We start from the raw sequence: 72089 nt of genomic DNA, 5'->3' as shown, positions 1-72089 counted from the left end.
TATAAGCTACAAGGTGTCAAAGAAGTTACTTCATTTTTCTCTCCATTAGTATTCTCAACTTTAAAAAGGGGGTCCTAGTGGTTCCGACCTGTGAAAACGAAGTGAGAAATTTGGAACAAGCAAACATCCCATCTCTTGCTCCTGGGCCAACATATCAAGACAGAATGCTACTGCTGTAGCAGGATGTGTGCCCTCGTGAAACATTGCTGCTCCTTGCCTCAGTCACGTGGAGTCAGTCAGGTGTGAGTCACTCTCTCCTGCTCCCCCTGCACCTCTGCTTCCACCCAGCTCTGCCTGTACTGCTCCCCAGTGTTAGATTCGGGGAGGTGTGCTGTGGCTGCCAGAGTGTAACATTTTGGAGCAGGAACAGGGAGGTGCTGATAGGGCCCTGCTGTAGCTGCCAGAGTGTAACTATTGAAGGAACAGGGAGTGCTGATAGGGCCCCTGTGAGGCTGAGAACAAAGAAGTTTATGTTTGAAATTTGCCACTAAGCTAAACCCGGCCCCTGTTGCTATGCTGCGTGCAACCTCCCTAGCGAATAGCTAACTGCCACATCTGCTTCTGTATAATGCTTGCTCACTTAGGATATATAAGGACTTAGCTGTAAGCACCAGGCGCAACTCCCATTTGCAGCTCCTTGTGAGTACGGTGTCTCTGGACATCTTGGGAGTTCGCCCCTGCCCAGGTTAAACTGGCCAATAAAGTACCATCTACACTCCTGAAAGTCTCCGACGTTTGTTCTCGCACCCGGTGGATGCAACACCCAGCCCCTCTCACCATAAGACAGGGCTGTGCCTGGGGTCTGGTAGGCACTGGACAAAGCCTTTGCAAAAGCCATCAGGCCACACTGGGAGCTTCTCCCTCCCAGCTGCACACACCTGCTGGTCCTAACAATTCTCCTGCAAGCAGGTTAACAATCCTTTCCCCAGCAGGGTTATTCTGACAGCACACAGATACACAGTACTTGTTCCAAATCTCCTGTAGTTCACCTTTGCTTCATGCATTCCCTAAGGCAGTGGTCCCCAACCCGTGGGCTGTGGACTGGTACTGGTCTGTGGGCAATTTGGTACCAGTCCACAGAGGAAGAATAAATAACTTACATTATTTCCGTTTTATTTATATTTAAGTCTGAACAATGTTTTATTTTTTAAAAATGACCTGATTTCCTCTGTTACATCCATCAAAGACTCACTCTTGATGCTTGTCTTGGTCACATGATATGTTGCCACTAAACTTAAACCCATAAACTAGCAAAATCAGTGAAAAACAAAATTCCATCAAAAGTTTTTTTGCGAAGCGGAAAAGGGCCAGTGAGGAGACAGAAGAAGAACCTACGACCTCGAAGAAAAAGAAGGCTTCATTTAACAGACAATACCAGGAGTCCTACTTGAAGTATGGATTTATCACAACTGGTGATTCTCGCGCACCAAGGCCGCGCTGCATAATATGTGGCGACCAGCTAAGTAATGAGGCAATGAAGCCTTCAAAACTGCTTCACCACTTGGAGACCAAGCACCCTACTTTAAAAGACAAGCCTTCTGAATATTTCGAAAGAGAAAAGCATAAACAAGAAGGACAGAAACAATTACTGGTGGCCACTACATCAATAAATGCGAGTGCACTGAGAGCATCATACTTGGTGGCTAATTGTATTGCTAAGGCTAAGAAGCCATTCACCATGGGTGAAGAATTGATCCTTCCAGCCACTAAAGACATTTGTCGTGAACTTCTAGGAGAGGCTGCGGTGAAAAAAGATAGCACAAATGCCTCTTTCGGCTACCACTGTCACTTGGCACATTGAGGAAATAGCAGAGGACATTGAATCACAATTGTTGGAAAGGATTAATAAATCACCGTGGTATGCTCTCCAGGTTGACGAATCTACAGATATTGACAACAAGGCAATGCTACTTGTTTATGTGCGTTATCTTTATCAAGAGGATGTGCAAGAGGATATGTTATGTGCACTATCATTGCCAACCAAAACCACAGCCGCAGAACTATTTAAATCGCTGTATGACTATATATCAGGAAAACTGAAATGGTCTTTTTGTGCCGGCATATGCACAGATGGAGCTGCTGCCATGACCGGAAGGATATCTGGTTTAACTACTCGGATTAAGGAGGTTGCATCTGAGTGTGAGTCTACGCATTGTGTCATTCACGGGGGAAATGCTGGCTAGCCGAAATTTACCACCGGAACTTAACAGCGTGTTGAATGATGTCGTTAAAGTTATTAACCACATCAAAGCACACACCCTTCACTTGCGCCTGTTCAAGCAGCTTTGTGAGAAAATGAACACAGAGCACAGACACCTTCTCTTATACACAGAAATAAGATGGTTATCCCGAGGGAGGTCCCTGGCCAGAGTGTTTGAATTATGAGAGCCGCTGCAGAGATTTCTTTCAGAAAAAAAGTCATCACTAGCCTGACCTGTGGTGGCGCAGTGGATAAAGCATCGACCTGGAAATGCTGAGGTCGCCGGTTCAAAACCCTGGGCTTGCCTGGTCAAGGCACATATGGGAGTTGATGCTTCCTGCTCCTCCCTCTTCTCTCTCTCTGTTTCTCCTCTCTAAAAATGAATAAATAAAAAATTAAAAAAAATTCATTCTTAAAAAAAAAAAAAGTCATCACTAGCAGCATATTTCAGTGACGAGGAATGGGTCGCAAAACTCGCTTACTTGTATGACATATTTAACCTCCTCAATGAACTCAATCAGTTACTTCAGGGGAAAATGACAACTGTCTTCAAGTTGGCAGATAAAGTAGCTGCATTTAAAGCTAAACTGGATTTATGGGGACAACATGTGAACAGGGGTATATTTGACATGTTTCAAACATTCGCGGGAATTTTGGAAGAGACTGAGCCCAAGCCTTCATTATTCCAGCTGGTGCATGATCACCTGTATTTGCTTTTAAAAGAGTTTGAACGCTACTTCCCAACCACAAAAGACCCATGAATTGCCAAGGAATGGATCTACGATCCATTTGTCAACAAACCAGGTGAATCCAGCATGTCTATGCAAGAAGAGGATCAACTACTGGAGATCGCAAATGTCGGTGGCCTTAAAAATATGTTCAAGACTACAACTCTGCCCATGTTCTGGATTAAAGTCATGGCAGAATACCCCTAGATCGCCACAAAAGCACTAAAAACCCTGTTGCCATTTCTGACATCCTATTTGTGTGAAGCAAGATTTTCTGCAGTGACAGCAACCAAAACAAAATTACGGAATAGATGGGACATAAGCAACACAGTTCGAGTATTATTGTCTCCCATTACCCCTAGATGGGACCGTCTCGTTGCAGAGAAACAAGCTCTGGGCTCCCACTGACTTAGCTTTATGGTTGTTGAGAGATAAGCTACTATCTCTCATTCTATATAAACATCATAATAAATAACCCTTAACTTACAATATTCATAACAATGGTGATTTGTATTTTTCATGCACTTTATATTTGTTTTTGTGTTGTATCTTATTTTTAAGGCATGTTTAAACGTTACCATAGTGACTGGAAAGTGTTTGGAGGCAGAGGGCAGAGAGGATGTTACTCATGTTATGTCGTTGGTATGCTGTTAAGAGGACACTTCTAATAAAGTTGCATACGAGTACACAGTGGATTCATGTTTATTTTTATTGTCGTAGGTTCATGATTGGTAGCGAGCCTGAACTTATCATATTAAATATTGATGTCAGACATGAAACGTTGTCAGAATAACAAATTTAAATACAGCCTGAATAATGAGGACATGCTCATTCCTCCTTTAACTTAGCCCAATAAATATCATAAGTTCGACAATTATATTTAAAAATACCACAGTTTTTATGCCAGTTGCATAACGTTATTTTGTGCATTTATCTGTCCCACCCTAAAGGCCGGTCCGTGAAAATATTTTCTGACATTAAACCGGTCCATGGCCCAAAAAAGGTTGGGGAGCACTGCTCTAAGGCACAGATGTGAGTCCAAATCCTGTTCAGTTAGTGCTGTTTGGGAGGTGATCAGGTCATGAGGGTGGACCCTCCAGGATGAAAATTGTATCCCCTTATAAAAGAGGCCCACAGAGCTCTTGTTGTAAAGTACCCAATCCACAATTCTGTGGGTTTTAGTAGAGGCATGTAGTCCAAATAAGTTTTTGAGAAGTTTTATTAAAGGAGGAAATTTATTGAATATGCCAGCTTCATATGGCTGACACAGGGCAAATTGTGCAGACCCAAAAATAGTTCAGGGGCTGATCATATACTCCTAATTATATATGGGAGGGGAAAAATCCTGACATCACGGCACAAGTTTATACCCTTTGTCTAGAGATACATACATTAACTACATGCTTTCAGGAGGGGAGGGGTAGTTTCCATAGGGACAAATGCCTGTAAATGGTTCATCAGTATAAGAAAAGATTTTAATTTAATCTTTTTCTTCCTGTACCTGTCTAGCTATTCACCCTTCCTCTTCTGCAATCACAACACAATGCCATCAGGCATATTGGTTTTATGCTAATCACAAAAGCACAGAGAGGTCATCCACAAAACCTCTCTGTACACCCAGCCCAAATCAACAAAATGTTCTTTAAACTTCCTAAAATATTAATATTAATTCTGTAGCTTTTGGCACCTTACAACACTCTCTCACCTCCCCCACCAAGTGAAGGGGCTGTGAAAACATAGACCAGGAAGTGGGCCCTCAGCAGATGCAGAATCTGAGTTTCCCAGCCTCTATACTAGGAGGAATATGTTTCTGATGTTCTTAAGCCCCTCCATCTCTGGTAGTTTGTTATAGCAGCCAAAACAGACTAGGACACTTAGCTCCTTCCCCACCAGGGCAGTGGAAGTGCCGCAGGCTGGCTCTGGAAGGTGTTTCTGGACACAGTCACAAGAGATGTTTTTGGTGAAGAGAGAGGAGCGTGCAAGGACACAGGAGCACTGAGGCACACAGGGCCAGCCTGTCCACGGCTCACTCTGAGGACAAGGACGCTATGGCATGGAGGGGTATGGCCTGGGATGATAGCACACCTGTCAGCCCAGGGGACTCGTCTACTTTCCAGGACAGTGTCTCAGGCTCCACCATCCCAGGCAGGCCCTTCTGGACCCACACTGCCTCTGTGACCAGCTTTGTGACAGCTGCCCTCCCCACTCTCTGAAACAGTTACGACCTCCACTAGCTACTTCCTGTGTTAGGAAGGCACCCAGAGTCTTCTTAAGATTGCTGTTTCTTTCTCTTGAAATAATATTATAACAATAATATTCAGAGATCCATACAGTTGCATTTGATTCTAGATTCTTGGGGTGAGAAGCCCTCATTTTGGCCCCAAGAACTACCTTCAAAAGGGAGTGTGGTTACTTTCTAAGTCTAACTTAGATCAAAGGATACTCAAATAAGATTAATAATAATACGGTGATAGTAATAGTGATAGTAATGATAGCCATGATGTCTTCTCATATGTCCAGCCACTCCTCTGAGCCTCCTGTGCATACACTAACCTACTTGGGTCCCACATCCTTCACGGTTACTCATGTCTCCTCCACAGGACAGTCTTTTCCCAGACTACACAACTAACCCCTCACTCACTTGTGCCTCTACTCAAAGGTCAGCTTATCAGAATGCCTAAGTTGTCTATCTCTGTAATAACACCCTTTTCCCCACAATTCCCAAGATTCTTTTCTCTTTTCCCAACCTACTCTATTGTACTTCAGTGCATTTTTTTAATTATTTTTCCAATTATTATTTTACCCCCAAGATGTAAGTTCTATCTATCACAGCACCCAAACCAGCATAGGCACATGGGGTAAGATCAGTGAATAGTGATTACATGAATGGATCCCTGTTTTATAGATGAGGAAACTGAGGCAGAGAGATGTCACCTAACCCGCACAGGGCGACACAGAACATCCAGGATGTGAGTGCCAGCAGGTGTCCAGAGCCCACACTCTTAACTATGTATTGGCACCAGTTCTCATGGGCTTTTAGCTTGTGGTGGCAGTCACGGAGTAGGGATATGATTGGATATGTCTGCCAACCAAAGTCTTTCATTCTTCACCTCAGATTCTCTCAGCCCCTACAGGCCTCAGGAATCTGTGATGATTGGCCCATATGTTCTGACCATTCCTGACTACATGCTTATGTGTCTTTGCTTCTCTACTTGAAGGTTCTTTGACACTCAGTGGAGCACCTGAACACATGTGCAAAGCAGCTGGATTTTATGCCTTGAGGGGCAACGCTCAGCTGATGAAGAATAGGAGTCCTTGAATACATTGATGCCAGCTTCCTCACCTTGTTGGGACAATTCTGAGATGCATTTTACATGGTCCTTAGCAGCGCCCAGGAGGATCGAGCCTCCACCCTCTACTCAGAGCAGTAATAGGTTTATCCACACCATCTTTCCTTTCTCACCTTCTCCATCCTTCACTTAAGCTCCCTGATATTTTCCAGCCCCCCCCCTCCCCAATATCTGCACACATATATCCTAGTGTCTGCTTTTAGGGGAATCCAAATGAAAGCATTTATCCATATAAAATAAAATCTGGTTATATTAGAACTGTGTATGCCTATTCACCCCATAGACTGTCTGCATTTAAATATCCAATTACAATCATGAGCTGGTTAGCAACAGGGATATAGTCTGAGAAATGTACCATTAGGAATTTCATCATTGCGTGAACATCACAGAGTGTACTTACACAAACGTGGATGGTATACTTAGCCACACACCTAGGCTATATGTGATATTCCATTGCTTCTAGACTATAAGCCTGTACCCTGTGTTACTGCACAAAACAACACAAGATTAAATCAAGCACAAGAGAAAATGATGCTATCGAGAGACCCAGTAAAAATGAGATGTATGATGCTGTTGCCAGGGTAACATGGCACACTGTTTTATAGCAAATTTTATTTTTTATAAGTAGAAAGAGTACACTCTAAAATAAGGATAAAAAGTGTAGTATAGTAAATACATAAACCAGTAAATAGTAATTTATTATTACTATCAAGTATTATATACTGTACTTAATTGTATATATTATGCTTTTTATATAACTGGCATCACAGTAGGTTTGTTTATACCAGCATCTGCACAAATACGTAATGCACTGCACTCCAACATGACAACAGCCAGGTTATCAATAGGTAACAGGACTTTTCCAGCTCTAATATAATGTTATAGAAGCACCATCCTACACGTGGCCCATCATTGAAGTATCGTTCTGTGATGCATGACAGTATCATAAGTCCTGATGTATATGCGGATGCTTCAAGTTCCCATTTCCACAGTCGTCTATTACATTTAGTATCAGGTAGCTAGAACGTTTCTTAGACGTGCTCTCATTTAGTGGTGCTTGGTCAAGATTGTGCCTCATGCCCCTTTGGGAATCTAATGATACCCACCCCTAAAAAGCTTCACATATATACAATACTGTCTGCAATTTCAGGATGTTCCCAGAAAACCCGGATCCAACCCACAGATGTACCTGTGTTCAACTCCCTTCAGTCCCAGCTGCTCCTTTCACAGGTGAGTAAACAGAAGCCAGATTGGAGAGCAAACCTGTGCACGCTGCTCAGCTGGTGAAGAAGATGCCACACTCCCAACCTCGGCATCCCTCCACCACGCCGCACTGCTACCCACGTTCTTATCTGCATGGTCTTTTACCACAGTCAGCTACAGACACATAAGGCAGCATTATCATCACCAATACAAATATACATTTAATACATTTTATTGATAGCAAGAGAAAAAATACGTCCCAGCCCAGCTCCCCTGTTCAGTGCTCATTTGCAGCTCCCAAGCAGGATTTTGTGTCTCAGCAATTTTATCTGAAGGGCTCCATTATCTTATTATTAGAGTCACACCCACATTCACTCTTCCTCCCCCAATTAATTTGACAAGGCCTGTTCTTTACCAAGCCTTGCCCAATTATCCAGCTCTCAGTTCTATTCAAATATATTTTCAGAGTGTTTTTCTTTCCACCTTCTATCCGCCCTCCACATTTCTACTCTTTGGGGCAATCTTTTTTATTTCAGAATAAGTTAGTCTGTTATTTATAACCCAACTTCCTGGCATCTGTCCAGGTTTTTGAATGGTTTTTCTTTGCAGTGGTAAAGGCTTGAATTTAGATTTTGAGAAACCTCACTTAAAAAAAAAATGTTTAACCCATTTAGAAGAATATTTTTATTTAAATGAGTTTACTCACTAAGCTTTCAAATCAGGCCTCAGATTCCATTAATTTATCTTTCTAAATGAACATGTTTTAAAAACATAAATCTCTAATGATATTATTTGTCTAGCGATGTCCTTGTTATTCATTCTTCTTTTTCTCTGGTGGTCCCCGTTTCCTACTGATGTGTGTGAAGAACAATTTTTCTTTGAGTGACAGTACATGACAGTTGATGATTAAACATTTCACAGAGTAACTTGATGAAGAGATGAGGAGGATGCGCTGCAGCACCGATTAGCACTGAATCCATTTCCACAGGAAGATTGAGGCAGGACAAGCAGCGTTTTCCAAAAGTGAGATGGGAAGAAGATGCAAGCAGGATGTCAGTAATGGAGATGACCTTCCAGTGGGTGGGAGCATTTGGTGGTGAACTCCCTATTGGCATAAGGTTGTTGACGCCTGCCTTGCCCAGAAATAAGGTGACTGTGGATGGAGCTCTGGTCCACAGAGTTGGATCACAGTGTCATGACATCTTGGAATTGAAGTCCTGAATTCTGGTAGCTATTTAGAACTCATTTGTCAGGTAGTTGATCAAGCAGTTAATGTTTGAAATGCTTCTAGGTGGAATTTGACATTTAATATGTTAGAGAAAGGTCATGGTGGCCCAGTGACACCAAGGACAGTGTTGGGAGTATTGACTAATAATCAGAGGAGGAGGGAATCCCCCATCCTTCAAACCAGAGGAAACAAGGTGAAGGTGGGTGGGCTGTGGATAAGGTTTTAAGTACAGTGTTTAAAAGTTGAGAGAGTTTATACCTAACTGCTTCAACTCTGTAATGAATTCAAACACAGTGTTTAATTCTGAGATTGGTTTGAGTCTGATTGATTTGGGGACTAGGAGAAAAATAAATAAATATTTGGAATTAAAGAAGGGTTCTAATAAGGAAAAACAAAGCAATGAACACATAGCTTTAGGGACCCCACTGAATTTAGAGATGATTTTATGATTCAATTATGCATAGTTGTAGAATTTTCTCCAAAATTAGTAGCCCTACTTAACTAAAGGTAGAGATGGTCTTGGAGCAGAACGAAAATGGTACCAGAAAATCGAAAATGTTTATGAGTTATCCATTTAAAGGATCAACTGTCAGGTACAGTCTAGGTAAGAGGAAAAGAGTCCAGGGACATTTTCAGGAGGCAAAAAGCAGTTATCAAGTGACCAGAGACCTCACTAAGATCACAAACCTTTGTACAAAAAGGTAAGAAGAAAAAGCCAGAGAGATGGTTCTTAAAAGAGTGGTGCATTGGGTTTATGATTTCTGAACCAGAGCCATGCTGCATGTGAGCATGCCAGGTTTCTGTTCATTACTCAGAGGAAATTCATTTGGCCTCTTTCCTCTAGAGAATGGCACTCCCAATTGGTTTTTAGAGTTGGTTTCTTTGGTTTTTGTTTTCTTTCTTCTGAAAATTGTCTTCCTAAATTGTCTAATATCTATTTGGAAAATCACTACCCAGCCAAGTGTTAGAAATCAAATGTGTAGAAAATAATAATAATAATAATAATAATAATAATAAGCCTGACCAGGCGGTGGCACAGTGGATAGAACATTGAACTGGGATGTGGAGAACCCAGGTTCGAGATCCTGAGGTTGCCAGCTTGAGCGCGGGCTCCTCTGGTTTGAGCAAAGCTCACCAGCTTGGACCCAAGGTTGCTGGCTTGAGCAAGGGGTTATTCGGTCTGCTGAAGGCCCGTGGTCAAGGCACATATGAGAAAGCAATCAATGAACAACTAAGGCGTCACAACGAAAAACTGATGATTGATGCTTCTCATCTCTCTCTGTTCCTGTCTGTCTCTATCTATCCCTCTCTCTGACTCTCTCTCTGTCTCTATAAAAAAATATAATAATAATAATAATAATAAGAAGAAGAAGAAGAAGAAGAAGAAGAAGGAGAAGAAGAAAAAGAAGAAGAAAGAGGAGAAAAAGAAGACAAAGAAAATGGAGAAGTTGTCACTTCCTGCTGAACAACAGCAGTGAAATAAAAACAAGCAAACTGGGTTCACTGATTTATATTCATCAGGAACAAAGCCAAAAAGCAAAGGCCTAGAGACTCAGCCTTCCCCATGCCCACCTTCCCATCCGTCCAGGCGCACTGAGTGTGTGCTGGCACGTGGCCAGGCCTGCTGTCCCCAGCCCTTCCCATGTACTGAACTGAAGCCTGGAGGTGGCTCCCAGGTTGTGCCAAAGCTTGTCCTGATCTGGCCCAGGGTCACCTTGTTCTATTCTCATCCACATGGGGCGGACTCACCGTGTGGTGTCAGATGTTACCATATCTCACTTGGTTTGACTCTCTTCTTCTCCATTGCTCATATTTTTTGAGAATTTTCCCAGGTTTTCTAGCCCTTATCATTAGACAATCCAAAACAACATGCATTCAATTGTTGAAGAAAAGCCTGTCCCTCTTTTCAAACTATACAGCTGCCGAAACCAAGCTTCGGTTCCTGGATGTGATGTTTTTGCCTGAGAGTAAATTCAGTCCACACACAGGCACAGTTCTTGGGGGACCTTAAGTTCTTAACCCAGCCATCAGCCCCAAGGTACCTCAATTTCAGGGAAAATGGAAAACTCTATATATTGCTATGAATCTTATTAGAAATTAAAGTTCACCCCCTTTCTATTTGTCAGTGATGATCTGGAAAAAGGCAGGGGAGAACTGTTTTCCCAAAATCTTATCTTATCTAGGATTTCAAGAACTCCTGAGCATCAGTGGAGAGCACTCGTCCCAGCGCTGAAGTCACACTCATGGTCTTGCTAAGAGGACATAATTTCGGCTGCTCAAAGACAAGTCGGCTTCTCCTAGTGCTGGTGATTGTCACCTCAATATCTTCTTCAAATCGTCCCAGCATACTTCTTACTTGGTGACCAGTTCCCAGAGCTCCAGGTGCAGACTCCGGCTGGGCTGCCGACCCTCACCTCCAGCCCTGGGAGTCTCTGCCGCAGCTGTGTAGGGGTCACACAGGTGCTGGCGAGGGTTCCAGGTAGGACAGCTGCTCAACCAGCATTCCAAGCACAGTGGAGTAAAATAACCACATCCATTTTGCTTAAGGACCTATTGTTTGGCAGGCTCCTTGAAGACATTCTGTTCTTCTTGCCTTAGCTGAGTGGCCAGAGGCTGGGGCTCCTCACTCACGTGTCTAGAAGTTGATGCTGTGTGTCAGCTATATACTGACTACCATGTAGATTTTCCTGGGAAGCAAGGATTTGGGGGGGGGGTTGTCTCCTTGTGGTTCACTCACTCTCAGTGCTTAGAAGCCGCTCGGGCAGCTCCATTTTGTTCCTGCCTTCCCTCCACGGGGAGTGGGTGGTGAGCAGAATTTGTATAGGAGCAACGCCATGCATGAACCTGACACTCTGGGCCAGGAGTCAGTTTCATTGCTGTGTAAATCACATTTCCTGCTTGGAGAAGGCAATAAAGTCCTCCCACTCACAGATGCAAAGCGATGCACCCAGCTGTGCTGACCTGGGTATCCCAGCACACTTGACTTAGTTCAGCAAGCACTAGGAAGAGACTAATCTTCCCGGGGTCTGGCTAAGGAGAAAGTGTCCCTCTCAGCTTCCATGACAGGTAGCCCAGGTCAGGCAGAGTGTGGCCCAAGCAGGCACTCTCCTCCCAGAGCATGGACTCTGTCAGGTCATGCTCTCTGAGGAGCAGATAGGATGCAGCAGGCTCCCAGGAACAATGCTAGAGAAGAGGGAGGGAAGCCGACTGGGTGGAGGGAGACACTGAACTTCCATGTGGTGGGGACTGACCCTCAGATGACCCTGTGGGGAGCTCTGAGCTCAGAGGGACTTTCAGAACTGGGGCCTGTGGAGGCAGATGCGTTAGAGACTTGCATCAATGAGGCATTGGAACAAGGGCCCTTTCAGAGAGGGCTGTGACCTCCAGAAGGCAGCTCCCCATCTGAGGACAGTTCCCGAGAGACCAAGGCAGCCAGCACTCCATCTTCTGTCTTGAAAGAGTCTATATAGAGACCCGTGCATCCAGGGAGACCCCTGGGAGAACAGACATAGGCAAACCTCAGCTCCAACTGGGTTATGTGGTCCAGGGCAATGTGAGTCCTCTGATGCCCTTGAACTCACATTTGGGATTCTAAAATGCACTAGAAGCATGGTGTGTAAATGAGACTGTGGCCCATTTTAATATTCAATAAGTAGTAACTACTTACTATTTTTTTTATTAATATAACTTTTCTGAAAACCACTAGTGCAGGGACAGGACCCTGGAGCAGATGTTCCCACATTCTGCAATAGCCAGGACAGCCGTGACTCAGAGACCCCAAACCTTTGTGAGACATATGCGGACACACACACTCTCTCACACACATTATCTCCCCTCTCTCACTTTTATGCACTCTGTCAAAAACTGGTAAAGGAAAATAAAAGGGGAAACATGTTGAGTGTTCCCTGATGTTTCAGAGTGTCTGTTGGGAGAGGTGGGGTTTAGGGGGGGGGTGTCTTCTCCTTTCCAGCATCTTTACCAAATCCAAGAAGGGTGTCTGGGAACCCTGTCTGTGAGTGTGGCCCCACTGAAGACTTAGCCTCGGGTGGCCCTGGCATCCTCGACAACTTGTGCATTGTGCTGTGGCTTACCACGGCATCTCTGAACCCCGTTCTCAAAGCACTGGGTCTGAGAGGGCTGAGGAGCTTACCACGGCATCTCTGAACTCCGTTCTCAGAGCACCGGGTCTGAGGGGGCTGAGGGGCTTACCACGGCATCTCTGAACCCCGTTCTCAGAGCACCGGGTCTGAGGGGGCTGAGGGGCTTACCACGGCATCTCTGAGCCCCGTTCTCAGAGCACCGGGTCTGAGGGGGCTGAGGAGCTTACCACAGCATCTCTGAACCCCGTTCTCAGAGCACCGGGTCTGAGGGGGCTGAGGAGCTTACCACGGCATCTCTGAACCCCGTTCTCAGAGCACTGGGTCTGAGGGGGCTGAGGAGCTTACCACGGCAACTCTGAACCCCGTTCTCAGAGCACTGGGTCTGAGAGGGCTGAGGAGCTTACCACGGCATCTCTGAACCCCGTTCTCAGAGCACTGGGTCTGAGGGGGCTGAGGAGCTTACCACGGCAACTCTGAACCCCGTTCTCAGAGCACTGGGTCTGAGAGGGCTGAGGAGCTTACCACGGCATCTCTGAACCCCGTTCTCAGAGCACCAGGTCTGAGGGGGCTGAGGAGCTTACCACGGCATCTCTGAACCCCGTTCTCAGAGCACTGGGTCTGAGGGGGCTGAGGAGCTTACCACGGCAACTCTGAACCCCGTTCTCAGAGCACTGGGTCTGAGAGGGTTGAGGAGCTTACCACGGCATCTCTGAGCCCTGTTCTCAGAGCACTGGGTCTGAGAGGGCTGAGGAGCTTACCACGGCATCTCTGAACCCCGTTCTCAGAGCACCAGGTCTGAGGGGGCTGAGGAGCTTACCACGGCATCTCTGAACCCCATTCTCAGAGCACCAGGTCTGAGGGGGCTGAGGAGCATCCCACCTACTGTCTTGCATGTCATTCATCTTTGCTCTCCTCTCTTTACCTCTCCTTCCTTCCTTCAGTCTCACAACGAACTGCAGTACCTAGGTATTGGGGGTTGCAAGCAGACCGTCACAGCACCATTGAGAAAGGACAGCCAGCATGTGACTCTCCATCTGGGGTCTTTTTCCTGGGTGGGGTCTAGAGCAGCCCAGAAATTGTAGGGAGTTAACAACCCTGGGAACAGATCTCAGGAGCTGATAGTGGGGAGAAGGAGGGACATGCTCCACGCTGTCCCTAGGATGCCAGTGGAATTAAGCCCCCTGCCCACAGTGACAACCACATGAGCACACACCCTATATTGGCACCTTCCCTAGTCCCACACATGTACTTCCTGAACACGCCTCTGACCCTTAACACAGGGTCTACTTCTAGGGGGTCCAAACCAAGACAGGGGTGTTTGGAACAAATTGGTGCATTCAAATCGTCCTTACTCTGAAAGAGTTTTGACATTTAAGAAGCAGATACCAGCAAACTTATTTCTAATATAAAACAACAAAATGAGCCTTTGCCGGAGAGCTCGGTCGGGTAGAGCATCATCCTGAAGCACAGAGGTTGTGGCTTCGATCTCTGGTCAGGGCACATACAGAAACAGATCAGTGTTCCTGTCTCTCATCCTTCCTCTCTCACTGAAATCAATAAATAAAAATTTAAAAAAGAACTTTCCTATAAAAATGATTAAAAATAACAGTTTAAAACACAGAAGATATTGCTACAATTACCGTCTCTAAGAGCCTTTGAAACTAGTAAAGAAAAGTCAACACCACCAGTTGGCCAAGTGTGTCATGTGGACATCTATTAGCGCCACACCTTGTTCACAGCATAGTTCTCAAACAATTTCATATTGTTTAATGAATTTGATGTCCTCACAAAAGCTAGAACACATAGATGGGTATTATTAAGACCATTTCAAAGATGAAGAGACAGTGGACCAAAGGCACACAGCACAATGGGAGCCCGGCTGGGTCTTGACCTCGCGGTTCATCACCTCACCCACTGACACACGGGGTCTGGTTCAAAGCCATCTCCTCCAAGAGAACTGCTCTTTTCCCCGACAAGCCCTGTTTCCAAACCTCTTCAGCTGGTCTCCATACTGCTATTTAGGCACTTTGTTTTTTTCATTATGACTACATATAATTGAAGAATCTCTTGGTGGGATATTCCCTATCTAATAATTTCAGAGGCTTATCTTTGTCCACCCAGCACCTGGCTCTACTTTCTGAGGTGTATTGGCAGGTAAGAAGTGTCTACCTCTTGGTTCCTGCATCATCTCGCCCAGCCTTCTTCCTAGTGTGGTCCCAGCCTGATGGCTGGCCAGCATCCCACCTCTACACGCTCTTCTCCACCTTGCTCCACTTTGCAAATCCTCTCTTCCTTCTATTATTTCTCAAAGCACAAACAAGACAATGTATAAACATGTGACCAAAATTTGGGGTAACAGACCACACGCAGAATAGAAAAATAATAAAGAGTGAATACCGGCATCACCGTTATTTAAAATTCCTCAGCCTTGTGAGCCATAGGGCATCTCTCAGATTTGCCTTCAAGGACCCACGGCATGTTTTTCCACAGCTGGGCTCAGTCCTTTTTCAAAAGCTTCCTCCAACCTCCCAAAAACCTTTCCTTTCTCTAGCTGCTTGGAAATAGTGCCCAAACTACTATTTCTCAAACCACATTAGCCCTTTGCATGTCTCACTGCTGTCTTTACCTCCTGTGCTCACATCATCTTTCCTGTGAGCTTCAAGCATTTGTGGTGGGGAGTCTTTGCATACAGGAAAGGCTTTCTTGCTAGGCCTAGCCCTGCAGCCCTCCCAGGGACCGTGTGACTGGCAGCCTTTCTGGGCTCTGTCTGCTCTTTACCCGTGCCATGCAACACCCCGTCAGGGCCCCGCTCGGGCCATGGGCGCTCTCTCCTCATTCAGCGCAGATGCTTCACCTTCCTCAGTCACTTAAGTTCTTTGGTCTCACCTCACCTTTCCAGATGTGAGGTGTTCCCGTGGCTCAGGTCTCAGTGACCCCGCCTTGCAAGACAGTGAGCTCTGGAGGGCAGTGTGCAGTGTTTCCTACTGGACCCTGGGCACCCATGGGAGGTGCTAAGGGAAATCATTAACTTAAATCTGAGCAGAGAGCTGAGTCTTCAAAAATCACACTGTGTGCCATTCCATGTTATTTGTCTACAAGCCACTGTCTATAGTTCTCCACAACGTTTTTGAAGATTTCATCAAGGGGTTGAACCTTAATTGTTGCAACAAACATTGAAAAAAATATTTTGAAATGCCACTCTTCTCTGCTCCCCTCACCCTTGAAAGACAGTGTGCTCACTGTGCAGCCTTCCAGGAGTCCATCAATAATAATAATAATAATAATAATAATAATAAATTGCTGCTTCCCAGATAGGAGAGTCTTTTTTACTGCATAGAACAGCTAAGATAAGGCCAAACTGGAAAAATAATATCTAAAATTCCTTTGGGAAAACATCAAAACCTCCAAAAGCAAAACACAGATTTTCAACCCCGCTGCCAGCATCACCAGCGCTCTGCAGTCAAATTCACAATGGGACGTGGAGCCTAACAACGCCATGTAAGCATTCTGTCTGCCAAGGGCTCTGTGTTGTGCTAATATAAACAGAAATTCATTTGAATTGGCAAACAAGAGTTGAGGTCTTTCCCATGCAGTCATTCTAAACACTACCCATCTCTGGCAGCAGCCAGAGCAAGCCTGCACTTACGCCCTCAACCCAAAGGAATGGAACCGGGGTACACAGAAGGAACAGGCCCCTAACCTGGAGGAATGGAACCAGGGGTACGCAGAAGGAACGGGCCCCTCAGTGCGGCAGCCCCACTTGCAGACCCGGGGGCTTTATTCCTCTTCTTATTTTTAATATGCTGAGGTCACATATAGGACATTTGTGGGCCTCAGTTGACCAAGGTATAAAGAAAAATCTCTCACATCTACCTCTATATCTACATTTATCTACATCTATTTGCCTCTTATTCTATTTATCTGCACATCCATCCATTAAGAATGAGAGTTGCATAGTCTTTAGATTTGTGACAGTTTAATAAGAAAGTAGGGTAGGGAGCATTGAGTTGGGGCATTATTTAGGCCAATGATGAAGAGGATTTGCTGCTACCCAGAGCCGGCAGAAAGGGCTGCCGTGTTGTCAGTCTCACAGAACTGGCAAGGGTTTTCAAGATAATGGATTCTCACCATATGACTTACAATTGAAGAGGTCATGCTGGAGGCAGAGTGGAAATTTGCTTGGTAGAGAGACATTCTGGAGGCACAGATACTGGCTTGTGGGATATGGTGGAAATTCAGGTGCAAAACTACAGCCATAGGAGTAAGGTCTGGCAGCAAACACGGGAAAGATGTGTGTACACAAGACATTGATTAGGTGGAAACCAGATGACTTGGGGACTGATTTAATGTTTGTGTGAATAAAAGGAGACTGTGATATTCTCACTGTTTTGGCTTGAGGAAAAAAAGAAGATAAAATGTATCTTTCAAAGAGGTAAGTAAATTGAATGAAAAAAAAGAAGTTTACAGTTTGGTATATGGTGTCTGAGGCAGTTTCAGGATACCTGTGTTTGGATAGATGGTTCTGGAGCTCAGCAGAGAGCTCTGGATAGGGCTGATGCTCTAGGAACGTTCATTATCTGAAGGGCCTCAGCCATGTGGTGTGGGCGGGGCTGCTTCCAGAAGGCAGCTGGAGGAGAGACCCCGGGAGACCAGTGTTATCTGAAGTTCAAACAGCAGAAAGCATCCACAAAGACATGAGGAGTTACCAAAGCACAAAAAGTCCAACCAAAGCACTTTGGTGCTGTCATATCACATGATTAAATATGCCTTTCAAAGGACCTAGAAAGCCAGGTTTAATTTAGAATTCTTGGGTCCTTGGGGTTTCATGGCAGAGGAGTGGTGTCGGCCCTCTGCTCCTGCCTCAAGCCCCCCACCTCTTTCTCACAGGCTAGAGCCCTGTTCTACCATGTGAAGGGAATTGTATACCCACACAGACACACTAAATGTTCATACCTGTTACAAACAGCCATATCTCAACCACACTTTGACGTAGAGCTGCTCATAAACATAGGATATGGGCTACTAAGCGGGGGTTCTGGGTTCTGGGAATGTGGGTACAGGCTTGGGTCTTTTAGACACATGAAATTCATGAATTATGGGATAGAGCAGCCATACCAGGAAAGCCCTCTAAATCATTGGTCCAGAGCAGAGTCTGCCTATGCCCTGGCCAAGGTGCTGCTTCCTCTGACTATGTCACCTTGGTCAAGTCACTTTCTCAGGTGATTAAGTTCTATACCTGAGAAGCGAGGGTTTTAAATTATAAAATCTCAAAGTTCTTTGTTGCCATGCAAGAATGTGATTCTGTCATATCAGCATGAGGCTGATCAATAGAAGAAAAGAAATGTAAACAAAGTTGTATATACAAAAACAAAAAGGAGAGTCTGTTGTTCAGTAAGAAAAGAACTTAAGGCCTTGGCTGGTTGGCTCAGTGGTAGAGTGTCGGCCTGGCGTGCAGAAGTCCTGGGTTCGATTCCCAGCCAGGGCACACAGGAGAAGTGCCCATCTGCTTCTCCGCCCCTCCCCCTCTCCTTCCTCTCTGTCTCTCTCTTGCCCTCCCGCAGCGAGGCTCCATTGGAGCAAAGATGGTCCGGGTGCTGGGGATGGCTCCTTGGCCTCTGCCCCAGGCGCTGGAGTGGCTCTGGTCGCAACAGAGTGACGCCCTGGAGGAGCAGAGCATCGCCCCCTGGTGGGCATGCCGGGTGGATCCCGGTCGGGCGCATGCGGGAGTCTGTCTGACTGTCTCTCCCCGTTTCCAGCTTCAGAAAGGTACAAAAAAAAAAAGAAAAAGAAAAGAAAAGAACTTAAAGAGTCCTTCAGCCAGTGGGTTCCCTGTGGGTCTACATGCTCAGCATCAAGGGTGAGAATGGTTTGTATAGCAAGTATTTTATTTTTAACACCTATAACCCAACTGTTCATGTAGACAGGGAGCTAGATAGTAATAGGGAAAGAGAGCAAAGGCAGTTGGACATTATATTTTCTAAAACTAGAGAGCCTGTTTCAGTAAGAAAGCTTAGCATCCAATATAATTTAAGTGCTAGAAGGCTATAGCATTCATGGGCTAATTTGCACATAGCAGGAGCCCACTGAACCCTCAGCCTACTGGACTCAATTCCCAAGCCATTAAGAAGAACCAGTTTTTCCATCCCCGCCACCCCCAGGCAAGGTACAATGAATTCAACTCCACACTATGGAGGAAGGTGCTTCTGTGCTTCCACTTTAAGGCAGGTGCAGTCTAGACTAGAAAGAAGATCTGGTTGGTTAGAGGGAGGAACCAATACAAGCCCATGAAATTTTAAAGAAACTGATGGGTTAGCTTAAAGAAAACCTAGCCCTTCCTAGCTCAAAAATGTAAACATAGGTTTAACAGAAATCTGGCCCTTGCCTTCTCTGCTCTTCACTCAGAGACATGGCTAGCCCGTTTGCTCTCACACTGTATGAGCTGACAGCTGCCTACTGGTACAGGCTTTGAGCAGTGCCTAGACTGGACTGAGCTTTGACAGGGGCTACACCATGGCAAAAAAATGTCTGGACTTATTCTTTGGAGGGATGGATGCCAGTGAAGTACTGAATACCTATGAGCAACCTTTTATTTCAACCCCAAATAAATCTTTTTTTTTATAAATAAAATTTTATTATAATGGGGTGACATCAATAAATCAGGGTACATATATTCAAAGAAAACATTTCCAGGTTATCTTGTCATTTAGTTCTGTTACATACCCATCACCCAAAGAGAGATCGTCCTCCATCACCCTCTATCCAGTTTTCTTTGTACCCCTTCCCCTCCCCCTCTCCTTCCTTCCCTCCCCCCACCCCCCATAACCACCCCACTCCTGTCCATGTCTCTTAGTCTCATTTTTATGTCCCACCAATGTATAGAATCCTGCAGTTCTTGTTTTTTTCTGATTCACTTATTTCACTCCGCATACTGTTATCAAGATTCCACCATTCTGCTGTAAGTGATCCGATATCATCATTTCTTCTAGCTGAATAGTATACCATGGTGTATATGTGTCCCATCTTCTTTATCCAGTCTTCTATTTCTTTTACAGTGATTAAAAGCCTTTAAGCAAACTCTTGGCCAATACAGCAAGAATCCATAAAAGAGTAGTGTCCTTAACATGTTCACCAAGTCCAAGTTGGTCCCATCACCATTCCAAGTCCCTGAAAAATGCAACCCAACCACAGTTCAGTCTGTTAGGAGCTGTCACAGGGGGCAGGAGTCCAGAAAAGTCCACATTCAGAAAAAGTCCTCATGGCACTGGATTTGTCACCATTCTATACTTTGCAGCTCATGTCCAAGTCCCAATGACTGCTGCTTCTAGCTGGTAATGATTCAGGTAGACTGGAAAAACCATTTGCAGCATGCATGGATATGGAGCTTCTGTTCTCCTCTGCCTGGAGAGATGAGACCAGGTTGCTCTTCCCTGGAGCTCTGCAACTGTGGCATGGTAAAGAGAACCTTGGGATACACTAAGCTGGGTGGCAAAGGTAGATTCATAATAGAAGTTGGCAAAAGGGGGAAAGAGAGCTCTAAATTAGGAGTAGGTCCCAGCCTGAAATATGAGTGGGGCATTGAGGTAGGAGGGATAAAGGAAACACTATATATTAAGCAAAGCAGCAGAAAATAGGACTATCAACACCCACAACAGAGATCTTTGAGGGAAGAATAAAAAACCTGACTATTCAGGCAAAACATAGTTAAGTGGCCCTTGTGCAAATGAGATCAGTTTACCTGCTTCTTGCAAGAAATACCCTAGGCTCGTCCCCAGTGTCGTAGATGGGGCCGACGGCCCTGGGCACCTTCAGCTTTCAGTGGCAAACCCCAGCTTTCTGGGCAAGGTTAGGTCATAGGTGGCTGGAGCAGGGCTGGAAGAGACTGAATCCTCCCTTAGAGGAGTGAGGGGGAAGCCTACCTTCCAGTGTCCCTGTTTCCTCACAGCAGAGGCATGTAAGCCTGGCAGGCTTTAGCTCAATGACCTTCCTTTCCACTATTGAAGCAGGACCCAGATGGCATCCTATGAGACCCGTTTGGGGCGTTGGAGCCTTTAAGGGTGTATCCTAAAAGCTGGTAGTTCCCCTGATCTCTATTAGGCTTTTTCTGCCTCTAGGTATCTTAAAAGCCATGCTCAGAAGATCTCGCTGAGGGGAACCCCAAATAAATCTTAATGCAATAGCCCAATCTTCTTCAAATGAAGGTCCTTTGAAATTCCTTTCTGTTAACATTGCACAAGAACCACATTTCCACCAGAATCAAACAGCTACCCTGAGCACAGTCTGTGGACTATACTGCCTGTGTCCCCAAGATAAGAGCTGGGGACTTGTCTTAAAAAGGAGAATGAAATATAGGGTGACAGAAGATGATTTGACTTTGGGTGATAGGTATACAACATAATTGACTGTCCAAAAATTGTGGAGATATTTTCTCTAAATCTATATATTCTGATTTACCAATATCACCCTGTTAAATTTAATTGTCTAAATAAAAAATTAATAATAAAAAAAGGAGAATGACTGTTTCAAATCAAAACTAAATACAGTGTTTCAGTTAGAGTGTTTTTGCTTTAATATTTAAAGGCATGCCCATCAATATTTTATGTTAATACACTAATTAATATTCAAACCTGTTAAATTTATCCTTAACTAAAACCTATTTATTTTCACATGTGTTCTCCAAAAGCAACATGATCACTTTGTTGAAGCCTATCATATACGTATCAGCACCAAGCTTGCCAATGTCCTAGGAAGTGATATAAGCAGGACCACTGACTAGGGAGGATGATTTGGTGAGACTCTGAACACCAGGCTGCCCTAAGTCCACAAGCATGAATGTCAGGGGGAGAAATACTGGTAGCATGGAGAGAATAAAGCCTGGCAGGCAAAAACCACTGAGCTGTGACTGTTGTGGTCACCTGTGGTCACTTTTTAGGAAAACAATGTATAGGTGGTGTGGGGGAAGCAGGTGCCTACACTTGAAATTGGGTGGATGCTGACATTGCTTTGCTTTCTGAGCACTGTCTCCACACTGCCCTAGATGGTTCCATTGACTAGAAGAGAGTGGTTGTCCTGGGAGGAGGCACTGTTCTGAAAAAAGAGTTTCTAATCTACTGCTCAAAATAAAAGTTTAGAAGTTCTTCAACTTGATTTCAATTTTCTTAAAAGGCAATTGGATCCCGGAGAAGGGAAATAAATTGTTGGTTATATAGCAAGTAATGGATTAGAACAGTGTTAGCCAACCTGGTCCCTACCGCCCACTAGTGGGCGTTCCAACTTTCATGGTGGGTGGTAGCAGAGCAACCAAAGTATAAATAAAAAGATAGCTTTAACTATAGTAAGTTGTTTTATAAAGGTTTATTCTGCCAAACTTAGCGAAAATCTGACATAAAGTACTTGGTAAGTAATTATTATTATATACTTTAACTTGCTGTAACTCTGCTTTATAAATTTTATAAAGTAAAGTTATTTCCCTACTTTATAAATCACCATTACTGTGGAACTGGTGGGTGGTTAGAAAATTTTACTATGAACAGAGATACAAAAGTGGGCGGTAGGTACAAAAAGGTCGACTCCCCTGGATTAGAATGTCAAATCATTATGGATGAATGAAAAGACCTGATTCTAATGAAGAGATTTTGTGTATTCCTACATGTTTGTACAAAGAAATCACCAGGATGACCTTCCTAAGCACAGGTTTTCCCTCCTGTGAGGCTTCTGGCTTCTCAGACTCTGCACAGGTGGTGCAGTGGCTCCAGGAGGGTGTAATAGCCAGCCTATCAGCAATATTTCTGTCACTCTCTGTATTTAAGGAAGCAACTGTATGGACTTCACAGCTTGCACAGGGTGTGAGGAGGCCATCTGGTCTACCCACTTAAAGGAAGTGGGTACAAAACCACCCAACAAAAACAATGTTGGGTGATGGGGCCCCAGCTAAGGCCTCTTGGGAAAACGAATGCTCCTGCTGTGGGAATGTCAATAGGACAGGTTCTCTCTGAGTAAAGGGTTACGATTTCAGTAACGGTATTTCTTCATGTGCTGAAGGCTGCAAGGAAAGGAAAGTAAATGTGCTCCTGGGAAGGGACACGCCCTCTGAATGTGCTTCCCAATGTGGGCATGCTAGGATTATGGTAGTGTTTACTTTTTTTTGTTTTTCAGTATTTGACAAATAAATACAAGATAAAATAAAGACAGAAGCAAAAATACTTTCAGTGTGAGATCACACACTCAGTGGTTTTAGACGGACTTTGCACAAAACTGCTCTTGTAGACTGGCTTCATACTACATACTCCTGGAAAGAGCCCTGCCTGATGCTGGTGAAGTGTGGGTTTGTTTTTTTTGTTTTGTTTTGTTTTTACAGAGACAGAGAGAGAGAGTTAGAGAGAGGGACAGATAGGGACAGACAGACAGGAACGAGAGAGATGAAAAGCATCAATCATCAGTTTTTCATTGTGACACCTTAGTTGTTCATTGATTGCTCTCTCATATGTGCCTTGACCATGGGGCTACAGCTGACCAAGTAACCCCTTGCTCAAGCCAGCGACCTTCTGTCCAAGCTGGTGAGCTTTGCTCAAACCAGATGAGCCCGCACTCAAGCTGGTGACCTCAGGGTCTCGAATCTGGGTATCCTGCATCCCAGTCCGACACTCTGTCCACTGCGCCACCGCCTGGTCAGGCTGAACTGTGGTTCTTGTGTGCTGTCACATAAAAGGCATGTTACAGAACTTGCATTTAGAGAAGCTTAGGCTGTTGCAGTAAGGTTTATTTGAAGTTGAAATAGTTCTTTACAGATATTCCATATTTCACTTTTGTCTGTCCCACTGAGAAAAAAGTTCAATGTTGTTTGCATTAAGCTCAGTAAGTATAAAGAACAAAATCCATCCATCGGTCGGTGCGGTGGCAGCGGCGGCGGCACCAAAACCGGCCGTGGTAGTGGGTGGCGAGATGCTGTGGAGCCACGTGGGGCGGAGGAGGTGACTGAGAGGAGTGGGATGGGAGCGTCGCAGCTGGACAGTGCGGTGTTCTGGGCTGCTGACCACGCATCCGGAGCTTGGAGCCGGCGGCGGCGGCGGCGCACCAGGCAGTGTATCTTCTAATCTGAAAAAGTCTTCCATGAAAACGTCACTTTTAAAAGATAAGTAATGCCCCTGGCCAGTTGGCTCAGTGGTAGAGCGTCGGCCTGGCGTACAGAAGTCCCGGGTTCGATTCCCGGCCAGGGCACACAGGAGAGGCTCCCATCTGCTTCTCCACCCCTCCCCCTCTCCTTCCTCTCTGTCTCTCTCTTCCCCTCCTGCAGCCAAGGCTCCATTGGAGCAAAGATGGCCCGGGCGCTGGGGATGGCTTCTTGGCCTCTGCCCCAGGCGCTAGAGTGGCTCTGGTCACGACATAGCATCGCCCCCTGGTGGGCGTGCCGGGTGGATCCCGGTCGGGCGCATGCGGGAGTCTGTCTGACTGCCTCCCTGTTTCCAGCTTCAGAAAAGTACAAAAAAAAAAAAAAAAAAAAAAAAAGTAATGCCATCTATTTTCCTGAAAGACTGAAGTAGGGGCTTCCATTTCAAGACATCCTTGACATCTGGGCAGTGGATTCGCAGATAGCATCTGATGGTTCCATACCTGTGGATTTCCTTTTGCCCACTGGGATTTATATCCAGTTGGAGGTTCCTCGTGAAGCTACCATTTCTTACATTAAACAGATGTTATGGAAGCAGATTCATAATTACCCAATGTTTAACCTCCTTATGGAAATTGACTCCTATATGTTCGCATGTGTGAATCAAACTGCTGTATATGAGGAGCTTGAAGATGAAACAAGAAGACTCTGTGATGTCAGGCCTTTTCTTCCAGTTCTCAAATTAGTGACAAGAAGTTGTGATCCAGCCCTGGCCGGTTGGCTCAGTGGTAGAGCGTCGGCCTGGCGTGCAGAAGTCCCGGGTTCGATTCCCGGCCAGGGCACACAGGAGAAGCACCCATCTGCTTCTCCACCCCTCCCCCTCTCTTTCCTCTCTGTCTCTTCCCCTCCCGCAGCCGAGGCTCCATTGGAGCAAAGATGGCCCGGGCGCTAGGGATGGCTCCTTGGCCTCTGCCCCAGGCCCTAGAGTGGCTCTGGTCGCAACAGAGCGATGCCCCGGAGGAGCAGAGCAACGCCCCAGATGGGCAGAGCATCGCCCCCTGGTGGGTGTGCCGGGTGGATCCTGGTCAGGCGCATGCGGGAGTCTGACTGTCTCTCCCCGTTTCCGGCTTCAGAAAAATACAGAAAAAAAAAAAAGAAGTTGTGATCCAGGGGAGAAATTAGACTCAAAAATTGGAGTCCTTATAGGAAAAGGTCTGCATGAATTTGATGCCTTGAAGGATTCTGAAGTGAATGAATTCTGAATAAAAATGCACAAATTCAGTGAGGAAAAGATTCAGTCACTCATGGGATTGTCTTGGATTGACTGGCTAAAGCAGACATATCCACCAGAGCATGAACCGTCTGTCCTTGAAAACTTAGAAGATAAACTTTATGGAGAAAAGCTCATTGTGGCTGTTCATTTTGAAAATTGTCAGGATGTGTTTCGTTTTCAAGTATCTCTGAATATGAATCCTATCAAAATAAATGAATTGGCAATTCAAAAACGTTTGACTCTTCATGGGAAAGAAGATGAAGTTAGCCCCTATGACTATGTGTTGCAAATCAGTGGAAGAGTTGAATATGTGTTTGGTGATTATCCACTAATCCAGTTTCAGTATATCTGGAACTGTGTAATGAACAGGACCTTGCCCCATTTTATACTTGTGGAATGTTGCAAGATCAAAAAGATGTATGAAGAGGAAATGAATGCCATAGAGGCTGCCATAAATAGGAATTCATCTGACCTTCCTTTCCCTTTACCACCAAAGAAGCGGATTATTTCTCATGTTTGGGGAAATAACAACCCTTTCCAAATTGTCTTGGTTAAGGGAAATAAACTTAACACAGAAGAAACTGGAAAAGTTTATGTCAGGGCTGGCCTTTTTCATGGTACTGAACTCCTGTGTAAAACCATCGTCAGCTCTGAGATATCAGGGAAAAACAATCATATTTGGAATGAACCACTGGAATTTGATATTAATACTTGTGACCTGCCACGAATGGCAAGATTATGTTTTGCTATTTATGCAGTTTTAGATAAAGTGAAAACGAAGAAATCAACTAAAACAATTAATGCCTCTAAATATCAGACCATCAGGAAATCTGGGAAAGTGCATTATCCTGTAGCATGGGTAAATACGATGGTTTTTTACTTTAAAGGACAGTTGAGATCTGGTGACATAATATTGCACAGCTGGTCTTCATTTCCTGATGAACTTGAAGAAATATTGAATCCAATGGGAACTGTTCAAACAAATCCATATACTGAAAATGCAACAGCTTTGCATATCAAATTCCCAGAGAATAAAAAACAACCTTATTATTACCCTCCCTTTGATAAGATTATCAAAAAGGCAGCTGAGATTACAAGCAGCGATAGTGCTAATGTATCAAGTTGGGGTGGAAAAAAATTTCTTGCTGTACTGAAGGAAATTTTGGACAGGGATCCCTTGTCTCAACTGTGTGAGAATGAAATGGATCTCATTTGGACTTTGCGGCAAGATTGCAGAGAGAATTTCCCACAGTCGCTGCCAAAATTATTACTGTCAATCAAGTGGAATAAACTTGAAGATGTTGCTCAGCATAGGTCTGGAAGTCCTACCCATAGCAGTCATATACAAGAAGAAGAAATTGGCCTGACCTGGGTGGTGCAGTGGATAAAGTGTCAACCTAGAATGCTGAAGTCGCTGGTTTGTTGAAACCCTGGGCTTGCCTGGTCAAAGCACGTATAGGAGTTGATGCTTCCTCCTCCAATGCCCCTTCTCTCTTTTTCACACTCTCTCTTCTTTCTAAAATGAATAATAAAAAAAAAGAACAAAATCCAATACTCTGCACCATGGGTTAGCCCATATCAAAGTTCAGTCCAGTCCAGGTATTGTTCAAAGCCTGTCCATGGGAGACTGTTCAGCTGCCAGCTCACACAGCATGGGAGCAACTGGGGCTAGCTGCATTTCTAAGCAGGAAGGCAGTGAGAAAGAGAAAGGACTAGATCTCTATTACGTCCATGTTCATATCTTCAGGCTAGAAAGGACTAGCTTTCCTTTAAGCAAACCAGTCAGTTACTTTAAAACTTCATGGGTTTTGCCTGACCTGTGGTGGCGCAATGGATAAAGCATTTACCTGGAATGCTGAGGTTGCTGGTTTGAAACCCAGGGCTTGCCTGGTCAAGGCACATATGGGAGTTGATGCTTCCTGCTCCTCCTACCTCCTCTCTCTCTCTCTCTCTCTCTCTCTCTCTCTGTCTCTCCTCTCTGAAATGAATAAATAAAATAAAAATTAAAAGAAAAAACTTCATGGGCTTTTATTGATCAATGTGACTTTAATAAATTTAATTTCTAAAAAAAAAAAATAGGAACCAAACAAAACTAAAACAAAACACCTAGCTATTTATACGTATTTTCCCTGCATTCTCAGATGGTTTGACCCACTTGTTACTATGATATTCAGCCCATAAGTAAATCAGTTATATTTTTACTATGTGTAATTGTACCCTTCACATTATAAAAACATGCTTTTTCATACATACTATTAAAATTAAACTATTATTTCAACTTTAAAAATAACATTGTAACTGTTAAATATTTAATCACATGTATTAGGTATTATTTAATCCCAGCAGGAAGCTTCAAATGCTTGACATATTGTTGGTGCTCTAATATTTGTTCTATAAATGAATGAATAAAAAATTACAGATATTTTGTGGGCTTCTATTGGTTTTTCCCACTTACCAATCAGATCCTTTTTCTAAGCTACACAGACAGGCTTCTTTGGTCGCCATGCTGGCTTCCAAAGCACACACAGTCAAGAGGAAGCACTGAGGCGCTTCCCCATAGTCCGGATTTGAATTGGTTGTACTCTGGGGACTTGGAAAAACTTGTTCTTCTTAATCACTCCAGGGATTGAGTCCTGAAGGCCGAGGGTTCAATGGGCTCCTGGAGTATGCAAATGAGCCCACCAAGGCTATATAGCCTTCTAGCAAATTAAGCCAAATGGAATGCTGCAGCTTCTTACTGAAGTGGGCTTTCCAAGTTTCATAAAATCTAAGGTCCAACTCCCTTTGCTCTCTTTTCCCATAAATATTTAGCTACCTGCCTACCTTAACATTTACCCCTGAAGCCCCTGGGCCCTTTGTAATCTTACAAGGGTAAATGGATGAAGGTATCACCTTCTGCAGTTGTTTCAGCTGTAAAGGGGTGCAGTCCTGCCTACCCCCAGGCTCAGATGCTTCCTATTTGTTAAAGAAGGAGGGAGGAAAGAGGGAAAGAGACTTGATTCAAGGCACTGTCCTTTGAAGGTGGCATATGGGTGTCTAGCAGTTGGCAATGCCAGACAAGCTGAAATTCTTGTATTACAGAGGTGACAAATTTAAATAAAGTTAAGAGACACGGTCAAAAAAATTGAGGAAAACCTATAGCAACTAAAAGTCTGGTGAGAGGTAAAAACTAGGTGGTGGAGGATGGGACTAATTTTACCGTGTTCCGGATTAGGATGGAGAGGTGGCTTCCCTGGGCAAAGGTATGCCACATTACATCACGCTAAGGGGAACATTTTATGATCATTCCCTAAAGCAGGCCTTTTCCATCCTCATCACTTGGGCAGAAAAGGGGAAGCAGTTTCAAGTGAAGCCAATAGTTTGTTTTATACTTTATCAACTCAACCATCCAGTCTTGACAAAATCAACCCAACCAAACCGTTGAGTCTCATTCCAAGAGACAGCAATGCAGATGAGCTTCCAAAGTGAAGTCTGTACTGTATGAATGCGCAATCAGGTAAATAAGTAATGAGAGAACATCTTATGGAAATAGAATAAAAAACACAAAGGTTAATAAACACAGCAAATCATAACCCAGTTTCTGTGTCTGTACGACTCAGTTAAGAAGACTTCCAGGTGCAACGCTTTTGCTGGAATAAAAGCAAGCAGTTACAATCTTACAGATTCCTTTGCCCGCAATTTCAACATCTTTGATGATGTCATCAGCTGCTTACGTAAATTCTGTATAGTGTATACAGACACAGCCTTAGAAAAAAGTCTTAGTTAAGAAGCAACCTTCGAGGGTAATTAACTGAACTAGAATCCAATATTCACTTTGGGGCATTATGATTTTCTATTAAGACATAATTTTTCTCCCTAAAATCATCTTTATTTTTATTAAAGAAACTGTACTAAGTCCAGTTTTTATTTTGCTTGATTATTTGCCTAAGCACACCGAGATCAGCAGTTCATTGCATATACTCTTTAAATCTGCTTTGCTGGACTCTTGAAAGGAATGTTTAGGCTGAGTTTTACCAGCCCCTCAGGGTGAAGAAGCCACGCCCCACAGCTGCCATCAGGCTTTGCCTGCAGTACCTCTAGGTTTCAGTAGAATCCTCAGTTTCCTGAGGTTCCCAAAATATCTTGAGGTTTCTTCCTTGTCCCCTTTCAGGAGATCAACCCTGGTTCCTTACCTGGAAAGACTGCCATGAACTACGTGGGTAAACAAGGTATCAGGCTATTCGGTGGGCATTTATCAGCTTTGAAAGTCAATCTCAATTTGTTAAGGCTGTCTAGTGACATCCAAAATCCAGGCATGTCTCCTTCAGACATGACATTCCAGGCAAAATCTTGGTTAAATTAAACCATAATTGGAAACTGGCCTTATGTGTTCTATTTCAAGAGAACTGATTCTTAATGGAGTTATGCAAAGGAACGTATTGCCATTGACTTATGCATAAAGAATTGCCAAATTCTGAAGGGATCAGGTAGGGAGAAAAATATAAAGCGAAAGGAAAATCCTTGGCCCTGTAACAGTAAAAAGGATCATGCTGCAACTCTGCATTAGCCAGCTAAGAAGTAAGCAATTAGCATTCTTTAAATTGGCAAACACACACTTTTCAGAGGCATACTTTTAGGAGACAGGTGTTATAAAGCAAAACTCACAGCTGAAATTGGCTGAATTGATTTGAGTAGATGGTTAAGGTTTTGCTTTCTATAAGCTGCATGCTTTTGTCAGTTTCGCAAATCTGGAGCCTTTGCTCAGTTCCAACATTATAAATGGCACGTGAGCTTGGGAGATCCATCAGGCCCTCCTGATGCTTCCTGTAGGGGTGGAGGAGGTCCAGCTCCAAACATTTACCCAGTGCTGAGATGTGCAAGGGCAGAAGAGCAGGTGGCATTTGGGGTTCGGGGTTTGAATTTGTGAATGTGGAGGGGGAGAGAGAAACTTTCTTTCCTGGAGGAAGTTGGTAGCTAAAGGTTAAGATATGGGCATCCCCAAGCTTCCCTAGCTATGCGTCTGCGTGGTCAAGTGCCTAGGGAATAACACGACCTCTTTGCCGACCCTGCATTCTCGGAACCCATTCCTTACCCAACTCCCAATGGTGGTGAAGGCCTTCTGAAGACTTCCACACAGTCTATGTCCTACAATGAGGCCAAAGGTACCCGTGTAGGCCTTGTGAGCAAACATATTTAGTATATTCCAGGATCTCTAAAGATCCCATTTCCCCTGTGTTAGGATGGCTTTTAGTAGAAAGAAACTAATGTCACAAACAGTGGCAGCTGGAGAAACCTGAGCATTTCCTATTAAATTACGACAGCTAGACCAAAGTCTTGGATTTTACAAGACAGTCTATGCTCTATTCCTCCCCCCTGGTACCTAGAAATTTAGAGGTTCCAAGTCCGTGGCTGGAGGGAGCTGCTGGTTGGACCAGACAAAGCCTTTGATAGTTGGGCTGCTGAACTGCTGCCCCACCTTTCATAATCCCAGCTCTCCAGTTCCATTCCCTCAAGAGGCCTAGTGGAGGGAGCAGTCCCCCCTAGGAGGGAGGGACCTACCCCCTTAAGCCATCTTGAAGATTGGCTAGGCCAGCTAGACAGAGGTCATCATCAGTGAACCTGGGGGCAAACCCTGTCAGCCTCCTTTAGAAAGATTATAAAATGCCAGGTACCCCTGGTATAGAAGGGTGCAAAAGTTAATTTTTAGTCAGTCTCTAAATTAGTTTAGTTCTGTAGAGCAGTGGTCCCCAACCCCCGGGCCGTGGATCGGTACCGGTCCGCATAGAAAGAATAAATAACTTACATTATTTCTGTTTTATTTATATTTAAGTCTGAACGATGTTTTATTTTTATTTATTTATTTATTTTTTGAAGCTGGAAACGGGGAGAGACAGCCAGACAGATTCCCGCATGCGCCCGACCGGGATCCACCCGGCACGCCCACCAGGGGTGATGCTCTGCCCACCAGGAGGCGATGCTCTGCCCCTCCGGGGCGTCGCTCTGCCGCGACCAGAGCCACTTCAGCACCTGGGGCAGAGGCCAAGGAGCCATCCCCAGCGCCCGGGCCATCCCTGCTCCAATGGAGCCTTGGCTGCGGGATGGGAAGAGAGAGACAGAGAGGAAGGAGGGGGGGGGGTGGAGAAGCAAATGGGCGCTTCTCCTATGTGCCCTGGCTGGGAATCGAACCCGGGTCCCCCGCACACCAGGCCGATGCTCTACCGCTGAGCCAACTGGCCAGGGCCCGATGTTTTATTTTTAAAAATGACCAGATTCCCTCTGTTACATCTGTCTAAAACTCACTCTTGACGCTTGACTAGGTGACGTGATACATTTATCCATCCCACCCTAAAGGCTGGTCTGTGAAAATATTTTCTGACATTAAACCAGTCCGTGGCCCAAAAAAGGTTGGGGACCACTGCTATAGAGATTTCCTTTAAAAGTATTACCTTCTCATTGCTGTGTGTTTGCATTCTGGGGCTGTTCAGTCATTGTGGGCCTGCAGAGCCTGCATGCCCTGGATGCAGATAAGCAGCTGTGCTTAGAGCTGAGCCCGGAGCACAGCAGCTAGCAGCTTCTCTGCATTCAAACTGTGAGAACTGCGCGTATGTGATGGACTCACAGCTTCGATCACCCAGTGCCATGGCTCCAGTCCCAAGTGGCAGAGGCAGGGAGACGAGGGAGGGTAGAGCTATGTGCATATGCCCACATGGCATACAACTTGGCTGGGCCTGGCAGCAGCTATGAGATACCCCTGGGCTATTTCCCTGAGCACTTGCAGCTGCATGCATTCTTGTGCGCCAGGAGTAAAATCTACATTAGACAACTCCTAGCCTATTGAGCCACTGGGAGCCAACCCAGTGTGCCGGGTCTGAATCAGGGGCTACTGCACAGACAGTGGCACTGGGCGGGGTAGTGTAATGTTGGCCCCACTTGCTCCAGTGGAGGCTGCTCTGGTTGCTAGATAATGTTTCAATGATTCAAGGCTACTAGATCCTCATCCATGAACGTGGGACTCAGGGAAGTAGGAGAGAGGAGAAGGAAACAAAAAGTCCAATAAGTGGTAAGAGAAGAACAATTGAAGAGACTGTTCAATGTCCCCACTCAGGTAGGAGCACAAGGTCAGGATTCTTATCAACAGTGACTGCTTCTCCTGCCACACACTGGGTGCCAGATGATGCTGGTGGTGTGGTTCCTGTGTGATGTCACATAAAAAGGTTTTATAGGACCCACATTTAGAGAAGCTTAGGCTGTGGTAGTAAGATTTATTCAGGGTCAAAACAGAAGGTTACTCACAGCTTTTGTGTCTTATTTTCATCTGTCCCACAAAGAAAATAATCCCAGCCTTGTCTTTGTTAAGCCCAGTGTAAAGACCAAAGTCCAGATACTCTGTGCCATGGTTTAGCCCATATCAAAGCTCAGTCCAGTCCAGGCACTCCTCAAAGCTTGTACTTGGGGGACCATCTGGCTGCCAGCCACACAGCTTGGGAGTAAATCAGCTAGTAGTTTGTCCAAACAGGAAGGGAGAGTGCCAGGTAAAAGGACAGGATCTTGGTTAAACTCGTATTTATATTTTTGGACTGGGAAGAACTAGGTTGTTTTTTTTTAAGCCAACCAATCGGTTTTTTTGAAATTTTATGGGCTTGTGTTGGTTCCTCCCCCTTACTAATCAGATCCTTCTTCTAAGCTAGACTGACAAGTCTCTATGGTTGCATTCTGATTTCCACAACACAGTGCCTTAAAGTGGAAGCACTGAGGCACCTCCCCCACCGTCTGGGTTTGAATCGGTTCTATCTTTGGAGGCTGTGTAAACTGGTACTTCTTACTGGGTTTGGGATTGATTGAACTAAGCAGAAATGCAGTCAAGTCCCATCCGTCAGTCTTTGGAAACTTACCAGTTGTTTATGAAATGCACCACTCTGGCTGCACCAGGCCTGGAACCCACTGTCTTACTTCACCCAGATGCTCTGTGCCTGTGTCCTGTAAGGATGGCGCCTGTAACTTCTGGCTTCAGCTCAAGGCCAGGAATCCTTAAGGAGCAATTCTCGGGGCAGGGAGGGGCAGAGCCTGAGAGAAGGATGTGAGAGGCAGCAGGCTTTGGCTGTGAGTGAAAAGGTTGCCCTTGGGTCCCTTGCTCCGGCCTGGAGTACTGGGCAGCAGCCTCTTCAGCAGGAAGCTTCATTTCATGTTCAGATGGAAAGTGTTAACTGGAAAATAAAAGGCCTTTTAAAATGAGAGGCAATGAGCATTTATTGAGATTGATAAGAATAGCTATTCTGGAATCATTAATTCAGGCAAAAGTCCAAATACTGTTCCAGTTGAGAGACAAAAGCAATGAGTATTTATGAGAGGAGGAACAATTACATCAATAGAAGGAAGGCATTTCCATTGGTGCAGATAAGCTAACATGGTGATATTAATTCTAAATAATGTTTTAAATCTCAGCCCAGTAATCATAACTGCTTTCTGGTGATCTCTGCAAATGGTTCTTTGCCCTAAGTTCAGTCCAAAGGTCATTTTGCCCTGTTTTCACATTCCAAGTTTTGAGGTATTAGATGTGCAAGGCAGTTCTTCTGGATAGCATCTTCAGCTCCATTTTAAAGTGGCTTTGTTCATATTATTGTATACAAAAGGAAAAATAGACTGGGCCATATCCAAGCACATGATGCCAGAAGGATCCTTTGAAGAAAGAAGACAGAATAGTAAAGGTTGAAATCCTCAATTTGCTGCCTTGATCTCTCCTCTAAGATCCTCAGTCCCCTCCTCCCTCTAACATCAACTTGCCCTGCTCCGTGCCTGTTTGGAGTTTGCTTTGCAATTGCTTTGACTCCTTATCTGAAGCCTTCTCCAGCCTTGCCCTTCCTGTGATTTTTTTCCTGGAGCTCCTTAGTTTTCTGACCACTCCTTGATTTCATTCTCTAGCCCTTTCTCTTCTGCTGTGCATCATCTAGAAGCCAACCCTGGAGTCAGAATCCTGGCCTCACTTCCTACCTTAAGCAAGAAACTTAGACTCTGCCTCTGTTTCCTGGTCTGTAAAAAGGGACAATAGCAATGACGCGCAAGGTTGTGAAAACAGATGGACACTCCTGGCGATCAGTAAGCTGCCCATGAACTGCCAGGAGACGACCACAGAGCCAGCAACCCCCTTGTCTCCTCTGCAGAAACAAGCCTTCTTCTGGATGATGTGGCGCAGTGATGAGAGCCCCTGCCTCCATGGCTCATGGGCAGGAAGCTGCATCTTTCTGGTCCCGGCTGATGGGGTTGTTCCCACCCACATTGATCCAGGGGACACAGAGTAACTGTGGACATTTCCCTCTTCATTATTCCCCACGTTTAGTTGATCTTCTAGTCTTTTTGATACACGTACCTCTTGTCTTTGGAACCCTGCCTGCTCTGTGCCAGAAGCTGGCTACCTCTGACATTGGTAGTCTACCTCTACCTGGTCACTGTGGTGGCCCTGGAAGTCACTCTTCCCACTTGATGCTCAGCAGTCTCCAACAGCAAATCTGACCATGCTTTTGTTATGGATTGAATGTTTGTGTTCCCCAAAATTCATATGTTGAACTTCTAACCTATCATTATTATTATTATTATTATTATTATTATTACACTATGAAATATATATATATTATATTTCTGTATTACATATACAGGATGGGTATATTTGGAGATGAAGCCTCTAAGGAAATAGTTGAAGTGAACTAAGGTCATGAGGTTGGGGCCTTCGTTCAAGATAATTAGTGTCCTTATGATTAGAGGCATCGGACACCACTCTCTCTGCCATGTGAGGACACAACAAGAAGACAGCCATTTGCAAGCCTGAAAGTGTGTTCTCAACAGAAACCAAACCCTATCAGAACTTGATCTTGGACTTTCCAGCCTCCAGGGAAAATATGTTTCTATTGTTAAGTCACCCGGTCTCTGGTATTTTGCTGTGATAGCCCAAGCAGACCAGTTTATTTTCCCTGTTGTACACCTTTCTAGAACCTCAGTGATCTTAAGGCTGTGTCCCCTGAGCTGGGCACGCCGGGGTGTTCCCACTCCCACTCTCCAGCTCTACTTCTACGTGCCACCTGGTCCTGTTCTGCCAGCACACGGTATGTTCTGGAACCTCTAAGTCCATGCTGGTAGGTCATGCTGCCTAGCATGGCCTTCTCAAGCACCCATCAATTCTCAAGACCCACCCTGATGACTCACCCCAGACTTTTGCAGGCTGTCGCATGTCAACCATCATGATCCCACAGCCGTCATGATCCCACAGCCCACGGGCCTCCCTCCTCTCTGATAATCTGCATGTGGAGCCTGTGGTGTTTCTTACCAGCTCTGTGTGTCTCAAGGACATGGGCGTCATCTTATTCATCTTTCCTGCATCTGGGCATTGCAGCACGTGGCAGGCCCTCAGCCCATATTGGTACATGAATTAACGACTTGCCTATACACAACTTTGAGAGGATGGAACATCCTCTTCTAAGAAAAATTACTTTAAGGAGTTTTAAGTGAGTAGACAAGGAACAACCATGAGGTCGGTGGAAGTCCCAGGTGGAGGTGTTTCTTAGATGGAAGGCTCCAAAGCTGTGAGGCTGAGAAGGGACAGGGCACGGGCAGCAGGTTTCTGCCCAGATGCTCAGTGGCACATCCTGTGCTCCTGCACTTGGTGTGCAGTGGTCACATTGAGTAAACGGTTGGTGGGAGTGGACCAGGAAGTTCTACTTTTCCTCCCTAGAAAATAACACGCAATACTGCTGTTTCAATGGATTTTTACCTGATTGGGGTTTTAAATTTTTTGCCCTGTAAAATACTTATAGAAAAGTACAAAATCCAGGGTTGAGCTTGATGTGAATAAACCAAATACAGTCATGTAACCAGTGATATCACCCCCTCTGTGCCCCAATGTGCTTGTCATGTCACTGATGTCCTTACAATCTATGTATATGGACCATACATATGCGCTTTCTGGAGTTTGACTTCTTTAGCCCAACAATTCACCTGCACAATTCATGTTTGTTTCATGTGGATGTTGAGTGTTTATTGTCTTGCTGTATAGCACACTGTTGCTAGTTTATCTGTTCTCCTGTGACGGGCATCTGAATTGTTCCATGTTCGTCTATTACAGATGAGACTTCCAGGAACGTCATAGTGCAGGTCGTGTAGGCAGAGGTGAGCACGTCTCTGGTGGCTTTGTATCTGGAAGCAGAATTACTAATCGTTTAATTTTAGCTTTATAGACACTTGGCAAATAGTTAACAAGTTGTGGCACCGATTACCATCTCTGTGATACTGGGTGAGAGCCATGGATCTATATTTTTGTCCATACTTGGTATTTTTTATCTTTCCCATTTTAGACATTTTAGTTAATTTTTAAATAAAAGTTTTATTTGGGAATTTTGTAAATTCACATGTAGGTGTAAAAAATAATACAGAGCAATGCCATGTATCCATTTCCCAGTTTCTCCCAAAGCTAAGATCTTGAAGGGCTATATAGTACAATACCACATCTGGAATATTGACATTGATAACGGCAAGACTCAGGACTTCCTGTAACCGCAGGGATTCTGAACGTTGCCTCTTTGGGACAGCCGCATCTAATTCTTCCATCCCCACTCCTTCTGAGCCTCTCACAACTACAATGTGTTCTATGTTTCCACTGTTTTGCTATTTCAACTATTTTATATAAATTAAATAATATAATATGTAACACGAATTAAATTTTTCATTCAGCATAATTCTCTGAAGATTCATGCATGTCGCTGCATGTATTGATAGTTCTTGTTTTCTTTTTTATTGCTGAGTAGTAGTATTTCACGATATTGATACACCAGATTTTAATCATTCACCCATAAAAAGACATCTGAGTTACTTCTAGTTTAGGGTTATTATGATAGATGCTGCTATAAACATTCGTGTGGACATGGCTTTTTTGTAAATGTAAATTTCCATACATAAATGTCCTGCAGTACAATTGCCAAATCATGTGGAAGTTGTATGGTTAGTTTTTCTTAAAGAAACTACCAAACTGTTTTCCAGAGTGGCTGCACCATTTTACTTTTCCATCAGCAATGTATGAATGATCTCGTTTCTCCCTTTTCTCACCAGTAGTTGGTGTCACTATTTTTTTCTTTATATTAGTCATTTTTATAAGTGTGTAGTGATATCTCATTGTGATTTTAATTACTGTTTTCCTAATGACTAATAATATTGAACATCATTTCAATTGCTAATTTGCCATTACATGTCTTTTGTCCATTTTCTAATTGCATTATGCGTTGTTTACTATTGAATTCTGAGAGATTTTTTTAGTATAGTTAGATAGATAGTAGCACATTCTTAAATATGCAGCTTGCAAATATTCTTTTCCAATTTGTAGCTTAACTTCTCATTCTCTTAACAAGGCCTTTCAAAGAGGTAAAGTTTTTAATTTTGACGAAGTCCAATGTAGCAATTGTTACTTTTATGGGTTGTGCTTTTTGTGTCAAATATAAGAACTCTTTGCCTAGCTTTAGATCCAGCACATTTTTATCTAAAATTCTTATAGTTTTATTTTTCATTTAAATTTGTGACTTATTTTGAGTTAATTTTTGTATGTAATGTAAAAGTTAGGTAAGGTATTTTTCTCTATTCTTTTCTTTTCTTTTTTTTTTTTTTTTTTTTGTATTTTTCTGAAGCCAGAAACAGGGAGGCAGTCAGACAGACTCCCACATGCGCCCGACTGGGATTCACCCGGCACACCCACCAGGGGGCGATGCTCTGCCCATCCGGGGCATCGCTCTGTTGCGACCAGAGCCATTCTAGTGCCTGAGGCAGAGGCCACAGAGCCATCCTCAGCGCCCAGGCCAACTTTGCTCCAATGGAGCCTCAGCTGCGGGAGGGGAAGAGAGAGACAGGAGGAAGGAGAGGGGGAGGGGTGGAGAAGCAGATGGGCGCTTCTCCTGTGTGCCCTGGCCAGGAATTGAACCTGGGACTCCTGCACGCCAGGCCGACACTCTACCACTGAGCCTACCGGCCAGGGCATCTATTCTTTTCTATTGCTCTATATCCTTTAATGATACTACACAGTTCATATTACTGTAGTTAAATTATAACTCTTTAAATAGTGTAAACTGATTCCTTTCACTTTATCTTCTTTTGCAAAGTTGGTTTAGCTTTGCCTTTCTATGTATATTTAAAATGTTCTCTATATTATAGTTCCTTTGATTTTTTGTATAAATTTCAGAGTAATTTGTCTATATTTAAAAAAATATTTCTGGGGTTTTTATAGGCATTATGTTAAATTTGTGCATCAATTTGAGAAAAACTGACATGTTTATTATGGTGAGTCTTCTAATTCCTCAACAAGATATGTCTCCCAATTTATTTAGATTTTCTTAGATTTTTTTTCTTAGATTTCTTTAATCGATGTTTTATAGTCTTCAGCATACAAGTCCTGAACCTGTTCTGTTAAATTTATATCTAAGTATTTAATTTTTTGAGCAATTGTATATGATGCTGCATTTTAAATTTCTGTTTCTTGTGTTCATTTCTTGTATATCAAAATAAAATTGATTTGTGTATGTTTATCTTGCATTATATTACCTTGCTGAACTAATTTATTAGACATAAAAGATATTTTTGTAGATTTTGGGGGATTTTCTATATAGATAATCATGTCATCTGCAAATAAAGATGATTTTTCCTCCCTTCCTTCCTTCCTTCCTTCCTTCCTTCCTTCCTTCCTTCCTTCCTTCCTTCCTCCGTCCTTCTTTCCTTCCTTCCTTCCTTCCTTCCTTCCTTCCTTCCTTCCTTCCTTCCTTCCTTCCTTCCTTCCTTCCTTCCTCCTTCCTTCTTTCCTTCCTTCCTTCCTTCCTTCCTTCCTTCCTTCCTTCCTTCCTTCCTTCCTTCCTTCCTTCCTTCCTCCTTCCCTTCCCTTCCTTTCCCTTCCCTTTTCTTTCCTTTTCTCCCTCTTCCTTCCCTCCCTCTTTGCTCTTTTTCTTTTTCTTTCTCTCTCTTTCTTCTTTCTTTCTTTCTTCCTTTCTTTCTTTCTTTCTTTCTTTCTTTCTTTCTTTCTTTCTTTCTTTCTTTCTTTCTTTCTTTCTTTCTTTCCTATCTATATGTCTCTTTATTTCTTTTTTCCCCTGTAAATGTGCTTTATAGAACCTTATAAGAACTTCCACCACTATGTTGAATTAGAATAATGAGAACAGTGAGAGCAGAAATCCTTTTTTTGTTCCTAGTCAGAGAAAAACATTTCATCTTTCACCAATAAGTGTGTTACTATGGGTCTTTTGTAGTGCCCTTTATCAAGTTGAGAATTTTTCCAACTATTCCTGTTGTTTTTTTTTCCTGTGTAAGTTCATCATGAATGGGTGTTAAAAATCTTCAAGTGGTTTTTTATGCATTAATTGATAAACCATGCAATTTTTTCTTCTTTAGACTATTAATATGGTAGACTGTGTTGATTAAACTTTGAATATCAAATTGGCCTTGCATCTATGGAATAAACCCATTAGTTGTAGTGTACACTTTTTTTATATATTATTTAATTTTATTTGCTAATATATTGTTAAGAATTTTCAGTGTATATTTGTAAGAGATCCTGCCATATTTTTTCTTTTTTAGTATCTTTTTGTTGTTGTTGTTTTTTGGGTTTTCTTGTCAGAAGGAATTGTATTGGTTATTACATAATTTAGTTACCTTTACCAGTATTATTTCAAAGGTTCTTTGAAGAATTCGTGGGGACAGATTAGAGTGTTAAAATTTGAGTATTTTGGATGTCAGTGTTCCTCATGTAGGTATACATGTATACCCAATTTTCTAGGCTTTCAGATTTGCAAGATTGTACTTTGTATACACCATTCTCTTAGAACACAGGAACACATGGCCTCTGTGCTTCCAAACCAATTAAGCATGATAAAGATTATTATTTAAAATATACTTGTATTTATTCCTCAGATACTCTTTTGGGTTTTGTACCTCAAGCCTTTTGTAATGTAATTACATTTTACGTGAGTGCAGTGTAAGTGAAAAAAATAAATGATATGAGGTTTAAAAATGTGCTCTGCATCCGTACAGAACATACCCGATAAGTGCACCGCTAACTGAAGGACAAGTCAGGCCTGCCCACCTGGCACGCATCTCACTCCCACCCTGGAAACCACAGACTGCCAGGCATGCCAATCCAGCATCAACCAAATGAAAACAGAGTTACTGAAGAAAATATTGGACTGCAACTTAATCGAAGGTCAAACTGAAGCCGAGCCACTCGGTAACAAGCAGCTAACAAAAAAGGATACCTGGTGAAGGTTCTGGAAGCATGAAGACACTCTTTGAAAGTTGTTAAGAATGTAGTATCTTTGATATTTATATCAGAGTAAAACTAGTTTCAGAGAATAGATTGAGAAGTATCCTTCCTCTTCTGTTTTCTCAAAGGGATCTTGCAGAATTAAGTTAATCCTTCCATAAACATATTGTAGAATTTTTTAGGGCCTGGATATTTCTTATTTGGGGAGCTTTAAAATCATGAATTCAATTATCTTAATATATATGGAGTTCTAGAGTTATATAGATTATTCATTTCCTAATGTGGTCAGTTGTTCAAAGTTTTTGTTTTTCAATGAATTAGTCCATTTCTTCTGGTTGTCAAATTTGTATGTGTAAGGTTGATTCTAATATTTTGTTATTATCATTATGTTGTCTGCTAGGTATGTAGGGTACTTTCCAGTTCATTCCTTATGTTTATAATTTATTTCTTTTTGTCCTTGTTAGTCTTGTTAAAGATTTGTCAATTTTATTAAATTCTGTTAAAGAATCAATTCTTTCTTTCATAAATTATCTCTATTTATTGTTTTTCTGTTTTCGTACCCATCTATTTTGGCTCTTATCCTTGTGTTTTCTTCCTACTACTTGCTTTTTTGTTTACTTTGTTCTCTTTTTTTTCTTTGTTTTTTTGGTTTGGGAGTTTAGATTTATTGATTTGAGAGATTTTCTTTTTTCTAATATATGCATTTAGTGCTATTACTTTCCCTTTTATCACAGCTTTAGCTCTCTTCCATAAGTCTTGATATGTTTTATTTTCATTCAGTTCAATGTGTTTTTCCATTGAGACTTCATCTTTGACTCATGCATTATTTAGAAGTACATTGTTTAGCTTCCAACTGTTTAGAGATTTTCCTTTCATATTTTTGTTACTAATTTCTAGTTTGATTTTATTGTTGTCATGCAACATACTCTGATATATTTTAAATTCTTTAAACTTGTAGAGATTTGTGTTATGGCTCAGGATATAGTCTGTTTTGGTATGTATTCCATGGGCTTTTGGAAAGAATCTATATTCTGCTGTTGTTTCATGGAGTGTTCTATAAATGTTGTTGAATTCTTCTATATGCTTGCTGATTTACTGTCTAGTTATTCTATCAATCTTTGAGAGAGGTTCAGTCTCCAGCTCTAATTGTGGACTTGCCTCTTTATTTCTTTTTTTCTATCAGTTTTTTCTTCACTTAAAAGCTTTGTTGTTTGGTACAGACATATTTAAGATGATCATTTTTTGTTTGTTTGTTTGTTTTTTGTGGATTGACCCTTTTATAATTATATACAGTTCCTATCTGTCTCTGGTAATATTTTTTATCTGAACTTTATGTGATATTAATATATGCACTGCTGCTTTCCTTTAATTACTGTTTGCTTAATTTTTTTTACTTTTTACTTTGAATTTACCTATTTTATTATATTTAAAGTGAATTTCTTTTAGGTAACATATAATTATGTAATATTTTTAATCCACTTTGCCAATTTGTGTCTTTTAATTGATGTATTTAGATCAATTACATTAAAGGTAATTAATTATATTTGGGCTTTAAAGGTTACATTTTATTTTACTTTTTCAGTTTTTTCTCTCTGACTTTTGTTTCTCTGTTGTCTTTTTCTTATCTTCCTGTAGGTTACATGTATGTTTCTTAGGGCTTTACTTTATCTCCTTGTCTGTAGAGCTTCTGACTGTATCTCTCTGTATGGCTTTTCTCATGGGTGTTCTAGATAGTTCATTTATAACATTTTACATAACATCAGAATCTAATAGTATCACCAAGTGAAGTAAAATTTAGTGCTGTGGAAACTTAGTCCCCATTTATGTGTCACTACACTTTCCCTTTTATAACACATTTGTCTTAAATATTTCCTCTATAGACATTTAAGTTACGTAAAAACAATTTTGTAAGTTTTGCTTCAAATGTCAAATATTCATTTATTTACCATACACACACACACACACACACACACACACACACACACACACACACACATTTGTGACATTAACAGAGAGAGAGAAAGGGACAGATAGGAATAAACAGAAAGGAAGAGAGAGAGATGAGAAGTATTAATTCTTTGTTGTGGCAACTTAGTTGTTCATTGATTGGTTGCTCTCTCATTATGTGCCTTGACCAGGGAGGCTACAGCAGAGTGAGTGACTCCTTGCTCAAGCCAGTGACCTTGAGGTTTTGAACCTGGGTCCTCTGCATCCCAGCCCGACAATCTATCCACTGTGCCACCAGCTGGTCAGGCTATTTGTCATTTTTTTAAATTTTTACTATTTATATTGTTTTCTTTCCCTTCCTTCCTGAGAGAAGGTTCCAATGATTTTTCTTTAATTATTATTTTTTTCTGTTTGTAGGACTCCCCTTAGCTATTCTTTTGGTATAGACTGCTCCTGACAAATTCCATCAGTTCTCTTTTATCTGAGACTCTTAATGTCTCCATCATTTCTGAAGGCTATTTTAATTGGTATAGCATTTAGGCTGGCAATTATTTTCTTCTTCTTCTTTTTTTGATTCAGTGAGAGGAGGGGAGGCAGAGACAGACTCCTGTCTTCCCATCTGGGTGTTGCTCCGTTGCTTAGCAACTGAGCTCTTCTTAGCACCTGAGGCAGAGGCCATGGAGCCATTCTCAGCACCTGGTTTCAATTTAGTCATGGCTGTGGGAGAGGAAAAAAGAGAGAGATAGAGAGAGAAGCAAGAATGGGAGGGGTGGAAAGCAGATGGGCACCTCTCCTGTGTATCCTGACCAGGAATTGAACCTGGGACATCCACACGCAGGGCTGATGCTCTACCACTGAGCCAACCAGCCAGCGCTGACAATTATTATCATTAAGCACCTGAAAAATGTGCTACTTTTTCTGGTTTTTATGTTTTTTTTGATGTGAAATATATTATCATTCCCACTGTTTCTCTATCACTGTTTTAAAGAATCCCCCCCCCCATTTTTAGTTTCAGAAATTTGACTCATGTATTTTAACATAGATTTGTTTAATTTTAGGGATCTCTAAACTTTTTGAATCTGTAAGTTTATGTCTTCTGCAAAATTTTGGAAATTTAGGTTATTATTTTTTTGAGTACTTTTTCAGTTCTGCTTTTTTTTCTTCTACTCAGAGACTGATGATACCAAAGTTAGACTTTTTGTTGCTTTAATATCATTGGTTCTTGAGTTAATGTTCTATGCATTTTATTTTTCAGTTTATTTTCTCTGTGTTGTTCAGATCAGCTAATTTCTTTTGATCTGTTGTTAGATTCATTAGTTCTTTCTTCTGTGTACTCCATTATGCTGTTGAGCCTATCCACTGAGCTTTTTATTTCAGTTGATATTTTTAGTTCTGAAGTTTTTATTTAGTTCTTTATATCTTCAGTTTCTGTTGTTGTTGTTGTTTTTTGTTTTTGCAAACATGGTTGTAATTGCTTGCTGAAGCACTTTTATAATGGTTTCTTTAAAATTCTTGTCAGATAATTCTAACAGCTCTGTCAGCTTGGGATTGAGATTTTTGGTTGCACTTTCATTCAGTTTAAAATTTTTCTACTTCTTGTCATGATAAGTGATTTTAATTGGATTTTTGACTGAACATTTTTTTATTATGTTACGAGACTACAGACTTTATTTATACCTTTTGGTTTAGTTGGTCTCATCTAACACCACTCCTGAAAGGAAAAGGGTTGTGCTTCTGCATTCTTGCCAAGTGGGGGTAGAAGTCCTTACTGACACTGCAGGGGGTATAAGTTCGGTTTGATTTGTCCTTTTTTGACCATCCCAGTTGTGTCAGGGTTGGGGTACAAGAGAGAGGTTGTCTGTTTCCTGGATTGTCGACCATAGAAAGCAGGTTTCCAAAAATTTTTAATGGAGGTAGAATACATATAACATGAAATTTAGCATCTTAACCACTTTGAAGTGTACAGTTTAGTAATGCTAATTATATTAACATATTCAATTTGTTGTGAAATCAATATCCAGAACTTTCCATCTTGCAGAACTGAAACTCTGTACTCATGATTTCCCCTCCCTCCTAATCCCTGGCAACCACCACTCTATTCTCCATCTATATGTGTTTGACTAATCTAAGTACTTCATTTAAGTGGAATTATATAATATTTGTTCTTATGTGGCTGGCTTATTTAGTTTAGTATAATGTCCTCAAGATTCATCCATGCTGTATCATGTGTCAGAATTTTATTTTTATAAAGGCTGTATAATATTAATGTATAGACTGCATTTTCTTTATCCATTCATTTGTCATAGACAGAAAGCAGGCTTTTGTTGGGGTTTTATTCTCTGAACGGATTGGTATTTCTGGGTTTCTAATTTCTGTCTAGGATATATGAGGCAAAAGTAAAACCAAGAGAACTCAGTTCAAAGTCATTCCTTGGGACCATGTCTCAAGGTTTCTAGTCAGCCTATATTTCTCTCTTCGCCTTTACAGGTCTTCTTATGTTTGTTCTGTGTATAATGTCTAGGATTTTAGTTGTACTTATCAGGAGGAATAGGGCCAAATATAGATACTTCTATCTACTCTGTATTTTTGGAAGTAGAAGCCTTGTAATTAATTTTATAGTAGTTTATAATGAATAAATGTTTAAAAATATTATAAAAATCTGATTTAAAAAACAAGATTTTCTTTTTTTATTTGCAGTACATATAGTTTCACTTTTGGAAACTTGTATTTTTAATAATTATGCAATTTTTCATCTGAAGAAATAAAATTAGTTTTTAAAGGGCTTGTAATTTGAAGGGTTCTCTCCTACTATTTGCAAACTCAGTTTTCTTTTTCAATACCAAACTATCTACTGAGTGTCTCAGAGTTCTTTTAATGTTTTGAACTTGAAACCACTGACAAAAATCTATGTTATTTTATTGTGGCTTTCAGAATAGCCAAGGCATAATTTTTTTCAAGATACTTCTAGACAGCTAGAGCTATAAATTTGATTGGGTTTTGAACACTTCCTAAAATTTAAACCTTGTGAGGAAACAATTTATTATTTATCTTTAGAAAAAATTGCTGAGTTTCCCTATGGCACAGACATGAGGCTCCATGTTTCTTCACCAACCTGTAATGCCTCTAAAAGAATTGAGGAATGGGTATTTAGCTGAATTAAGAATGTGCTCTGGGTGGCTCTGGTCGTGGCAGAGCGATGCCCCAGAGGGGCAGAGCGTCGCCCCTGGTGGGCGTGCCGGGATCCCGGTTGGGTGCATGCGGGAGTCTGTCTGACTGTCTCTCCCCGTTTCCAGCTTCAGAAAAATACAAAAAAAAAAAAAAAAAAAAAAAAAAAAAAAAGAATGTGCTCTGGCCCTAGAATTAATCTTTCAGAAGTCCAAAGAAATAAACTTTTAGTAAAAAACAAACAAAGAAAAAACAACTTCCATTTGAAGGACTCTGAGTATAAATAAATCCTGAATACATAGTCTATTTTCCATAAAATTCACATAAAGATAAAAAGAAAAAAAAAAACTCCTAAACTGAGTATGTACTGTCTAAGGATACTGTAGGACTCTTTGAGACATTAGCGAATGACAAAGATCTTCCCATCTTCTTGGGTTAGTATTCTATGATAAAATGGTAAGGCAATGGGCATTACAACAGCTCAAATGAAAAAAAAAAAAAAAAAAAAAAAAAAAAAATATATGACCGCCCTGGCCGGTTGGCTCAGCGGTAGAGCGTCGGCCTAGCGTGCGGAGGACCCGGGTTCGATTCCCGGCCAGGGCACACAGGAGAAGCGCCCATTTGCTTCTCCACCCCTCCGCCGCGCTTTCCTCTCTGTTTCTCTCTTCCCCTCCCGCAGCCAAGGCTCCATTGGAGCAAAGATAGCCCGGGCGCTGGGGATGGCTCCTCGGCCTCTGCCCCAGGCGCTAGAGTGGCTCTGGTCGCAATATGGCGACGCCCAGGATGGGCAGAGCATCGCCCCCTGGTGGGCAGAGCGCCCCCCATGGTGGGCGTGCCGGGTGGATCCCGGTCGGGCGCATGCGGGAGTCTGTCTGACTGTGTCTCTCCCTGTTTCCAGCTTCAGAAAAATGAAAAAAAAAAAAAAAAAAAAAAGAAAAAAAAAAAAAAACATATGACCCCATGAGAAATATAAAACTAAAACTAAATCATAAAAGTTGTTTTATCTTTATTTCTCCTTTAAGAATTTTTAAAACATCAAAAATATAGAGACAGGGTGCTTTAACTTTTATCCCTATAGTGCTTATGTAAAATATTTTCAGGTTAATAATGACATCCTTATATACATATAAGGCAAAAGCTGATAGAAGTCCAAGTGCCTGAATTTGAGTAGACACAAAATTTTAAAAGTTCCCCATAAGATCACTCCTCTTAGAACAGGAATGTTTTGAAAAGAAGTCCTAATACCGTAGGATAAAAAATACATGTAAATATCAATGCTTTAACAATAGAACATTTTCTATTTGTTCTGTTGTATAAGATGAACATATTTTATTTATATAAGATTTCATAGAATGTTTTCTGATTTGTGGTATCATGTTTAAGTGCCCTTTGTAAATCCCAGCCAAATGACTGTGAGTCTGAACTATGTAAATAAACCAATGCAAGGCACAGTTCAGTTATCTTCATTTTGTTCTATCTATTGATACAGAACAAACTATACCAATACTCATTACTTAAAACAAACAATTTATTATGTCACCCAACTATATGAGCCATGAATTCAGACAGGGCTCAGCTAAGAGATTCTTCTGCTCTAAGTGAAGTGACTGGGGCACCTAGTGGTACTCAGCTGACAGATTGCCTGGTCTGAAAAGTCCAAGACAGGTTCTTCACATGCCTGCCACCTTGCTGCACATGTTTCAGAGGCCAAGCTCAGTTGAGTTCTTTTAGATCATCCCATGGCCTCTTCTGATTTCTCTAGTGAGAGGTTGGACTTCTTACATGGAAATGTTGTCATCCAAGAATTAGCATGCCAGGAGACCGAATGGAAGCTTCAAGGCTTTTTATAACCCAAAGAATTTTCAGAACATCTCTTTTATTGCATACAAGTACTCGAGTGGTCAATCAAGTCACTGGAGCCAGCTGTATGCAGACAGAGGGAAATTGGACCCCACCTCTTAATGGAAGAAATGGTGGAAAATCTGTGGTCATCATGATTTATTTATTTATTGAATTTTTATTTATTGATTGATTTTAGAGAGAGAGTAAGGGAGAGAAAGAGAAAACAACATTGACTTGTAGTTCCACTTATTCATGCAATTATAGGTTGATTCTTGTATGTGTCCTGACTGAGGATCAAACCCACAATGTTGGTATATCAGGATGACATGCTAACCAACTGAACTATCCAGCCAGGGCAATCTGTGACTACCTATAATGTTATAGTCTTATTTTTTACCAACACAAGTAGCATGGTACTCCCTAATTTTATCATTAATGAAGATCCTGACATGATACAGCAATGACATATTATACATTCTTGATATTCTTGAAAGTTCTAGAAACTTTCAAGTAATTGGTGAGACTTAACACAGGCATTCACTCTAGATGGCATGCTAGGGCATACTGATAGACATTCCTCCTGCAAGATCTTAGATCAGGTGTCCCCAAACTATGGCTCACAGGCCGCATGCGGCCCCCTGAGGCCATTTATCAGGCCCCCACCGCACTTCCAGAAGGGGTACCTCTTTCATTGGTGGTCAGTGAGAGGAGCACTGCATGTGGCAGCCCTCTAACGGTCTGAGGGACAGTGAACTGGTCCCCTGTGTAAAAAGTTTGGGGACCCCTGTCTTAGATGAAAAACATCTGAAGACTGCTACTAACAATACTCACACTTCTGGGGAAGAAGGCAGGCTGCTGCTGATACCATTACAACAGAACCAACCCCTGCTGCTGCTGCTACCTGACCTCTGTTGAATAGTCACTGTAAAAGTAGTCTGCAGTAAGAACAGAAACTAAGAAAACTGGCTCAGGGCTAAGTGCTTTACCTGCATCACCTGACCCCTAGTCATCACAACACCTCTATTGGGTTGGAATGCTATACAGGTCATTTCTTAAAGTGAGTATTTAAAATTTAAAAGCTGTTCTTTCCATTGAACCATGAGGTACTTGAAGAAATGTTCTGTCCTAGTTTATTCAGGCTGCTATAACAAAATCCCACAGACTTTGTGGTTTAAACAACGGACAGTCCTCAGAGTCCCAGAGGCTAGAAGTCCAAGAGCAGGGTGCCAGCAGGGTCAGGATCTGGGGAGGCCTCTCCTCCTGCTCTGCAGACTGCTGTTTTCTTGTTGTGTCTTCACATGTCAGAGAGAGGAAGTTCTGGTCTCTCTTCCTCTTCTTCTAGGGACACAAATCCCATCATGGGAGCTCCAACTTTATGAGCTCATCTAACCCTACTTACCTCCCCAAGCCCCAACATCACACTGAGGTTTTAGGGCACACACTTCATGCGGACACAGACATTCAGTCCACAGCCAGCACTATGTCTTGTTATGTGTCTAATCCCTTTTAAGATTCCTAGTGTGTGGAAAGTTCTGTCAGAGAAGAGGGAAATGTAGGAAGTTTTGTCAGATGGCACCCACAGTATCATTCACTCACCCGGGGGAACCTAATGCCTTAGAACTTACCATAGAACTTCAGCAACTGCACGGCTGAACCATTTGAACATTTTATGGAGCTTTAAAAAAATACAATTTCATTAGTAACAAAAAAAAAAAAAGCTTGATTTTAGCAGCTACCTACCTATTTCTAAACTGTCAATACTATTCTAAAATAAACAGCCAGAATTTATCTTTCCTAAAATTGAATTCTTCTTCAAAAGATAAACCTTTATTGAAGCTGCAGCCTCTGAGGAAGCACAGAGGTTATGAGATGCAGTTGTCAATGAAGGGGTCAAAGAAAATTCATGGACAGGGACAAGGCCAGATCTGTTCTGCAGTTAACACAGACTAAGTAAGACAAATGCTTGAGGAGTTGAGCTTCCTGCTGGTCCCCTTTGTAAAGATTGCTGTTATAAGTCAGCATGGTTTGAACTTGGAGGAAAAAGTCTGGAACCTGTTGGCCAGAGCATCTGTGACTTCAGCATCTCACAAATGAAGGGCTCTGTGATTTCAGCAGTCCCAGGCAAAAGAGGAACTTCCAGTCTCAAGGAGTGTGCAGGGCCTGAAAGAGGTACTGAGGGCCTGAAAAGAGGTACCAAGTGGTTTGGGTCTATGCTACACACACATATCAAACTCTCTCTACACCTCCCCCACCAACTCCCCATTGGTGATTCTGAGCAACTTCTGGATGTTCAGGCATCTTCTGGATCCATAAGAGAGCAGCCTCTCATTCACTTACCCACTCAGCTCAGGTCTGTCCACACTGATTGAATGATCATGGAAGACAAGACTCTTCCTAGTTTCCAATAATTCATCTTAGGCTACACTTTCTCCCACATTGAGGCCTTTGTAGATTCTTCTTTGTCTTCCTGACACAATCAGTCTGTAACATCAATGTTAACTGTTAACACTTAGAAGTTCCTGGCACACTGTAAATGCTCAATAAATTTATCTATTTATTTTTATTTAGAAATTAAATTTAATGGGGCAGAATGGGCAACAGGAACACATAGGTTTCATGTAAATATCTCTATGGCATTTGAACTGTTGATTGGTGTGCTCATCACCCAAAGTCAAATAATTTTTTATCACTGTATTATTTTCTCCCTTTTACCCCCCTCCTCCTACTCTGTACCTTCTGGTAACCACTTCAATTTTGTCTGTATCAATGAGTTTCAGTTTTATATTCCATCCATGTGTGAAATCATATAGTTCTTAGCTTTTTCTGATTTACTTATTTCACTCAGTACAATGTTCTCAAGGTCTATCCATGTTGTAAATGGCAATAGGTCATCATTTCTTATGGCTGAGTAGTATTCCATTGTATATATGTACCACATTTTCTTTATCCAATCCTCTATTGAGGGGCATTTTGGTTGTTTCCATGTCTTGGCCACTGTGAATAATGCTGTGATGAACATGGGAGTACTAGTGTTTGTGTACAAATGTTTACGAGTTTTTTGGATAGATACCCTTAAAGGGATTGCTGTGTCACATGGTAGTTCTATTGTTAATTTTCTGAAGAACCACCATACTGTCTTCCATAATGGTTGTATTAATTTGTATCCCCACCAGCAGTGAATGAGGGTTCCTTTTTCTCCACAGCCTCTCCAACATTTGTTATTAGCTGTCTTGTAGATAACAGCCAATCTAACAGGTATGAGGTAGTATCTCATTATTGTTTTGATTTGCATTTCTCTAATAGCTAGTGAGGACTACTCAATAAATTTAAACTGAAAGTTTCAACATATGGGGATGGGGGTCTCTGTCAATTATAAACTTAGGTCAAGAATAACAACCAATTAAAGTATAATTGTAACCAATATACAACTGAGAAGTAGGACATACTGCAGTGGGGCCTTCTGAGCTTCCATAATACAGCTGAGAGAGAAGAAATATGCTGAACTATTGCCCCATTATCCTAAGTGCTACAAATGGTTTTATGGCAACAACCTTGTGCTTAATCACCTCTTACAAAGTAAAACACCAGAAAATATGATTCCCATGTCTATGCACATGCACAGGCAACCTTAGGATTTCAAATTTGGAGATGGGAAAACAGGTTTTTATTTTTAGCTCTTCTGACTTTTCCTGAGTATGATAGCAAGTCTGTCCTATTTGATATCTTCTTCAATAATACGGAATGTTATGACTCTGTTGGTGTGAATAGTGTAAGTAGACTGATAAAGTAGGTGAGTTGATATCATCAGTTGCTTAGGAAATTATTGATTTTCCCCTTGGGCCTAAAGCATGGCATGTTGATTTAATCATTTTATTTCTTCATTACTTTTGGTCTTCAAAAAAACTCTATAGTTTTTTCCCATTAAATCTTACTTTTAATGAAATGTACCATGACTTTTGTCTCATTCTTTATCTAGTCTCTCTTTAACCTATTCAACCACATCTTCAAGGTCTTGTCATGATCACCAAAGACCTTCCCATTGCCCACCATATTGCGCATGCCAAAAACTCCTTGTATTCATCCTATTAGTAGGCACCAATGTGAGCATGTCCAACATGGAAATTTGAATAAAATTTGAATGCCCACACTGCCTCTAAATCAGTTTCTGGTCCAGCTTTTCCATTTCAGTAAAGGATACACTATTCACCCAATTGCTCCAGCCCCCAGACTGGGAATACTCTTTAATTCCTCTCTCAAATCCCATATCCAATTAAACTGTAAGTCATATTGACTCAACCTTCAAAACATCTCCCATATATGAAACTTTCTGCCAGACCCAGTATAACCTAGGATGATTCCAGGACATCATCAGAGTACCTTATCTTCCTACTTTACAGTCAATTTTGCACACATTATCTAGAGTGAGCTTCTAAAGGTATAAGTCTGATTGTGTCACCTCCATTCCAGAACTTGCAAGGATTCTCACAGAACTTGTACTAAAATCCTGACTTTTTACTGTGATCCAAACGCCTTCAATTATCTAACCATCGGGACTAGACTATATTTCTGAAAGATGGTCTAACCTACATATTTATCTTATCCCTGACTCTTTTCTCACCCCTTTAACTCGGGTTTTGGTCAATAGAATAGAACAGAGCTGATATTGTGTGAGAGTCACATCATATAAGATGTGACTTCCCCCTGGATTGATCTCTTTCTCTCTTTCTCCCTCCCTCTTTACTTTTAAAACTAAGCTACCATGTTGTGAGCACTAGAGGACCCAGTCAACAGCCAGCACAAACTTTCTCCCCATCTGAGTGACTGTCTTGGGATGGGGTCCTCCAGTCCTGGTCAAACCTGCAGGTGATGGAAGCCCTGGACAATTTCTGATGCAATATCATGGGAGGCTGGCCCAGAACCATCCAGTCAAGTATTCCAAAATTCTTGGCTAACAGAATTAATGAGAGATAATACATAATCATTATTTTTTTAAGTCATTGAGTTTTGGGGCTGATTTGTTACGTGGCATTTAATAATTAACAGTTGCCTAATTTTCTGACTTTGCCTCAACCACTCTGTGCTGCTCAAACAGTTAAAGTTTATTTCTGCCTCAAGCACTTTATGTTTCTTATATTTTTTTCAAATAAAATTTTTTTCTTTTCTGAAATTAACAAATTGCTCATGTTCTCACATGCCAAGACAGCCTCCTTCACCATCTAAACAAAATGTACCCATGCTGCTTCCACAACCACATTCTGCCTGTTACACCTTGTTATTTTTCTTTACTTCACTTTATTGTACTTAAAACTACATGTCTATATATTTATTTATTTGTTATCTGTCCTTTTAATTAAAATGTAAGCTCATAAAGGCAGGTATTTAAAAAATATTATTCAACACTAGGTCTTTAGACCATAGAAGCATGCCTAGCGCATTGGGGGGGGGGTGGAGCTCAATGTTAGAAAGATATTGAAATAATTCAACCTTTTACTATTTCTTTTCAAGATAAATTGTTCTTCAGAACATTTGATGAATTATCTTAAGCAAGTTGACAGTGATTCAGTTTTGCTTATATTTAAATATAGAGCCAGGAAAATATTTTTATCATAGACTTAATATACAGTACATATTATTATAGTAATTATTATTATTATTACTATTATTATTATTTACAACATAGGATTTTAAAGGGTGTCCATGGAACAAACAAGGGCAAATGTCAAACATTGACTCTAACCTGTCTCATTACCCATGTAAAGGTAAGTTAACTTGACCTTGGCCATGCTCTAGAATAAACCAGGATTTTTGATGCATCAGCTTAGACATAATAAGAATGGGACATTCTACTTATGGGGAAGATATTCCTGTAGAATATGTTGAAGTAACAATAGCCACACATTTTTTGATACTATTTCTGTCTAGAGATAGATAGAATCTGTGCCCCTCTCTTGGAACATGAATATTTCTTGGATGCTGAGTGTTTCTGTAGATCAGGGGTCCCCCAAACTTTTTACACAGGGGGCCAGTTCACTGTCCCTCAGACTGTTGGAGGGCCGGACTATAAAAAAACTATGAACAAGTCCCTATGAACACTGTACATATCTTATTTTAAAGTAAAAAAAACAAAATGGGAACAAATACAATATTTAAAATAAAGAACAAGTAAGTTTAAATCAACAAACTGACCAGTATTTCAATGGGAACTATGCTCCTCTCACTGACCACCAATGAAAGAAGTGCTCCTTCTGGAAGTGCGGTGGGGGCCGGATAAATGGCCTCAGGGGGCCGCATGCGGCCCGCGGGCCGTAGTTTGGGGACCCCTGCTGTAGATGCCTTGGTTAGGAGAAAATGGAAGAGGGGACACTGCACCAATTTCTGAGGCCAGACTGTAAAACACTGGCAACTTCCATTTCCTATCTCTTTGAACACTTGCCCTTGGAGCTCTATGCTGTCATGTAAGCCCAGCTGCGCTCTTATAGAGCCCACACAGAGACACCTAGAGATGACATGGATATGGAAAATGGGCCAGTGTAGCCCAGTCCTGGACACCTGTACCAACGTACCAGAGAAGTGAGTGAAAGCCACCTTGACCTTCTAGACCAGACCAGATACCCGCTGAACAGGTCAAATAGCCTTAGTCGTGTCATACAGAAGAGAAAAATCACCTGGAAGAGCCTAGCAGAATTGTGAGCAAAATATAGTGATTGTTGTTTTGTTTTTATATTTTGGGCTTATTTTTTAAAAATCAATATCTAACAGAAACAAAGGACTTCCATCCTTTTCTTTCCAAGATTAGTCCTCTTCTCTAAAATGTTCCCACCCATCTATTCCAGGGACCTGACACCAAACACAGCCCTGGGAACCTGACAGAGATTCATGCTTATTTTTCCTGCTTGGCTAAAAGCACAAATGAATCAAGAAATAGTTAAAGTCACATTCCTTATTCTTAACACCTTTTAACTAAAATCATCAAAAAGAAATAGATTTCCTCACATGCTCAATATGAGGCTGAACTCTTCGGAGCCTATGCTCTGTTCAGGCATGTGGTTGTATTTCACTCAGCATGTTGTTACAAACAAGTGACTTAAATTGTGAAAGAAGAGAAGAAAGAATAATTTAAACTAAAATCTAAAATCTAATACTTGGAAGATTGTTCTGTCAAGGGGGACTCTAAAACTATTTCTTAAATGACTAATGTAAATATTGAATATGCTGCATGTAGCCCTAGAGTAGTGGTTCTCAACTTTTCTAATGCCGTGACCCCACAATACAGTTCCTCATGTTGCGGTGACCCCAAACCAAAAAATAATTTTGGTGGCTACTTCATAACTGTAATTTTGCTACAGTTATGATTCGGAATGTAAATACCTGATATGCATTATGTATTTTCCAATGGCTTTAGGCGACCCCGCCAGGGTCGCAACCCACAGGTTGAGAACCGCTGCTCTAGAGGGATGCTATGATTAATTACCACTGGTCAGCTAAGACAACAGCGTTTACTGCAGAGATACACATCTTTCCAAGTGTCAATATGCCTTTGTAACAGGTTTTCTTTTGTTTATTCTTATTTTTGAGGACTTTTGCTGTACATTATTAAGTTGAAGGTTGTTGAATGGTATAATTAAAATGAGATTTATCTTGAATTTTTGAACCCACAACTAACATTTTTTTCTTTCTGTTATATTTCTATTTCTATTCATGTATATCCCTCTCCTCTTTTTAAGAATGGTTATATACATGCATTGTCTTATACATAAAAAGACAATATTTATGATTTTTTCCATTAATGAAATATATACTTATTTTGCTATGCACCAAAATAATTCAAGGAAGGTTTTTAGCCATAGGGGTAACTGTGCTAAGATGACAACTATTATCAGTCACTGAGCTGGAGTGATCAACTGACATGAGCCAAGCACCAGTGGCCACTTTTGTAGTTAAAAACTCTATTAGGCACATGCTCTTTGAGTTAATATAGATGGATGTAGATTTGCATAAAACCTGGTTTCTGCTATTAAAGGGCTTGTGGGTCTTTTGGGAAACACAAGCTATAATAGAAAGATTCTATTCTAATATGATAAATGCTTTAATAGAAATAGATCCCAAATAATAAAAGAATTGAACGAGGGCTCATTTTCTGTCCTTAGCATTGTTAGAGTTAAAACATACTGGTTAAATTATGTTAGTGGTCTCTAACTGAAAGAAATAAATAGCAGAAAGGACTGAAACTTGAAAATAAATGATCATAGATGGAAAAATAAGGCAAATATAAAATGTCAGACACAGACTGAGATGATGCTGACATACAAAGGACACATTTTAAATATCTGACTACCTGCGGCAAATACGCCACACGTTAGATCCTGCAACTTTAAGGTTTAACTTTGTTCTCACTCCTTAAGTTCAGAAGATATTAGTTTTGCTGAAAAAGCCACATGATCCCCTTGAAGATGCTTGAGCAGCACTTGTACCCATGCTAATTCAACAGGGCTGAATTAGAACAAGAGGATTAAACCAAGAGGAGATGTGTCAGCGCCACACCCTTAGTGCCTTTTCCCAGACAGACCATCGAAAGTGAAGACTTGGCGTTGGCCTCTAGGCTTTCAGACCTGCAATCCAAGGCAGGCCTCTTCTATTGCTGCCTCTGCATCAGACAGTTGGTGAATCACCTGTGTCCTTGTGGATCCCCTAATGGTTCTGCATATACTTCACCCAAGTTCCTTGTGCTCTGCTGCATATTGGCTCACATTTGCACTGTTTACCACAGGACTGCCTTTGAGCCAGTGGAGTTGCCTGGAAGTTTACAGTCCCAGCCTCTAGGGGTAGTGAGTCACCGACTGACTGGAGCAGAAGTACAAAATCCCAAACCTGTGCCATTTATGCTCTAGAGCTCCCACCGGAGCAGTCTGAGGTAGGCCTCCTTTCGCTAGTGCACCCCTTCCCCACCCTGCCTCATCACCTCACTAGTTTCTCCTGGGAGCACACCCTCAGTAAAGCACTCACAGTTAGACCCTTGGCTTAGGCTTGGCTATGGAAAGAATCCCACTTGTGACACTGTCTAAGGATACACAATCCTAGGCCTGGTCCACAACCATCAGGCTCGTGCCCACAGGGCCCATTTCTCATCTCTTCTCAAACCTTTCAGTTCTCCTCCTCCCCTCTGTTCAATTCTTTCGCACTGTGTTTTCATAAAGAGACAGCCAGTTCCTCTGCAGCCTAATCTAGCACAACAGATGCCAATGGTAATACACTGGTAAGTAAAGAAGACATTCCCTTTATTGTTAATTTTAATTTGACATCTATCAATTATTACATAATTTTAGATCAAGAAGTGATCTAAATAATAGCAAAATAAACAATCAAATATCTACTATCTTTAAGGGTCACTTACCTAATTTAATAAATTCTTTTTCTTCTTCTTATTTTTTATTAACTGAGAGGTGGGGAGGCAAAGACAGACTCTCATATGTGCCTTGACCCAGGGATCCATCCAGCAAACCCTCTACAGGTCAATGCTCTACCCATCTGGGGCTGTTGCTCTGTTGCTTGGCAACCAAGTTATTTTAGTGCCTGAGGCAAGGCCATGGAGCCATTTTCAGCACCTAGGGCCAACTTACTCTAACTGTTTGAGCCATGGCTGCAGGAGGGGATAAGAAGAGAGAGAGAAAGAGGAGTGAGAGGAGAGAGGAGTAAGAGGAGAGGTAGAGAGAGGAGAGAGAAGGGGGGGAAGGGTGGAGAAGCAGATGGTCGCTTCTTCTATGTGCCCTGACCAGAAATCAAACCCAGGACTTCCATACACCGAGCCAACACTCTATCGCTGAGCCAACTGGCCAGGATCAGTAAATTCTTGTAAATTTAATTCTAGTCCATGTAAGAGACAACCCTGAGGCACTGAGCATATAGTGATAAGAAAAAGAAATGCAGCCAATTCTTCTGTGGAGCCTAATGTGCAACAGCTAATTCCTATGGTATCCTTGAGGAGAAGCTATGATTTACCACATCTTTCAGTTGAGGAAACAGCCTTCCCAAGTTTAATTTACTGTTGTTTATTCATCCATGAAGCACTCCAGGGCCTGACCAGCTTCATGAGTTCAGTCTTCCACTCTGCTATCCTGCTTCCTCTCAAAATTACCAAATTACAGATGGCCCCTCATGACGTGCCCATCCTTCATCCCCGGTCACTGCTCTCACCCAGGTGAGTAAAAGTACATCTCAAAGAGGGTAAAAAACAAAGGCAAAGATGAGTAATTTGCACTGGTCTTCAGGTGGGGCTGTGCTGGTCTTCAGCCCCACCTCAATCCTCTCCCTGTCCAACCATAAAGCGTATCATCCATAAATTGCTGTTTTGTATCATGCCTCTTCAGTAAGATCATAAATTCTTGAGGAACAGGAAAAAAAGTCTTATTTCTTTTGTTTCTTTCTCACTCCTAGAAATGTAAAGAGCACTTGAAATGTAAGTTGAATGTAGTAGTGAAGGAATGGATACATGCAATATTGGCTTACTTGGTCCTTGATAAAAATAAACTCCAAAGACAAGAGTTAATTGAGCCATTGGTCCATTATCAAAGAACTGTCATTAGAAATCTCAAGTTCCATCTCACACTTCTGTTCTGAATTACGCAAACATCATACAAGGGAGAAACTGAAGCAGATGAGAGCGTCCTTGTAACATGACAGTGTCCACAGCTCATTGTTTAACTGTGATCAACCAATTTTATCAGGAGGAAACTGAAATAGCATTGGGAGCCAGACAGCCAGAAACTTCCTAAACCAATCAAGGAAGCCAATGAAACACCTTGTTTACAATGTTGTAAATATGATCATTAATGCTTTCTCATCTATTCGTTTTAATTTGAGTATGACATCACATCTGTTCCCTGCTGGAAATCTGATATACTGTATTACATGTATTTGCACTTGGTGTTTTTATCTTAATTAATTACTATTTAAACACTATTTTGGTAGCACATTAAATTGTTCTTACATTTAATGTGTGATTATGAGAAACCTAACATGGGACATTTCAAATTCCTCTCCAAGCTCATCCTTCTTCAGGCACCTACTTCTTCATAAAAACATGGTTTCTCATTCACTGATGCTGGGTCCCATTCCCCTGCTCTGCATTTCTCCCTTTTCTCTCCACAGAAACTAAGCTCCCCTTTCTCCAATTGCCTCACCAAGTCACAGGGAAGGTGCTAGGAACTCAATCTACTTGAACCTTAAATAAGTTTTGCAATGGGAAAGATGAGTGAGGTGCAAGTTATGCTTAATAAGCCTTTGGTGAGAGTGGGACACAAGAATTTAGGTGTTCCTCAACAGATATTTTTAGTCCTTGATACTCATCAAAATAAAAAAATTAAGTAATTTTCATTTCCGACACCAAATCAGGAAAGCAGGAGACATTCAGTTGCAAAGTATTCTACACTATCCCTAAAATCAAATATCTTCATGAAAGTCACTTGCTGACTCCTAATTTTTTTTATTGATTGACTTGAGAGAGAAAGAAAGAAAGAGAGAGAGAGAGAGAGAGACATAGATCTGTACCTATATGCGCCCTGACCAGGGATTGAATAGTGCCGTGAACCAGCATGGCTAGTAATTCCAGGTCCTGAGGGAGAACAATATGGAATGAAAAAAAATAGGCTTAAAGAGAAATAGGATGGGATCCAGAGGCCTCTGCAAGCTGATGGCAAGACAGAGTGAAATAGCCCTGGGGCTTGCTTTATTATATAGCCATATGCAAATAAGGAAGTCTTCAATACAAAGTCACACATCTGAGGCAAAAACAGAAATTTTCTTAAGGCCTAAACAAGAATCATTTAAGGCATAAACAGGAATCTATTTAAGGTGTAAACAGGAATTCCCTCCCCCCCCAATGCATAACTGAAATCAACCAACATTTGAACAAACAAAGGGTGAGAGGAAGGGCACTTAAATTGCTTCTAGCAACTTAAGCAAGCAAGTGAAGTGAGGCTATGGGATGAGTGCAAATACTCAGCTTCATAGCCAATATGGAGGTGGAAGGGAGAACTTAGCCTTTTGCTAAGCCTCGAACTTATAACAGCTTTTTACCACTTGCAGTCTCCCACAGAACAGCAACCTCAGCACTTCCAGGCGAGGCTCTAACCAACCAAGCTATCCAGCCAGGGCTATGTTTACTGACTCTTTAACATGTGTTCAGCTCTGTTCTAAGTATATTATCATATTCAATGACTTAGTCTTTTTGAAACAAATTTATGAAGTAGGTGCAATTATTATCCCCATTTTACAGGTGGGAAAATTCAGACACAAACCCAGACATTTGTCCAAGATATGTAGATAGATTGCAGCAGAGCCAAATTTTGAAGGTAAGTTGACTCAGAGGTTTAGGCATTGTGTGGACAGAGTGGGTGAAAACATGAATTTCCTCAGTAGAGCTGCCTTGTTTAAAGTGCCTACAATGTTTCTAAGACCCAATGATGGACTGAATATTATAAGGCACATTGTCCTTGCCCTGCTTGTTCTCAGAGAACTTATATTCTTATTAAAAATTGAAGATCTGGGGCCCTGGCCAGTTGGCTCAGTGGTAGAGCGTCAGCCTGGTATGCAGGAGTCCCAGGTTTGATTCCCAGCCAGGGCACACAGGAGAAGTGCCCATCTGCTTCTCCACCCCTCTCCCTCTCCTCCCTCTCTGTCTCTCTCTTCCCTTCCCACAGTCAAAGCTCCATTGGAGCAAAGTTGGCCTGGGCGCTGAGGATGGCTCCATGGCCTCTGCCTCAGGCACTAGAATGCCTCTGGTCACAACAGAGCAACACTCCAGATGGGCAGAGCATCGCCCCCTGGTGGGCATGCTGGGTGGATCCTGGTAGGGGGCATGCAGGAGTCTGTCTGACTGCCTCCCCGTTTCCAACTTCAGAAAAATACCAAAAAAAAAAAAAAATGTGAAGATCTGTATAAATTAGAGAATTCCACAGATGTTTATAAAATTTGATGGTACAGCCTGACCAGGTGGTGGCGCAGTGGATAAAGTGTCAAACTGGGATGCAGAAGACCCAGGTTTGAGACCCGGGGTCGCCCGCCAGCTTGAGCAGGAGCTCATCTGGTTTGAGCAAAGCTCACCAGCTTGAACCCAGGGTCGCTGGCTCAAGCAAGGGGTCAATCAGTCTGCTGAAGGTCCATGGTCAAGGCACATATGAGAAATCAATCAATGAACAACTAAGGAGCCACAATGAAGAATTGATGTTTTTCATCTCTCTCCCTTCCTGTCTGTCTGTCCCTATCTGTCCCTCTCTCTGACTCTCTCTGTCTCTGCCACAAAAAATAAAAATAAATAAATAAAAATAAATTGATGGTACAAAGATATGATTGGTTATAAAAAAGAAGAATATATTGTGAAGTGGAATTGGACAACAGCAACTGTGATGGATGACATAGTTCCTGGGAGTGAAAGGAATTCACAGAATAAAACCTTTTATTAGGCCCTGGCCAGTTGGCTCAGCGGTAGAGCATCGGCCTGGCGTGGGGGGGACCCGGGTTCGATTCCTGGCCAGGGCACATAGGAGAAGCGCCCATTTGCTTCTCCACCCCCCCTCCTTTCTCTCTGTCTCTCTCTTCCCCTCCCACAGCCAAGGCTCCATTGGAGCAAAGATGGCCCGGGCACTGGGGATGGCTCCTTGACCTCTGCCCCAGGTGCTAGAGTGGCTCTGGTTGCGGCAGAGCGACGCCCTGGAGGGGCAGAGCATCGCCCCCTGGTGGGCAGAGCGTCGCCCCTGGTGGGCGTGCTGGGTGGATCCTGGTCGGGCGCATGCAGGAGTCTGTCTGACTGTCTCTCCTCGTTTCCAGCTTCAGAAAAATACAAAAAAAAACCCCTTTTATTAAACACAGATAATATATAACAGATATCCCAATTAAAATAATGAGAATTTTGGACCCTAAACAAATACCAAAATTACTTTTTTCCTTCCAATTAAAATAATGAGAATTTTGGACCCTAAACAAATACCAAAATTACTTTTTTCCTTTTTTTTTTTTTTTGGTTTGCTAAAAGTTCCTTTGGTTAGTACCTCTTTAGAAAACCACTATGATGAATGAAATGATTAGCCAATCACTATGTTGATTCAGTTTAAAATAAACTCTCCTGAGACATCTTATGTCTCAAACTTGGGACATTCTTACACTTCCTCCACTCTGGCATTATTCAAGTTAGCACATCTCTTTCCTAATTTTTGCTACTAATTAAGTAGATATACTATCCCTACAGGGCCCCTGAAGTTGTGCATTGCTCTGTAGGTCACCGCAGAGGAAGCTATAGGAGAAATGACTTGGACCAGTGCCCACTGCCCAAACATCCCAAAGGCAAGAGCAGATGGCCACAGGGAAGGAGAAACTCTATTGTCTCAAAAACTAATCATTTTCACTCACTGCAGTACTGCTGTCGGCAAATGTTTCCTTTCGCAATTACATATTTAAGAATATGACTTTTGAAGTTATAAATTGTCAGCTATTATTTGATTATCTCACCTAGAAGCTTGCTACATAATGACTTCCTCCGTAAGCTGCTGAGCTGCTAATTTACAAACTCCTTCTGAAAAAAGCTTTTCAAGAAATTTGTAACAAATTCATTAAATTAAAATAAATTTGTGCTATATTGAGAAGTAACTGAACCATATGGATTCTATCCAAGTGATGTTCTTTTTAATATTTTTCTCCAACTCAAAGAACACTACATTTATTTCTCTTCAGTGAGAGGGGCCTGGTCTATGCTTTTTTTTTTTTTTTTTAATATTTTATTTATTGATTTTTAGAGAGAGGGGAGAGAAAGAGAAGGGGGAGGAGCAGGAAGCATCAACTCCCATATGTGCCTTGACCAGGCAAGCCCAAGGTTTCCAACTGGCGACCTCAGTGTTCCAGGTCGACGGCTTTATCCCATTGCGCCACCACAGGTCAGGCCTGGTCTATGCTTTTATGGCCAGGATCCTTATGATTGGTGAGGGGGAAATCAGATCTCTTCATGAGATGCATTTAAAACTATGTTATCTAATTAGACATCTTTGGCAGCAATCCACCTACCTTAGTAGACCGTGCAAGCAGACAGTATTTCAAAAGCTTAACATGCATTTCTGAATTTAGGTTATCACTCTAAAGGGCAGCAGTTTGCCACCTTGGCTGCACATTAGAACTATTGAGGGAGTTTTAAAAAGTCAGATTCCCAGGCCACATTCCAGACCAGTTAAATCGAAATCTCTAACGGAGGACACTGGGTGCTTCCCTGTGCTGCTCTCGGGAAATGTTTTTTGGACTTGAGCATGTGCATCAGTAGCACCTGGGGGACTTAGTGAAACACAGATGCTGCCCTCCTTCCCACGCCAGTTTCTGGTTGAGTATGACTGGGGTAAGGCTGAGAATGTTCTGTTGGTGTGGGGATCACACTTTCTCGATGCGGGACTATAGGCCTGTTTAGAAAACCCAGCCCCAAGTCCCAGTGGCTTAGAATGCCTGCGGTAGGCAGTTAGACAGACATGAGCAGAGTGGGAACTGTAGGCCAGGCGCAGAAGGCCATCGGGGCAGAAAGCCCCAGGTGTCTAGCAATGGACAAAACTGGGGAAACAAAGACCTCATCCCTAGGGTGACCTTTCCTCCCTTAGCTGATCATAAGGTTTTAGATTAATTTCAAATTGTTGGTCATGTGGTTTTAGACCCCCTTAGAGGAGAAACAAACAAGAAAGCCAGAGAATTAATTCCTAGAGATAACGTCTAGGTCCCAGTTGTGTTTAAGCTCAGGGCCCAGAAAAGCAGCAAAACCAGACAAAAGAAAGCCAGGGCTGACCTCAGGACTAGCTGCACTGACTAATGACCTCCTGACTTGGCGCTGAGCAATCAATGAATGCCACAGTCCTGAAAGACACAGCTGGAGAGCTGATGTACAATATTTATTGAGTTCCTCCCCTGGGACCTCCTCTAAAACTCCCACCTTCAAGTCCCTTATTACGGAAGTCCCAGGGCACTCTCCCTTCTGTGAGCTTGTCTGAGCTTTAGCCTTCCTCCTCCCCTCTTCCTTCTCCCTTCTTCCACCCCCCCCCCCATGCATTTTTCTTGCCTCTGTCTTTTCCTAAGCTCTAAGGGACACCACAAAACTTGCAACCAGGGGAGCAGTGGACAGCAGCTCGTCACAGGCTGAGCCCCTGAACCTGTCTCCAAGGTCCCCTTTCCCCTAACTTTCTTCCTGCACAGCCAGTAAATTCTTCCTTTACTTGCTGCACTTTGTCTCTTGATTGATTCTTTCTCTCCAGCAGACAAGAATTGAGGTCTCGTCACTCCGCCGATAACAACCTGAATCTCATTTTCAACATCTGAAAAATGGGGCATAGGTATTAATCTTTCGAACACTTTCTGAGACAATCAAGTGGAACATTTGTGAACGTCATTGATAAAACTTAAGGTCTGCAATATTTGGGTTTGAAATGAGTAGAAATTCTGAAGGGATAATATTTCAAAAGGTAAAATCATGACTGTAACACAAAGGTAAACGTGTATTAAAATTTTTATTTAATTCTTCAATTAATGATATAAGATACAAAAACAGGTTCAAAGGAGTATATCTAAAGAACAGACATGTAATATGCAATCAGGATGATGAAATGAAATCAATATATTGAATAGAAGCAAAACTGGGTAACACAATATTTCAGGCACTAAAATGTAATGTTTGCAAAAAAAATGGAATGTTTTAGATAAATTCTTTCTTCAGACCAGAAATCAAATCCAGGTAGAGAAAAGTTTTGTTGCTTTGGAAAGGAACCGTTTGCATCACTATGGATACAAAAACACCTGTATTGCCATCAACCCTCCACAAATTCACTTTTATTTGAACTGAACTGCCAAAGAGCCTGACCAAGGACGGGAAAGGCATTCACCTCATCGAAATGAACAATTATAACCAGTAGTAAATATGCTATATTACCAATTTACTGATATTTGTTTAACTAGCCATAAAAAAGAGCTAAATAAGAATGTACTAAAAAAGTAAGTTTGTAAAGGATTGTTATAAAATGTTAAATCCAGTTTGTTGCTCTTATAACCGTGATTCAGTATCACCAGTTCAGTGATCAAAGTTATGTATTCTGTAACAAATCAAAGGTATATAATCAATCCTGTGCTTTCTCCTCTGGCCAAGTTCCATTACAGTTAAAAGCCTGTTCTTCTCGGCTGATGCACACCAAGGGTTAATGTCTGAGCAAGAAGAATAAGCATAAGCTCTTGCCCTTCCTCTCACTTCTACCATCCAGGCACTTGCAATTCTGATTGTCGCTCAAGGCCAAAGAATACAGCTTGATTGTGGGAATATGTGGATACTTGTTATATGAAACAAAATCTGAATTTATAAGTTACTTGTTAGCTTCAGTACCTGTAACAACCAAGAGAAGGACGCTGACTCAGATGTGCCAGCTTCTCTCAGAGATATGGGACCCTTATCTACTTATCTGAACAAATTGTGCTGAGTCCCCTCAGCAAAGAGTTCTCAATCCCCTTCTTTTGAGTCCTTTGTTCTGGTTTTGCTTACCCCCCTTCCTTCTCTCTCTTTATGAAAATTCTGCCTACACCAAGAGATGCCAGATTTTATTAAATGCTTTTTCAATGCATATTGAAGTGATTAATAGAGAATTTTTCTTCTTCAATATATCAATGAAGTAAATTTTCTCTAAAATATTGATAATGTTAAACAACACTCAATATTTTTTTTTTTGTATTTTTCTGAAGTTGGAAACGAGGAGGCAGTCAGACAGATTCCCGCATGCGCCCGACTGGGATCCACCCAGCATACCCACCAGGGGGCGATGCTCTGCCCATCTGGGATGTTGTTCTGTTGCAACCAGAGCCATTCTAGTGCCTGAGGCAGAGGCCATAGAGCCATCCTCAGCACCCGGGCCAGCTTTGCTCCAATGGAGCCTCGGCTGCGGGAGGGGAAGAGAAAGAGAGAGAGGAAGGAGAGGGGGAGGGGTGGGGAAGCAGATGGGCATTTCTCCTGTGTGCCCTGGCCTAGAATCGAACCCGGGACTCCTGCACACCAGGCCAACACTCTACCACTGAGCTATCCAGCCAGGGCCAACACTCAGTATTTTTATAATAGGTTTCAACTTTATTATGATATTTTCACTTTCTAATAAATTGAGCTGTTTGATAATCTTCTATGGTGTTTAGGGTTTTTGCATCTGCATTCATAATTATGCTTCACTAGTACTTCCTTATTCTAACTCTTTAGACCGTGCTGGTCCCCGTTGTTGAGCAGGGATCTCTGTTTTTCTCTCCTCCAGAAGAGTTTTATCTTGTTAGAATGATCTAGTCTGTGAGAGTCTGATTAAACTTTGATGTAAAATGGGCTGGTGGGAAGATTTTATAAATATTGATTTAATTTCCTTAATGGTTACAGGATTTTTCAGGTTTTTAATTCATTTGGAATCTCCTTTGAAAAGTTTGTTTTTCTAATTTTTCCTCATTTGATCTATGTTCTATTGACAGTGGTAAATTTTATTTGTTATTAACTTTTAGTTTTTTTTTTAATATCTGCTTCATCTGTTATGGTCTTTCCTTATTCTTTTTTTCTTTCAAATAAGTTTTGGAATATAGTATTTTTACTATGTTCAGTTGTAATTAATTTTAACATTTCATTTTAATTTCTTCTTTGCCTTATGGGTAAGTAACCCATGTTGTTTAATTATTACCATTGTATCATTTTATTTCTTTTTATAATTAATTTCTAACTTAATTGCTTTGTGGTCAGAAGGAATGACTTTGACACCATAATCATAAAATTTTTAAAAACTTTTGAACATTCTTAATTGCCTAATCTGTAAGCTTTTAAAAAATGTATAACTAGGGGAAAAACACATATTCTCTGTCCATCAAATCAAGAGTGTTAATTGTGTGGCTCATAGTTTCTAAATTCCAACAAATTTTCTGCTTAATTGACCTTTTTAAAATGAGCAAAAATTGGCCCTGGCCTGTTGGCTTGGTCGATAGAGTGTCAGCCTGGCTGATGGATGTCCCAGATTCGATCCCTAGTCAGGGCACACAGGAGAAGTGACCATCTGCTTCTTTTCTCCTCCCTCTTCCTCTTCTCTCTCTCTTCCCCTGCAGCCAGTGGCTCAGTTGGTTTGAACATCAGCCCCAGGTGCTGAGGAGAGCTCAGTTGATTTGAACACTGGTCCCAGATGGGGGTTATCAGATGGATCCCAATTGGGGTGCATGCAGAAGTCTGTCTATCTCCCCTCCTCTCACTTAAAAAAAATAGCAAAATAATCCCACCAAGTTAATTATTTGTTTGCTTACCCTGGAGACCTATAAAATCTATATATTTATGTATAAACAGCTTAATACAACTAAAGGTTATATATGTAAAGTTTACATTAAGCTGTTTATATGTATATATGTATATTTATTGAGCTGTTTTGTAGGTACCTAAAAGTTTTGATTTATTATATATTTCTTATTTTTTAAACTCTTAAATATTATTTAATGTTGTATCTTTAAATTTTTGTAGTTAAATGTCTTTTGATGATATCGTGATGATATCACCAGCTTTCATTTGGTTAGTATTTGCTTGAAATATCTTTTCCATTCTTTCCCTGTCTTCACTCCTGACTGTGCTTTATCTATTGAACCAGTGAGGGAGTCCACAGCCAGCCTCTCCAGCTCACAGATAAATAGTGTAGAGTCCCGAGGGGCCCACACTTGCCCTCTCAGCAGGAGAGAGAATAAGGAACAGATGTAATGGAGATGCACCTCTTACCAGGATTGGCCCATGCAAAGGGCAGCATTGCCATCCCTCTAAGAGACGGTGAGACATCTGCTCCCAGCATGGCCTCAGCCCTAGCAATGACATTGAGATTGAGTAGTTATGGGTAATGAGGCAGTCCCCCTGTAGAAGGCAAACAGAAATTACCTTAATTACAACCTCTTAAATTTGCAGAATATCAGGTTTCTCATTTGTGCTGGAGACAATTTAAAAATATTGTTTCTTACTTAAGAAACCTTTACTTTGTGAGAAAATTAAAATGCTGTATAATTACATATTTCCACAGATTTTAGAAAGGCTGGAACAAAAAATAATTACCATGCCTCTGAATGTGTGTGTAATTGTATAAACAGTCTGTGCCGTTTGTTCCTGAAATATCGTTCCTTAATTAGGTTACAAATAAAATCTTTTTAAATATTCCAAAGGAGTACATACAAATTTAAAAGAATGCCATGGCAAATTCTCTTGTACAACTGACAATTCCTTTTAATGTGGCTATTTTAAAACACATTTGAGAATTGAATTTAAAATTTTTATCCTCATCAGAATCTGTTTTTTAATTAGCTATGAAAATGGGTGAGTGACATTTACTGAGAACCTCAGTGTCCTCCTCTGTGAAATGGAGGAAGATCTGATCTCAGAAACCTTATAAAATTAGCATCCCCATGCTGGTGGTGGAGTCCAAGCCTACTGGCTGCAGCACATGAACACACCCTCAGGGTCCCACGGAACACACACTACGCCCCCTCAGGTGATGGCTCTAAGTGATTGCTTAAAATAGGCATCCTTGGGCACTTGGGATGTTTGTTACAGTTTTTCATATAAGTAACATTCTAATCAACATCTTCATGGATGAATTGATGTCATCACTTGAAGTTTCCTTAGGTGCATTGCAGGGGCAGTTATATTTTTCAAAGTTAAACAGTTGTCCTTAAGATTGCTATTGAGCAATATGATAATGTGAAATGCTATCATTATCATATGTAAATATCACGTTCTATTTCTGAGCCTTTGTCTGTTCCACTGATTCATATGTCCTTCTGTGCAAATATTTTAATCATTCTACCCTGGCATATATTTTAATACCAGATAGTACACACATACTATTTTATTTTACATTATTTTCTTGTTTCTGTTTTTTAATATTTCTATTATTTAGAATATATTTTCATTATTCTAGAAAATACTCTTGTACACTTTTGCAGTTTATCCCCAGCCCCCAGGGTGAGCAGTGTCTGTCACTGCAGACCAGCTCTCCTTGCTTTAAGATTTCATATAGGTGGGGTTTACTCTGAGCCTGCGTGCTTTTAGGTCAGGCTTCCTTCGATCAACACAGTGATAATGAGACTTATCCATACTGTTGAGTTTATCATTAGTTCACTCTATCTTATTGTTAAGTCGAATTACATTGTGTGCAATTACCATAATTTTGATGGATATTTGGGTGCTCTCATGTTTTTTACTATTTTGAGAAAAGCTTCTACCAATATTCTTCTACAAATTTTATTGTGAATATTGTATTTTATTTTAGCTTGAAAACTATCTAAAAGCAGGATTGCTGGGTCATAAGATAGCTATTTGTTTGGCTTTTTATTTTTCACAACTTTGTTGAGATATAATTCACATATCATATAATCACCCACATAAATGTACAATTCAATGAGTTTTAATATATTCACAGAATTATTCATCCATTACCACAGTTAGATTTAGGATATTCGATCACTCTTAATAGAAACTAATCTTTAGGAATCACTTTTCATTTCCTCTTAATCCCAAGCCCTAGACAATCACTAATTTATATTATTTCAGATTCACCTATTCTAGAAATTTCATACCTAATTGTTCACACAGTATGAGGTCCCTAGGGACTGGCTACTGTTAGTTACCATATGTTTTCAATGTTCATTCATATTGAAGATTATATCAACAGTTCATTACTTTTATGTCAAATAATATTCCACTATATGGATAGACCACATTTATTTATCCATTCATCAATTAATAAGCATTTGGTTTATTTTCAATTTTTGTCTAGTATGAATAATGCTTATTATGGACACTTTAGTACAAGTTTTGTATAAATATATGTTTTCATTTATTTTTGGTGTGTACTTAGGAGTGGGAACATTGGGTTGTATGGTAAATCTATGTTTAATGTATTGAGAAATTGCCAAACTGGTTTCCAAAGCAGCTGCACTATTTTACATTTCTACAATTTATAAGAATTCAGTATCTTCTCTAATATTTGTTGTTGTTCAACTTTTTAATTTTAGCCATTCTAGTTTGTGGCTGTGCTTTAAATTTCCTTAAAGGTCATTAACTATAAGGTTTATTGAGCATCTTTTCATGTACTTATTGGCCATTTATATATATCTTCTTGAGAAAAATGTCTGTATAGATCCTTGACCCATTTTAACTGGTTATATGCTCTTTTTACCGTTAAGTTACATGAATTCCTGAGATATTCTGGATATTAGGGTTAACAGAATGAAGTTGTGAAGTTGTTAATATTATAGGTCAACTTGCACTGTGTTTTTGCATTAAAATAACATTTAAATCAGGAAATTTTTATGTACCTGTTGGCCATTTGTATTTCTTCTTAGGAGAAGTGTAAATTCAAGTCCTCTACCCATTTTTAAATTGGATTGTTTGCTTATTTGTTGCTGAGTTTTGTGAGTTCTTTGTATATTTTGGATATTAACCCCTTATCTGAGCTGTTGTTTACAAATATCATCTTCCATTTAGTTGGCTACCTATTTTTTTGTTTTCAGTTTCTTTTGCTGTGCAGAAGCTTCTTAGTTTGATATAGTCCCATTCATTTATTTTTGCCTTTGATTCCCTTGTCTTTGGGGTCAAATTCATAAATTCTTCTCTACAGCTAAGGTCCATGAATTTAGTACCTATGTTTTCTTCTATATAATTATTGTTTCAGATCTTATATTTAGGTCTTTGACTCGTTTTAAATTAATTTTTGTGCAAGGGGACAAACTAGTCAAGTTTTATTCTTTTGCATGTAGCTTTCCAATTTTCCCAGCACCATTTATTGAAGAGGGTTTCTTTTCTCCATTATGTGTTTTTGTTGTTCATCACAGCATTATTCACAGTGGCCAAGACATGGAAACAACCAAAGTGTCCCTCAATATAAGATTGGATAAAGTAGATATGGTACATATATACCATGGAATACTATTCAGCCATAAGAAATGATGACAAAGTACCATTTACAATAACATGGATGGACCTTGATAACATTATACTGAGTCAAATAAGTAAATCAGAAAAAGCCAAAAACTGTATGATTTCACACATAGTTGGGATTCAAAATTGAGACTCATGGACACAGATAAGAGTGCAGTGGTTACCAGGAGGAAGGGGATATGGGGAAGGGGGTGGGGTTGGGGGAAGGGTATAAAGAGGAACAAATAGAAGGTGACAGAGAATGATTTGACTTTGGGTGATGGGTTTACAACATAATTGACTGCCCAAATGATGTGGAGATGTTTACCCAAAATCTATGAGCTCTTGTTGATCAATGTCACTCTGTTAAATTTAATTTTCTAGGCCCTTGCTGGTTGGCTCATAGGTAGAGAGCATCAGCCCAAGTGTGAAAGTCCTGGCTTTGATTCCTGGTCAGGGCACAAAAGAGAAGCAACCATCTGCTTCTCCACCTCTTCCCCTTCTCTTTCTATCTCTTGCTTTCTCTCTTCCCCTTCCTTTGCCATGGTTCAAATGGTTTGAGCAATTTGACCCTGGGCACTGAGGATGGCTCCATGGCTTCACCTCAGGTGCTGAAATAGCTCTTTTCAGAAAAATAGAGCAATGAAGCAATGGCCTCAGATGGGCAGAGCATTGCCCCCTAGTGTGCTTGCTGGTTGGGTCCTGGTTGGGGCTCATGCAGGAGTCTGTCTCGCTGCCTCCCTCCCTCCCTGCCTCTCACTTAATAAAAATTTAAACATAACAAAAAAGAATAATAATTACCTAAGAAAAAATAATCATTATATTTTGAGTAAAGAAGATTGCCCTCTATAATGTGGTGAACCTTATCCAATCGATTAAAGGTCTAAATAGAAAAATAGACCTGCCTCTCTGAGCAAAGGAGAATTCTCCAGCAGGCTGCCTTCAGACGTCATCTGCACCATTGGTGCTCCTGGATCTCTTGCCTGCTGATCCCCAATGTAGATTTCGGACTTGTCAGCTTCATAACCACATGAGTCAGTTCCTTTTAATAAATCACTTTCTACACATACACACATCCTATCAATTCTGTTTCTCTGGAGAACCATGATTAATACAGGATCTGGTACTAAGAGTGGTTATAGAGAAACAGAACTTTAAGGATGAATTTTCTTAGTGGGTTTTGGGGTTTCTAAGATTGGGTGTCTAATATGATTACATTTAACAACACTAATGACTTTATTTTAAGTAGTAAAAAGATTACTGATTGATTGTCTGTGGAATGATCTGGCAATAAAAATACCCAAAATATCACCTTTGAATACTCTTAATGACCCACTTATAAGAAGAAGGATTTGAATAACTATGTTTATACTAATTTTGAACATTTTTGCCAAATTAACAAGTATAGTGAGATTGGCTGATTTCTTCTAATGTCACTGCACAAAGTAGGAAAAGAAACAGGTGAGCTCAGTGCTTCAGATCTCTCTTTTTATTATTATTATTATTATTATTATTAAACACAGTAAAAAATGATCTTAAAGTTTCTATTTTTGCCCTGAAAGAGCTCCTTAACTCCTGTAGTCATGGGGCTAAGATTGCTAAAAATAAAACCCAGAGCCTCTCTCTGAGTTGCAGACTTAAAATGTATGTCGAATTTTTAGCCTGGCAGAGGTGTCTACTGTTAAACTGAGGGCACTAAAGTAAGGGGGAAGGAATGGATTCCTAAAGGTTGGAACTAGGTGTGTCAA

General features: G+C 41.4%; 1 protein-coding gene across 1 annotated transcript; it reads left to right on the top strand.

Moving 5' to 3' along the window:
• Positions 1–25072: 25072 nt before the first annotated feature.
• Positions 25073–34461, top strand: LOC136406610 (phosphatidylinositol 4,5-bisphosphate 3-kinase catalytic subunit beta isoform-like). Its single transcript, XM_066386588.1, has 2 exons — positions 25073–26500; positions 34203–34461. The coding sequence occupies exons 1-2, from the start codon at positions 25182–25184 to the stop codon at positions 34459–34461; spliced, it is 1578 nt and encodes a 525-aa protein (XP_066242685.1). The 5' UTR covers positions 25073–25181.
• Positions 34462–72089: the final 37628 nt, after the last annotated feature.

Source organism: Saccopteryx leptura, chromosome 5 (assembly GCF_036850995.1).
Source record: "Saccopteryx leptura isolate mSacLep1 chromosome 5, mSacLep1_pri_phased_curated, whole genome shotgun sequence".
In the NCBI taxonomy this organism is placed as follows: domain Eukaryota; kingdom Metazoa; phylum Chordata; class Mammalia; order Chiroptera; family Emballonuridae; genus Saccopteryx; species Saccopteryx leptura.
Note: the sequence above shows the minus strand (reverse complement) of the source record. Positions and strands in the feature narration are given on the sequence as shown.

Coding starts and splice junctions, on each gene's coding strand:
- LOC136406610 (XM_066386588.1), top strand. CDS start 25,182: ATGCACAAATTCAGTGAGGAAAAGATTCAGTCACTCATGGGATTGTCT. Junction 26,501..34,202: donor GAAGATGTTGCTCAGCATAG/GTCTGGAAGTCC, acceptor GTCTGTAAAAAG/GGACAATAGCAATGACGCGC.